Source organism: Microtus pennsylvanicus, chromosome 8 (genome assembly GCF_037038515.1).
Source record: "Microtus pennsylvanicus isolate mMicPen1 chromosome 8, mMicPen1.hap1, whole genome shotgun sequence".
Taxonomy (NCBI): Eukaryota; Metazoa; Chordata; class Mammalia; order Rodentia; family Cricetidae; genus Microtus; species Microtus pennsylvanicus.
The window spans coordinates 30,586,241-30,656,881 of record NC_134586.1 but is presented as its reverse complement, the minus strand read 5'-3'; the positions used below and the strand labels follow the sequence as shown (position 1 = coordinate 30,656,881).

The window sequence follows — 70,641 nt, the reverse complement described above, 5'->3', positions numbered from 1 at the left end:
TTTGTGTGGTTTTGGTATCAGGGTAACTGTAGCTTCATAAAAGGAGTTTGGCAATGACTCTTCTGTTTCTATTATGTGAAACACATTAAGGAGTATGGGTAATAGCTCTTCTTGGAAGTTATGGTAGAATTTTGCATTGAAACCATCTGGTCCTGGGCTTTTCTTCGTAGGGAGGTTTTTGATGACAGCTTCTAATTCCTCACAACTTATAGGTCTATATAAATTGTTCACTTGGTCTTGATTTAATTTTGGTATATGGTACTTATCTAAAAAAAGTCAGTTTCTTTCACATTTTCCAACTTTGTGGCATACAAGCTTTTGTAGTAAGATCTGATCATTCTCTGAATTTCCTCTGTGTCTGTGGTTATGTCCCCCTTTTCATTTCTGATCTTGTTCATTTGCGTGTTCTCTCTCTGCTGTTTGATTAGTTTGGATAGGGGTTTGTCAATCTTGTTGATTTTCTCCAAGAGCCAGCTTTTTGTTTCACTGGTTCTTTGGATTTTTTTCTGTGTTTTTATTTTGTTGATTTCAGCCCTCAGTTTGATTATTTCCAGTCTTCTACTCCTCCTGGGTGAGTCTGCTTCTTTTTTTCTAGAGCTTTCAGGTGTGCTGTTCAGTTTCTAATGTGTGCTTTCTCCATTTTCTTTATGTGGGCACTTAGTGCTATGAACTTTCCTCTTAGCACTGCTTTCATAGTGTCCCACAGGTTTGGGTATGTTGTATCTTTATTTTCATTGAATTCAAGGAAGACTTTAATTTCTTTCTTTATTTCTTCCTTGACCCAGGGGTGGTTCAGTAGTTGACTGTTCAGTTTCCATGAGTTTGTAGGCTTTCTGGGGGTAGCACTGTTGTTGAATTCTAACTTTATTCCATGGTGATCTGATAGTACACAGGTGGTTACTACAATTTTTTGTATCTGTGGATTTTTGCTTTGTTACTGGTTATGTGATCAATTTTTGAGAAGGTTCCATGAGATGCTGAGAATAAGGTATATTCTTTTCTATTTGTATGGAATGTTCTATAGATATCTGTTAAGTCCATTTGGTTCATTACATCTGTTATTTCTTTGTTAAGTTTCTGTGTGGTTGACCTGTCCATTGGTGAGAGAGGAGTGTTGAAATCTCCTACTATTAGAGTGTGGGGTTTGATGTATGCTTTGAGTTCTAGTAATGTTTCTTTTACATATGTGGGTGCTTTTATATTAGGGGTATAGATATTCAGGATTGAGACTTCCTCCAGATGAATTGTTTCTGTTAAGTGTATAAAGTGTCCTTCTCCATCTCTTCTGACTGATTTTTAGTTTGAAATCAATTTTGTTAGATATTAGTATAGCCACACCCGCTTGTTTCTTAGGTCCATTTGATTAGAAAACCTTTTCCCAACTTTACTCTGAGGTAGTGTAGAGACACTGGAAATTTTACCTGGTAAAATTAGCCAATAAGAAGCTAGAGCTAATGAGCCAAGCAGTGTTTTAATTAATACAGTTTCTGTGTGATTATTTTGGAGCTGAGCAACCAGGTGGCCAGGAACCAACAAGCCTCTCTCCCCCAACAATAATGAAAACACCAGGCAGAGGTGGAACATGCCTTTAATTCCTGCACTTAGGAGGCAGAGGTGGGCAGATATCTATGAGTTTGAGGCCACCCTGGTCTACAGAGCAAGTTTCAGGAAAACCAGGGCAACAAAGAGAAACCCTGTCTCAAAAATCCCAAACAACAACAACAAAGAATAATGATATCATAAAATATGTAGGAAAATTTTTTACTGAATGAAGTAACACAGGCTTAGAATAGCAAATTCCGCATGTCCCTTCTTATTTGTTATTCCTAGCTCCAAATCTTCCAGCAAGCATCTGTCATCTAGAGCAACTGCAGAACCAGGAAAGTAAAAGGGTACAAGGGTGGGGGTGCTAGAGAGGGAAATAGCAGGAAAAATGAGGAAAAGGAGGGCTTTGATAGAGAGCCAAAAAGCCTTGTGCCCACAGATTAGCCCTGGAGAAGAAAAGTTAACACAAAGATTAACTTTTCAACAAAATGAGGTGCAAAGCTGCTCTTCCTGGAATGCTAGGAATGATGTTCTTTTACAGCCTGATGGTCTTTTGCTGTCTGATGAGACAGGCTCTGCCCACATCTCCCAGAATTTATGTTTTTACTTATCCAAGATCTTTCCCCCTAATCTTGAGCATTGCTTTAGACCATAAAACCACTCTTATGCTCTTCTGAATGAGGTAACCTATGCTTTACAACAGCCTACATGACTTCTGTGTTATCTTAGGGCCATGTCAGTGCCAACACCCACAGGCTATGCTTACCTCAATCAGACTCCCTAGACCCCAAATGCTGGGCACTATCTCTAAGTCAACAGTATGGTTGACTTAGAATGGTCTTGTGAGAGAAGCCAGATGTACTTTTTAAGGAATCACAATGTAAACATGTCTTAAACTGTTGTGCACTTGGGACTAAGTTAATTGTGATCTAAATACTTTTTTTCAAAAATTATACTGTGTTTAAATATGGCTAAAGTAAAATGATTTGTATCAGACTCTAGAAGTCCTGAACCAGCACCAGTTACGATAAAATCAAGCTGTATCAGATGTTATTCTTGTCTCTTCATGGATCATCTTTTCCCTACCTTCTGTAAAACCTGTAGGGGAACACCAAAGGCTTTAACTAGATGAGGGGATGGAAGAAAGCAAGAAAGGGGAAGAGATAATTAGCACTAAGGATATTTGAAATATACATAAAGAATCTTATTATTTTTCATTTACTTAAAATTATACATAATACATGTTAATGCATGTGTACATCTACACATATGTATTTTGAATGAAGTTATTCAACTTGAGCTAAAAAAAATTGCTCCCTGCATGAGCCATAGACTTCCCAGAAAAATATTCTAGTAGGCATGAGAAACCCCCTTTGAAGCTGTCAGTCATGGGACTCTAAGAGACTCCCTGAGCACTATAGGCTGTTGATTTTGCCCATGATTGCCTCTCAAAAGTTGAAGGTGAGTCCCTATTGCTGGATCTTACCTGAAAGCCTCCTCCCCGAGGACTAGCTTTCATAGTACTGGAAGGTGCCATGCAACCCACTGAAGGAGGAAAGCAATCAATAGCTATACACAGTTGTGACTTCTAGAAACCATAAGTATGACCAGCATGACAAGATACCCCAAATGATGCAATAATGCCACATATTCAGTAGTAACCTACAGTTGTCTATTTGAACTTGAGTCCCATTCAACAGGGAGGAAATCATGCCAGATACTGGAAATCTTATTAACTATCCATAGACAGTGAGGTCATGGATCTTAGAGAAGAATGCAGTACTGACATTTTCCTAAACCAGTATAAATTTCTAACTGCCTCTGGAAAACTTAGTCCCATACCCACAGATAAGTGTTTCTCTCCCCGCTCATCAAAAAAGCTTCTATTTACAGCAAACAGAGACCATTCTAGAAGACCACAACAGCTCATAATTGCAGAGAGCAATAGATCACATAGAGTCCAGCTGCAAATGGGTTTATCTACAACACAACTCTTGAGTGTGTGGCTCAGGGAACCTTGTGGAAGAGAGGGGATGGAAAGATTGTAAAGAACCAGAAGACCAAGAAGGCTACTGTAAGATTGTGTTTTCTAAATATGACAACTACACCCATGAAATCTCAACATTATGGCTGCTTAAACAAGAGCTGACCAATGACAACAGTGTTTGATGTGGATGGGGGAACGCACCTGGGGCCCTACTCTTAGATAAAGAACTACAGGCTATTAAAAACCGCTGAGACTTGGAGAGTTAGTTTTCTCCAGAGAGATGATTCCCTAAGTGGGCAATCTTAATATATATATATAAAATCAACACAAAATGGACTCAGTAGGTTGCTTTTATATATTTATTCACACACACATGCACACATGCACGTACACACATGCACACACATGTAACAATAATAATTATAAAATTAAAGAAAAAGAGGCCATGAGTTGGAAAGGGAAAAGGAAGACATGGGTGTTGCAGGAGGCATGAGAAAGAGGCAGGGAAATGATACAATTATATTTTAATTAAATTAAAAGGGAAAACCTGGGCAGGTGTGCCACAGCAATTCCCCATCAATGTAGTACCAGCTTCTGTCTTAGTTTCCTCTCTACTGCGGTGGTAAAAACACTGGCCGAGGTGAACTTGGAGAGGAACAGGCATATTTGGCTTACGCATCTTGATCACAGTCTATCATTGAGAGAAATCAGAGCATGAACTCAAACAGAAGGCAGGAGCTAAGGCATGAAGTCATAAAAGAATGTTGGCTTGTTCTCCATGGCTCTCTCAGTTTGCTTTCTTATACAACTAAGAACCGCCTCCACGAAGTTGCAGTACCCATAGTGGCCTGGGATCTCCTATATCAATATTTAATCCATAAAACACCCCACAGACGTATCAACAGGCCAGTCTTATGGATGCGTTTTCTCAACCGAGGTTCTCCTTTTCCATATGATCCTAGCTTACCTCAAGTTGACTACCAGCACATGTGTGTTTAAAATAGAGTACTTATGTACATTTTTTTGAAAGCATACTAAGAAGTATGGAAGGGCAGATTTCAAGGGAAGGGGAGTAAAACACACATGGTAAAAATGGAGAAAGAGAAAAAATGGAATAGGAAAAATTACGTGTGGTGAGGAATGGGAGTGAAGTGTAGAAGAAGGATTATGATATTAAAGATCTTCCAAAAAAGCCAATAAAAACCTACTGCTGTAGAATTTTCCTGAAATAGATGCATGCAAATATACAAATTGAGTTTAAATGGAGTTACTCTATTATAGAAGGACCCTCTATGGTGTCTTCTAAACACTATACGCTCTCAAATGAAAAGTTCCGTGTGAGGTACAAGTTACCTTTTTCTTTTTAATTTGTTGGTTAGTTGGGTCCCGTGAACCACTCAAATGTTACAGAACATTGCCTTTGCTTAATTACCCAGCAGAACATGATGGAAAGACCCATGTCTTAGTCACTGTTCTCTTGCTGTGAAGAGACATCATGGCCAAAGCAACTCTCAAAAGAAAGTGTTTAATTGAGGTCTTGCTTACAGTTTCAGAGGTTTAGTGCATTATCATCACGTCAGGAAGCATGGGAACATTCATGACACTGGAGTAGTAGCCAAGAGCTACATCCTGATTCAAAGGCAAAGGGGGTGTGGTGGGGCTGAGCTTGGCTGCCATGGGCTTCTAAAATCTTGAAGCCAACTCCCAATGACATACTTACTCCAACAAGGCCACACCTCCTAACCTTTGTAATCCTCTCAAACAGTTCCATTCTCTGGTGATGAAACATTCAAATATATTAGCCTATGGGGCAATTTTTAATCAAACCACCACACTCTACTCCCTGGTCACCATACGCTTGCAGTCATATTATAATGAAAAATGTATTCAGTTCAACTTCAAAAGTCCCCACAGTTTTTCAGCCTCAATACTGTTTAAAAGTCCATAGTTTATAGGCTCTTCTGAGATTCATAGCAATGTCTTAACCATAACCTCCTGTGAACTAAAAACCCAAAATCAGATTGCATACTTCCAACAATGGTTATACCTTGTCATTCCAAAGGGAGAAAAGTAAGAACTGTGAGGAAATACTGGACTAAAATCTAGCAGGGCAAGCGCCAAATTCTGCATCTCCATCTTCATCACCATCTGATGTCAAATGACTCTGGAATCCAACTCTTTCCTGCTTTATTGACTGCAACATCTTCTCTCTCTTGGGCTGGTTCCATACCTGAAATGAAGCTTTCCTTGGTAGATACTCCAGGACTCCGGCATCTCCAACATCTGGAGGTCTCCAAGGAAATTCAGACTTGACCTTCACTGCCTCAAGTAATGAACTCTCTAAACCTCTATGCAGAGACAACCCTGACACATGTCTGGCTTCAGCAGGTTTCCTTAGACACAAAGGGAGATTCTACAACTGCTTCTTGTATCCTTGACTCTAAAGTCAGAGCCATGTGGCTGAAGCTGCCAAATTCTACTGCTTGAGGGGCTGAAACTCGGGCTCATTGTTCAGTTACATTTGTATTAGATTTCTGTTGTTGATGGTTTCCTGCACTGCTTAAACTTCTCTTTAATTCTTTTACACAATTTGGAAGCTTAGCTGCATGTCATCACAGCTTCCTTTACTACATTTATCATCAGGCTTCTCTTTAATGTTTTTATATCCTTGAGCGCAGGACTGAGCTCTGTTGTATTACCAAAGAATTCCACAACAGCCTGGAATGGAGCATAACAAAGTTTTATTTATTTGGGGATAAACTCACAACAAGGGTAGTGACCCATAGTCCTCTGCATGGAACCAAAACCAGTAGCAAAGAGGGCCACACATGCAGGTTTTTTTGCCTGAATTTATAGTACATGAGACCACACCCAAAGTGGGCCAGTATCTCAAAGGCTATTTGCTGAAGGAGTTCCCACAACACCTCTCCCTTTTGTCTAAATAAGAGAGTTCTAAGTGTAGTAAAAGGAGCGGCATGCTGCTTCCCACCACCCAGCTAGCTTTACCCGAAATAATTACACAGAAACTGTATTCTTTTAAACACTGCTTGGCCCATTAGTTCTAGCCTCTTATTGGCTAACTCTTACATATTGATCTAACCCATTTCTAATATTCTGTGAAGCACCATGAGCTGGCTTACCAGGAAAGGTCTTAACCTGCATCTGTCTGGAGTGGGAGAATCATGGTGACTGCCTGACTTGGCCTCTTTCTCCCAGCATTCTGTTCTGTTTACTCTGCCTACATAATTTTCTGTCCTATCAAAGGCCAAGCAGTTTCTTTATTAATTAACCAATGAAAGCAACAGATAGATACAAGACCCACCTCCATCATCTAAACCTAATACGAAACTATATACAATAAGAACAAATATCAAGTATTATCTAGGGAAAAGAAAAGGCAAAAACATACATAAAAATTAGAATTATAACCAACATGAACTACATTAAACAAGAAACATATGCTAAATGTTTAAATAGTTATCCTATCCTAAGGAGTCTAAGTCTTACATTTAAAATGGCTTGGCTAAGTCATGAGAGGAAAGTAACTATGTCTATCTAGTATTCAACCCCATCAAAGACCTGAGAAGGAAATAATATTGCCTGAGTAAACAGGAAGTACAATCTGGCAACTTCCAAAAGGTGTAAGAAATGACAGAGATAACCAGCTAACTGGACAATTATCCAGAGTCTCATTTGTAACTTTGGGGCAACCAACTTTAGCTAAGGCCCACAATATCTGACAGACCATTTTAAGAGAAAGGAAAATTTGAAAAACTATGTTACACTATCTTGACAAGGTTTGTCATTCTTTTTGCTTGAATCCTGCTTGTACAGTTTGAACACCATGAATTTTGTCAGTAGTTGAGGCAGGGGCAGTTCTTTGCCAAAACACCAGTTTTGTCAAAAAGAAAACAAGCTCTAAGTGCCCAACATTCTCTCAGGGATAGAGCAGTGCTGCCAGGAGCGATCATGTCTCATGTCAACAGAATCCTAATTTAATGTAATTTAATGCCATAAATTACAGTTCTTTGAGGTGGTTGAAGATTACCTGTCTATGTGGAATACAATCTTTATGCATCTATAGAACATGATTAGTCTAACTATAAGTATGACAAACATGGGTGACTTTTAACATGTAATTATTAATAACTATATAACTTAAATACTAAGGCTTCAAATTAAAAGATTATTAAAAATTATTAAAAAGATATATATGTATCTTGATTAGATGTAGAAACATATAGTGCAATATAATAAGTAAATCTTATTATACAAAATATCTTAAGCAAAGGTAGAAACAGGCACACGTACAATCTGACAAAATAAATTCACATAGGTGTACAAATATTGTAAACAGAAATAGGAGCTTGTACAATATAACAAATATAATTTGAATTTGTATGAATATACAAGAATTTAGACCACTGTAAATTGTCAATAATAATAGCTCACAAGTAATAATCTATCTATTATCCCATCCCATTCATTCCCCCCTTTTTTAATAAAGAGATCCCGAGTCTACTTCATTTCCATCCCCAACCCTATACCACTTATAACCAACCCGTAAAAGATGTCTCTAACCCTGAGGACAAATTTTTGGGAGAGGGGATGTTATTTTCTAGAATTACTTCCAGTTGTCATGGGGGAGATGTTATTTCTATGGGATCCTGTAAATATTAAAATAATGGTTAAGTTCCAAGATTACTGTCTGGTACAATTGCAGATAGTCTCTGAGTAGTTGCTATGTATGTCAATAAACTCGAACCCTGCAGAAGATATTAATATCATAAGTCAGATTTCTCTTTGCTTGGTGATTCTTTCTGGATAGCTATATTTTCTTCTTTAAACATCTAGACTCCCAAGGTCTCTTGACTTTTGAAAGATAGGTATTTTCCTGTACAGACAAGAACAGAACCCTGCCCCAACTCTTATGAGGTTTCCTTACAACCTGTGGGATTGTCATCTCTGTGGATGAGCTGTTATTTCTCTTTATCAAGAGGTTTCCCCTTTTCAAACCAAATATTTATTAATTTTGATGGTATCCATAGCTTTTATTCTCCTGTGGAAATGAGAACAAAAACCCCTTCCCCTACATAGCACATCTTCTGGTTTCTATTCTGAGTTCAACACATCCTTGAAATACACCAGCTGATTTAATTCAGAAGTTTTTTCTATTATTCAATGTCTCTCTGTGGCTGTTGTTCCTTTCTCATTAGCATTAAGAAAATGCAAGATTAATAAAGCATTATGTTATGCAATCTATTTCTGGATGTATTTTTCATCCCTTTCTGTTTGTTTAACATATCCTTTATAGTTTGATTTGATCTTTCTATAACTGTCTGACCTATAGGATTGTGTGGTATTCCCGCAATATGCTTTATATTATAATAAATCAAAAAATTGTTTCATTTTCTTAGAGACATATGCTGGACCATTGTCTTTATTTGTACAGGTATACCCATGATGGCCGTAACTTCTAATAAATGTGTGAAAACCCAATCAGCCTTTTCCGAACTCAAAGCAGTTGCCATTGGAAACCTGAATAGATATCAGTGGTGTGGTGTACATATTTTAATTTTCCAATCTCTAGAAAGTGGGGCACATCCATCTGCCAGGTTTTATTTCTTTGAGTACCCTTTGGGTTACTTACTGCAGGTAGCGGTGTTTGGTTATATAAAGAACAACTAGGACCTCTCTTTATAATCTCCTTAGCTTGTTGCTATGTAATAAAAAGTCCTTTTTTTAAAAAAACTTTGCTATTGATATAATGTTTTTAATGAAATTCTAAGGTCTTCAGAACATATCCAATCAATAATGTATCAATTTCTGCATTACCTTGTCTAGAGGACCTGGCAGAACCATATGGGATCAGATGTATGTTATGTATATGGGACAAACATATTTTACCTTGAATCTGAATAAATAATGATGTCAATTCTGTATCACCTGTTATAAATTCAGTGTTAGTCACCATTCTATTGCTGGAAGAGACACCATGACCAAAGCACTCTTTTTTTTTATTATTGATAAAAGGAGAATAAAGAAAAGAAAAAAAAACAGATTTCCACCTCCTCCCAGCCTCCCATTTCCCTCCCCCTCCTCCCACTCTTCTCCCCCTCCTCCCACTCTTCTCCCCCTCCTCCCACCCCTCTCCCCTTCCCCCCACTCCTCTCCCCCTCCCTCTCCAGTCCAAAGAGCAGTCAGGGTTCCCTGCCCTGTGGTAAGTCCTAGGTCCTCCCCCCTCCGTCCATATCTAGGAAGGTGAACATCCAAACTGGCTAGGCTCCCACAAAGCCAGCACATTGCGTAGGATCAAACCGCGTGCCATTGTCCTTGGCGTCTCATCAGCCCTCATTGTTCGCCATGTTCAGAGAGTCCAGTTTTATCCCATGCTTTTTTGATAACAGTCCAGCTGGCCTTGGTGAGCTCCCAATACATCAGCTCCGCTGTCTCAGTGGGTGGGTGCACCCCTCGTGGTCCCGACTTCTTTGCTCATGTTCTCCCTCCTTCTGCTCCTCATTGGGACCTTGGGAGCTCAGTCCAGTGCTCCAGTGTGGGTCTCTGTCTCTATCTCCATCCATTGCCAGATGGAAGTTCTAGGATGATATGCAAGATATTCGTCAGTATTGCTCTAGGGTAGGGTCATTTCAGGTTCCCTATCCTCAGCTGCCCAAGGAACTAACTGGGGACCTCAGCTTGGGCACCTGGGAGCCCCTCTAGGGTCAAGTCTCCTGCCCACCCTAAAGTGGATCCCTTAACTAAGAATTGTGGTTCCGTGCTCCCCTATCCAACCTTCCTTTATCCCGAAGGGGAGATGGGGAGAGAAAAGGTAGAAGGGAAGGAGGGGGGACTTGGGGAAACAGGACCAAAGCACTCTTATAAAAGAAAACATCTAACTGGGGACTTGCTTACAATTTCAGAAGTTTAATCTATTATTGTCATGGTCATCATGGTAGGGAGCATTGTGGCACGCATAGAGCTGGAGTAGTAGCTGAGGGCTACATTCTGATCTACAAGTCAAGAGAGGGAGAGGGGCTAGGCCTGGCATGGGCTTTTGAAAACTTCAAAGCCCACATCCAGTGACACACTTCCTCCAACCTGTCCATATCTGTTCCAACAAAGCAATCCTTTCAAATAGTTTCACTCCCTGGTAATTAAGAATTCAAATATATGAGTCTAGGGGAGCCATTCATATTCAAATCACCACATACCATATATCTGAGTCAAAGACCACAAAAAAAAATTCAGCTGGTAACTACTTGGAAACTTCATCCCTGATGAATAGCTTTCATAGTGCTAGAAGGTTCTTTGCATGCTACTGGGAGAGAAAAATCATTGCTGGTCTTACCCAATTATGGATTCTGTGAACTACAATAACAACCTTCCTGATAAGAACTAATGAGAAAGTGGGACTATAATCAGGACCAAATAACATGTGATTTTGCAAAAAAGATGCATTTGTGAAGTGCTTTTTAGCACTACTTATAGAGAAAAATGGAGTTTCACTAGGAAGATGTTATTGGGGTAGCAGTCGAGGATGCTTTCTGAGGTAACAACTACGAGATTCATGCTGCTAGAAGCAGAAGGCAGAGAGGGAAATGGAGGCTTTGATCACTGTCGCCCATCACACACAGGGCATATATTCTTCTTATCTTACCTACTTTGTCCTGCAGCTTAGTGCAGTGATAGGTTGTCTTCCAAGCATAAAGAAAATAATAATTTAATAGACACTAACAACACATACTTCTTGCTCATTACACTACTTTTAGCCAATTACTAACTTCCCACTTATAATGCCTCTAAATTTGGGGCATCAATATCACCTGGAGGCTTGTGAAATCACAGGTTTCTTGATTAAAACCCAAGAGTTTATTTGCCTATTGATGGCCCCCAAGAAAGTCCATTTAAAACCAATTCCTATGTGAGAAGTAGTTACCGGCCATAGAAAGCCTGGGCTCCATTTCATATTCCTTTGGCACCCATTTCAGTTCTCTTAAGTATAAATTAACCCTTCAAGAAGATTAGCCATGAGGGAAGCGAAGTTGAAGAATTAATAAAAGTCTTATGTTCTGGGACAGGGCAGTGAATAAACAAATCAGTGCTACAAGTAAAGCGTGTAACCGTGTGATTATTCACGTGGGGATGCTTGCAGAAAGTGTGGGCTTGAAAGCATGAGAGAGAGGAGAGGAAGGAGCCAACTTATTTTTGTCTGTTTCATGCCAATTGCTTCTGAAAATCATAAACAGTTTTCAGTAATTGCGACAGACCATTTTAGAGAGGCAGTGCCATTCTCTGGGGCTCCCCAAAATCCCAACACACAATGTTTCACCAACTAGTCACTGCAGTGTGGTAACTCAGTGGATAATTAATCCCATGGGAGCTAATTTTTCATTACTTAGTTTGGCTTGAAAATGTTTTCTGTGAAACTCACACCTTTGGGAAATCGTAACATTTTGCCCTCATCGTCTTGCCTATACCCTAAGGAATTAGGGAGATGTGGTTACTAGATATTCCCTAAACTGTCTTAGTGAATCTGCCCTTTGGCCTCAGGGTAGGACTATCTGAGACAGATAAAACATAAGTATTTGACAGTACACTATTAGTAATATCCAGTATAATATATACATGATATTATTGTTTTACATATGATGGACCCTACATGATATGGTGTACATTGAGTATTAGACCTTCACTGAGGAAGGAGAGAAAGGGAACACCAGAGGTGTAAAAAATGTAAGTTCCAATATCAGGTGCAACAAAGGGTATAAATAAAGAATAAGTGAGTAATTGGAGAAGTTGTTGTCAGGAAATATAGAAAAATTCATTCTACCCCATTTCTGGATACAGTTATGAAATGGAATGTATGGTGGATACTAATGATTTTGAAAATCAACAGTAGTCTAGGGTTTGGGAAAAATACCAGAATCAGAAACATTATCAACTCAGCTGTAAGTTGACTATGGTTCCATCCTGCCCAAGGACTGGAAGTGAGCACAGAGCAGGAAGAGAAAACTGAGACCTGTTGCTATGCTATGGTAAGGAGGAACACCAGGAAGTTTATATACTGAGAACCAGTGATGAGACAATACCTCAGGGAAGAGACCACATTAAAAACTGTAAATAGTTCAACCATGCATGGTTGAATAGAGAGGCCAAAGCCAGTGAGAACTATGGGATTAAGATATAACCAGTATTGTTACTCTTTCCTCTAGGTCAACTAGGTCTCAGTATACCAAGAATGTACTTCAGGATTGCCTGGCTTAAGAGGCACTTCTGAATATCAGAAGTTGTTTAAAACTGGCCCTAAAGAGTTTAGTGGTACTAATTTCTAGATGTCTGTCATTTACTCTTTTCCCACACCCTTCGAATATGGAATCAAATTAGATCGACTGAGATGGATCCCATCCTGGCACTGTGGGACAATGGACAACAAATCATAGAATATGGCTAATCATTGCTATCTTCAGAGAATATTCTTCAGAGACAAGGGGAGAAACCATCAGAATTGAAACAAGGCCATGCTGGGCATGGAAGCTCTTCCCTGTACTTGGGAAGCTAAAGCACAGAGTTATAAGTTTGAGGACTGCAGAGGGACTAGGTTTCATGATGAGACCCTGTCTCAAACCAGCAAGAGGTTAAAAAAAAGGTTCTTATATGTGGTTACCTGACACCAACTAAATTCTCAAACCTTGGTCCTTCCTTGCATTTGGCCCCTCCTTGCCTTCTATTATGTATGTTTCAGATACAGACATGTTTCATCTCAAGACCAAGGTGTTAAGACATAGTAGAGACCTGTAACTGGCCTGACAGAATTGAAGCTAGTCTGAAGACACACATGTGCTCCCAGTCTGCTTATTAAAACAATGGAGCCCAAGAAATAGGAATTGCCCAAGGAATCTCCTGCTGGGAGAAGGGAAAGGTATCCATTGGAGGGTAAATATGCCTCTCAGAAAAGATTTCGCATAGTTCTAATAAGTTTTCAGACCACATAGAAGAATTTGACTGAAGTCTACAAGATGATGGAGAGTGGAGGGTGGGACCGTAATTTGACCAGGGCTGCTTAGATGCATATATCCCTGCCCTCCATTTAAAGCACTTTAATTGGTGTTTCAGAATTTCATATATGCACATAATGTGCTTTGATCAAATGCACATCTAATCTCTCCCCTCCACTTTCTCGCTATACCACCACCACCATTCCCTAATTTTATGTCTTCTTCTCCTCCTCCTTCTTCTTAAAGTGCAGAGTCCACTTAGATATGCTAGTATGTGTGCAGGATCATCTATTGAAGCATAAGCATCCTTGCAGGGGGCTAACTCCTTTAGAAAAGTTGACTCTCTCTCCCCCAAAATATCAACTGACAAAGCCCTCAGCCGAGCGTGGGACTTCTGACCATCTCCCTCCTTCATACTGGGATTATTTTTTGACTTGATCTTGCTCATGTTTTGTGCATGCTTTCACAACTACTGAGAGTTCCTACAAGCAAGTGCACTGTTGTGTATGTTAAATACCACTACATGTATGTGTCTGTGTGGGGGTGCATGTGCACATAGAAGGAAGCCATGTAAGGAAACAGTGGGAGGAGCCTCTTGCAAAGCAGGAAGGCAGGATTCACTAGAAGCCAATACTGCAGAAACTTTGGACATTAGTTTCTCTCCTCCAGAATCACAAGAAATTCAAGTTCTATTATTTAATAGAAACTGTGATTTTTTTAGTACTACAAGACATATGTCATTTTTACATATCTAATATAGACAACTGGTCCATAATGTTCTAAATATTAAATTCATTATTCAACATCTTTTGGCCTCTGGGCACTTGGACACAAGCACACACACATATAAAACAAACAAACAAATACATAATAAGTAAATATTTTAAAGTACCAGAAAATGGTTAAAAAAAAGAATTTCTAATATTTTAATCCTGCTATGCATTTGTCAAAGACTTACTTATATCCTGTCTGTCTGTCTGTCTGTCTATCTATCTATCTATCTATCTATCTATCTATCTATCTATCTATCTATCTCTGCCAGTTGTGTTTGGCTCTATCCCTCCTGTACACATCCCCACCCAGCCCCAGTTCACCTGCAAAATCTATTTCCCCTTCCCAGGGAGATCCACGTGCCTCCTGAGAGCCCTCTTTTTACCTACTCTCTCTGGGGCAGTGGGTTGTAGCATGATTATCATTTACTTAACAGCTAATATCCACTTATGAGAGAGTACATACCATGTTTGTCTTTCTGGGTCTACATTATCTCACTCAGGATGATTGTTTTCTAGTTCTATCCATTTGCCTGCTCGTTTCATGATGTATTTTTTTAAACTACTGAAACTCCATTGTATGAATGAACCACATTTTCTTTATCCATTCTTCTGCTGAGGGACCCACTGTTACTTAAAAAAAATGTCTTACTCTTATTTGTGTATGGAGGCCATGTGTAAAGAAGACAATTGTGGGAGTCAGTTTCCTCCTTTTATTATGTGGGCTCTAAGGACAAAACTCAGGGGGTCAGGTGTTGGGGTACGCATATTTACCTTGCCAGTCCCCCAACATTTTTTGTAAAATGTTTCAACATGCAAATTTATTTATGGTATTTAAAACAAACAAACAGAAACAACAAAACAGGCTGATCACAAACTTGCTAAGTAGCCAAAAATGACCTTGACCTTCCTGCTGGGATTACAGTGCTGGGGTTACAGACACGTGGCACTTTTTACCATTTGTGTGATGCAGGGGAATGAGTACTGCACCAACTGATCTCACTCTCAACCCTCTAAAGACTTCCTAAGGTCCAGATTCCATGTACAGTATAACTAGCTACTCACTCTGTATCTCAAGCAAGTAGCCTTTAAAACATTAAAACATTATTCTGCTCTTAGAAACATTTATACAAGTGAATTATCTTAGAAAAGGCTTTATTACTTATTAAAGTAATTGCTGTTTTGTGCTAATTTGCCAGAGTTTTGACGACTTAGTAAATTTATCTTAAAAGTCTAAATTCTGCCAGGTGGTGGTGGTGCACACCTTTAATCCCAGCACTCAGGAGGCAGAGGCAGGTGGATCTCTGTGAGTTCAAAAGGCTAGCCTGGTCTACAGAGTGCATTCCAGGACAGTCAAAGCTACACGGAGAAACCCTGTCTCAAAAAAAGAAAACAACAAAAAAATCAAGTTCACTAAAGTTACTTGCTTAAGTCTTCTAGATGGCTACTTTACAGCCATTTTAGGTGATATTAGTACATTTAATGCCATCTAATACTATATATATCTGTGGTAGAAATGTGTAGAGATACATATTTGAGCTTGATATTATATGGGAGTTTGAGGAGTTGCTGTAGGAATTCCTACAGCCAGTAGCCTTTAAGTTACCCACCCACTTGGGCGTGGCCTTTTATACTATTTATGCCCATGTAAAGTGCATGTCCAGCCTCTTTTCTGGCTGCGGGATTCGGTTGCTGTTCCCCGTTCTGGCAAAGGATTGTGATCTGTGAGTCTATCCCTAATTAAAAAAAAAAAACCTTTTATTATACTCAATTCTGAGCTAGGGTGGGATCTCTTTTTTAGCATCCTTCCTCACTAAAGATATGTAGTGAATGCAGTGGCCCATGCTCCATTTTATAACAGGCCTGTCTGGATTTTCAACACATAAAACAGGGAATGGAATTTTTTTTTTCTTTTTGGAGACAGGATCTCACATATCCTAACTAGGCTGGCATCAAAAGTGTTATGTATCAGAGAGTGACCTTGAGCTTCTATTCTCTTGCTTCCATGAGATTACAGATGTAAGACCAGTACATGTTTAAAGATTACAGACGTAGGACCAGTACATGCTTAAAGCACTGCTCTGTTTAATTAGTTCCATTTGGGAGGAGAGGAAGGGAGAAAGAAAGAGGGAGAAGTGAGAACCTGCCATTTGGATAGTCCTGCTATTTGAAAACCTGCCCCACATGTATTTGTCTTATTTTGGTCTTGTATGAAGCCACCTGTACATATGCTAATGTGTCACTAGCACTGTTCCCTAATGTGTAAAAGTCCTAAGGTTTTGATTTTCATCAGTGCTATAGATATATTATCCTACTAAGTCAAGGACTAAATTTTGCTTCAAAAGTGGGAAGTAAATACATAAGGGCTCTGTGTAGTTCCCTGCAGTGATGCTGTAGCTCCCTTACATGCTCGTGCATTCTACAAGCCTTCTTGGTACAAAGTTTAGGTCTCTTCCAAGCTGGTGTCCTCTGAACTGATCCTGTTAGTAATACCACCTGTCTCTGTCCATGGGTTAATTCAAACTAGGGTTGGTTCTCAAATACTTTTCTTGTTGTGTTTTATAAGCTACCTACAAAACTTTGAAACTGTTGTCTGCTGATATTCTGCACATGTACAACTTCTACCAAAAGAACTCAACGGTATTACTATTAGAGTCGCCAGATATCACAAACAGGACAGAATTAACCATGCGCTCCGGATAGACTTGGTCCAGCAGTTCCTGTCTGCACGCCTAACGTTTGTGTATCTCTAACTGCTTGAATTTGGCATTAATTCCTTAGCATCTGTGACCAGATAGACAAACCAAGGTGGATCTCACCCTCATGACAAGGGAACATGAAGCTCAAATGATGATATGATTAATCATTGATGTCTTCAGAGTAAAGGGTTTGGGAATGGTGGTGTAGAATCAAAATGGAAGCCATGCTGAGTCTGGCAGCACGTCTGTGTATTTCTGGCACCTGGAGGACACCAGCAAGGAAACGAATTCAAGGCCAACCTGGGCTTCACACCAAGACCGTGTCACAGCACCGAGAGAAAAGGAGTTGGCAGTGCCGTTATGAATACAGCCCCAATGTACCCTTACCTCAGGGTGCCTATTTCTATTCAGCTTGCCACTTGTTTCAGGCCAAGCTACTCTTAACTCCTCATCTTACTCATTGGGCAGAAAACATTTTGGGCATACTTAAACACCACAGAAAACAAACAAAACCTCTGGAGCTTTTTTTGTTTTCTCAATAAAACATGAGGCTAATGAGTCTGGAGGAGCTTGGGATGTGGCTCAGTGATGAAGCACATCCCGAACACGCCCCAGAACACTGTGGGTTAGATGAGGAAGACATCTGCAGTTTAACAAGAGTTGTGTTGGTCAACATCTGACACTGGAAAAATTTCTATTAGCATATTTCCTTATTAACTTTACACAGCTGTGATCTTTCCATTTTTAGTTTCTAAAAAGAAACACAAGATACACTGGTTACCAGAGAAGACTCATATAAATCACATCTTTGATGCCCACTAGCTTTAGAGTTTTCAGAATACAAACTATACTAAAACCTTGGGAGTTTGTTTGCATAGGAACATAAGTAGAACTATTAGATAAGAGTGTAAGCTATTAAAACTAATTGAAAGGCCTTATTGTGGCAGAAACCCCATGGCTGGCACCCGAATAAGAAATTCACATAACCTAAGAAAATGGGGTTAACTTCCCCCACAGAAGCTATCTCAGATACAAACCTAATGCTGACAGATGCTCAATAGGATCCCATGCGTGCCCCTGGTATAGTGATTTGGCCATAACAGAATGTCAAGGATGACTGCAACAGCCTTACACTTACAGGGCATTTTGGATATCATGTTGAAGGTAACTACTGTCAACAGGCCACATGCAATGGCTCTCCATGTACATGAACAGGGGCAGGAGGGAGGTGACATCAGATCTGAGGAAATCAAAAAGAGCAGAAAAAGAAGAGTCTCCTAAAAGCTGTGATTTGTTTCAAACTCACTGGAAACAATTTCGCCCAAGGAAAATAGAAAATAGCAGTATGCAAAAATATCTCATTCTTTATTTTTAAGGATAACTATCATTAATACAGGAAGAACTGATATTATAAAAATCAGAAAAAAAATTAGCATTCAATAAACAAAACTTCAAACTCCAAGGCTGATCGGGAATGCAGTTTGGTATTGTTCTGATGGAAGACGGACGTATGTAAGTCTTAAACAGTGCTATGAAGTAAAACAGGTAAATTCTAACAGGGCTTCAGTGTGCTGGACAAACTCGTGGACAAACATCTGTTTCAGACAGTCAGAGATATTCAAAGCACAGGCTATGACATTGCAGTTCTTCAGGCAGGAGCAAGCTGAGGCCTTCTTGGTAAAATACAGTTTATTCATGCAGGCGCTGTGTGTAAGAGAACAAGAGCATGCCAAGAAGCCACTGGCATGATTCAATGTAAACCCAATCCAAGTTCAAGAAAGCAAGTGCCACGGCAATGACACGATCGCAAACGGTGTCAGGGACAGGAAGTCTGTGCTCTCTCATTTGGGTTCCTTAGAATCTCTAAGAAAATGGTAAGCAAAATAAAGAAGACAAAAATTTTAAAAAAAGCCACATGGGGACCTTTTAACCTCTTTAATCACACAGTAGAAGGAAACAAACTAAATGGGCTGACATTAAAGCCTTCGAATGCTACAATAAACTATGATTTATCCAAAAACAACAAAATCATGTGTAAAGAAAACTGGGAAGAACTGGAGATCATTACGTTAAGCAAAGTAAGCCAGACTCAAGAAAATAACCAAATACATCTTCTCTCATTACAGAACCTAGGGTAAACATTTAAGTGGAGGGAGCTCTGGGAGGTGGAGGTGACGGTAAGAAGGCTGGAGGATACGAGCAAAGTACATCACATAGCTACATCATACACAATGGAGAAAATGAAACTCATTATTTCATATAATACACACTAACAGAAAAGAAAAACATCTACAAATTAACACATTTTATGTCAAATGCCGAGTCAACACTTGAACTAATGTTAATAAACTACAGAACATTAAAAAAAAAAATAAAATAGTGTCCCAGAACGTGAGAATTCATTCCTTCTTTAATGATTGCATCTACAGAAATTCCTAAAATCAGAGTAATCATTGGCACACCTGTGAATCATGAAAACCTGATGCTTTTTATCAAAGCAGAGGGGAGAAATTTCAACTGAAGCCAAGGATATTATATCCTCACCAAACATTTTTTTCAGTTCTTTGTGCTCCATGTCACATGAATGCATTATTTTTCTAAAGAAGTGAGGGCAGCTGGACTGAGTTTTAGCCCAATGTCACGAGACTCCTGGCGTCTCCACGCTAGGGAAGGATCCGAAATCTAAGTGCTCTACTATAAAGCAGCCTTGCTCTTAAGAGAGCATATTTGCCTGTCTTTCACTTTTTCTTTTTAAAAAGGCCCGAAGCAGTACCCTTCACCTGGCGGAGCCCGGCCACTGCCTTCCTCCCTTTACCAGCTTTCCAGGACACCGGGTGAGCTTTGGCCTTGGCGTTCTTGCCCCTCTTGCGTGGCTTCTTGTCTTTGTGCACCTTCATGTGCTGCCGCAGGTGAGAGCTCTGGCTGAAGCACTTGTCACACTCCTCACACTGGTAGGGCTTCTCCCCAGTGTGGGTTCTCTGGTGCTGAATGAGGTGCGAGCTCTGGCTGAAGCAGCGGCCACACTCGTCACAGCAGTAGGGCTTCTCTCCAGTGTGAACCCTCTGGTGCTGAATGAGATTGGAGCTCTGCTTAAACCTCTCTCCACACTCATCACACTTATAGGGCTTTTCCCCAGTGTGGATCCGCCGGTGCTGAATGAGGTTCGAGCTCTGGAAGAAACTCTTCCCACAATCAGCACATTTATGGGACTTCTTCCCTGTATGGATCTTCTGGTGCTGAAAAAGAGTGGAGCTCTGACCGAAACTCTTCGAACATCTACTACATTTGTAGGGCTTCTCATCCACGTTCCTTCTCCGCCGAGTTAAGCCGGAGTCGAATCGAATGGTCATCCCCCATTTCTGCCGCTGGCGGCCTGTCTTACGCTTGGTCTCGTAGGTTTTGCCTTGGTTTGAGCTTCGAGAAATAGCCCCTTTAGGCTTTGCTAACCTCATGGTGAATAAGCAAATGTATCGTCGAGAGATTCTACTGTCTTCTGAACTAAGGTCTTATAGCCTAGAGGAACGCAACTCAAAATTTTCTGCATATAGAAGAAAAAGAAAAAACACAGATCAAGTGTTACGCAACCTTAACACACCTCTTCAGTCTACCAAAATTGCATCCAAATTTAAATCTAAGCACACCTAAAACAAAACAAATGCCACTTTAAGGGGCAAATACATGCCAGTTAACTCTTAACTCCACAAGTTAAACTCAGTATTATCACCATCAATTTGCAATTTTACTATGCTTGGGCAGGCAAAAGAAAGGGTGAAGAGAAACATGAACGTGTTAGGGAGAAGCAACAGAGAGTATTTTGAAGGACCGAAAAGTAAAAACAAGATACAGCTTCAGTGGGAGTAGAAAAATAACTGCAAAAGACCAAACTTTCTGCCATAGAGTATTTCACTTCAGTCTGGACTGCTAAATTTCTCATTTAATAGCAGCTACCTAAGACGCTCAATTTTGAAAGAAATGAAAGATTACACTACTCCACCATAGATTCCTATCTATTCTTACTTGCTTGGCTATTTCTGTTGATCATAACCTAGCAAATTGTGTTGAAGATGGAAGCTACTCTGTAAAAAGAATTAGAAGTACATGTGAGAAAAATCTGAAGGAATGCTTTAGTCTTCCTTCCCAAGACTGCGCTGAGCCAAGAAAGAAGGCACAATTCTAAGCTTTAAATTAATTTTATTTGTTTATATTTAAGGTTGTCTGGAAGTTGTTTAAAATGTCAAAAAAAAAAACCCTCTCTCCACACACACACACACACACCTTCACATAGGTAACAATATGGGAGAAAGAGAGCAGCACAGAAAAACCTTTATGGGTGTCTTGGGTTAGAAAGCCTACTTGCAAGTCAGGAATTGTCCTGAGTTTCCTTGCATATAAGCATATAAACTAAGTAAATAAAAACACAAATGACAATTTTTTCCCTCCTCTTCATTTTGTCGTATAATACCTCTGCAAGCGTTAGCAGTGCTCAGGACTTTTTCTGGGTGTTTAATAATTTTATCTGCTGTACTTACAGGAAGCAAGAGCAACCACTGCCTGTTAACTGTCTCAGTTATGACAGACCACCTAATACACAGCAGACACTGTGTGGGGTACATGGTACTCAATAAATAGTTATAATGGTAATCATACATTTTTAAGCACATCGTTTTAAATACCGAGGAAGCCACAACTGATTGGATACTGATGGATTATGAAATCTACCTATGGATGAAGTAATCATACTTGCAGGCTGCCTATGTGCGCTATCTTATTTTTAAGGGTTTTATTCAGTTTTATGCCATCATCTCCGTTTGTGGGTTTGTAAACAAAGACACAATGCTAGTTAGCAGGCCCATCCCAACCCAGGAGCCAGCCGCCTCCGGGGCCCGATTTCTCACTGGCCAGAACTGGGGGCCCATCGCCCCCTCCTCCAACACCAAGTCCGGTGTTCTGAGTTCCTCAGAAGAAGAGAGGCTCGGTAAAGCTGGGGGGGTGGAGCCCCGGTGCCGGGAACCCGTCTTGTCGGCGTGCACCTCCTTTCTCACCCATTTACGAGAGCAACAAAGAGTCCACCGGCTCCCTGTAAGTCGCTCACAATGGCCCGGTGCAGCCTAAGCATTCCTACAAAGGAGTCTTTCTCCGCGACAAGCGGAGGCGCCCAGGCCGAGGACGCTCGCCCTGGCCGCTCGGGTTCGGCTCCGTGGCCAGCGCAGTCCCACCCAACACCCGCCCAGGTCGACCCGCAGCCCGGGGCGCACTCACCGCGCAGGCCGCCACGGTACTCGCCTCGCGCCTCGCTCGCCGGAAGTGCGGGCTGTTTGCGGAGCTGCCGGCCGCTCTAGGAAGAGGAGGAAAGACCCTCTATGGTCCTCGGCCCGCACCACCGAGTTGTGCCTATTCTTCCGGTGGTCCTTTTTTTTTTTGTTTGTTTGTTTTTGTATTCCTCTCCTTCACTCAGAAGGCCGACTCCAGGACCAACCGCCAGGCCTGTCATCTGCTCTCTTTGTAGTCCAGTCGACCCACACAGAACCTGGCATTTGCTAATTTTTTTTCCCAGCCCAGCCTGTCCAACTTGTAAATTCCATTCTCAGTACCGAGTATCTACTGTAAAGAAATAACGTCAGCCTAAGGTGTTAAAGTCGAGAATTTCTGGAAGACACTGTCTGCAGAGGCTGATTGACAGATTAACGCTGCAGTGATGAAGGCAGATTGGGATGTTGCAGGTCCAGAGCATAATTCCTGTTTATCTTGGGCTGCCTTTAGCCCCTTACACGTCCGTACCTACCCCACCTCTGTGGACGAATGGGTAACATCCTGACAGATAAAACACCTTTGGAATGTATTACATAAAATCCCTTTCTCCAATCAGAAGGATAAGAATGCTATCCGATAAGATCTACAACTGAGATGTCTATCTTGGGCTGTAACCTATTTCTCTGGGGTTTTCCGCAGATGTCTTTAAAAGTGTCTTGATGCATCACTTCAATATATGAAGTAGGCCAGGAAGACAGTTCTAATGTCTAGTTTTGTGTATCAACTTGACACGAGCTAGAGTCATCTGAGAGGAAAGAGTGTCAGTTAAGGAAATGCCTCCATAAGATTTATCAATAGGGAAGGCATTTTCTCAATTAGTAATCAATGTGGGAGGGGCCAGCTCTTGGCTAGTGGTGCCATACCTGGGCTGGTGGTCCTGGGTTTTTTAAGAAAGCAGACTGAGCAAGCCATGGGAAACAATCCAATAATCAGAACCCCTCCAGCCCCTCCTCCCCCGCATCAGCTCTTAACTCCAGGAGACTGCCCTATTTGAGTTCCTGTCCCTGACTTCCTTCAGTGATGAACAACAATGTGGAAGTGTCAGCCTAATAAACCCTTTCTTTCACACACACACACACACACACACACACACACACACACACACACACACACACACAGTGTCTTGATGTATGAAATTTTTTGTTTTGGTATTGCAAAACCTTCAGGAAACTAGTTGCAGGTTGGAATGTGGAATTTGGGTATTCTAAATTGGTGTTCCTTGAGCCCCTCCTATCAGAAGGAAACCAACACATACAACTTACTAGGCAGGAACCTCAGCCTGGAAAGGAAGTTTGTTCAAGTTCACGCTGTGAGTGACAGCCTAGTTTGGAAAGGCGCTTGTTTACCTCCTCCCCTGAGGAGTCCTTCCCGTGTGAAAAGGTCAGACTCATCCACATGCTGCAGACTCCCTCACTGGCAACCTCACTCGGATCCTGTAAAGGTCCTATGGGCTCAGGACCCCCAAGACCAAGTCAGCACAAAAGAGATTGATTTGCCCCAGAGGGACAAAGAGCAGGCAATAAGAGACAAAGACAAGGGAGAAGGGGAAGGGAACAGAGGGAGAGGGGAAAGGGGTATTTGTTCTGGAGGGGAAGGAAGGACTGCCTCTGGATAGAGGGGAGACAGATGTGCCCATAGGAAAATGGCAGTTTATAAAGGTAAAGGGGAAAACCCCAAGTTAGGATGAGGTATTTAATTTTGATTGGGCATGTTAATCAGATGTGCCAAAGCTGGCCTTTGATTGCTGTACTTCAATACTTTAATAGCTGGACTTTGGTAGTCAGCCTCAGGAGGTGGAAGCGGCCAAATAAGGGTATATGAAGAGACACTAGCCCACTGGAACTTGTGGTTCTGGGCGGCCTTGCTTCCTCCCCAATTTCCTCTGCTTTGCTAAAACCATTACACTACATTCCTAAAGCTAGCCACCAAGGTCTCTTTCCTTATTTGGCCACTTCTTCCTCCTGAGGCTGACTACAAAAGTCCAGCAATCAGAAGCCCCTTTTGGTCCACCTAATTAACATGCCTAATTAAAGTTAAACACTCATCTTAACATAGGATTTACCCTTTACGTTTATAAATCTCCATTTGCCTATGTGCCATGTCTGTCTCCTCTCTTTGCAGAGACAGACCTTTGTCCCTCTCCCCCTTTCCCTCGTCCCCTTCCCCTTCTCCCTGTCCCTTATCTCCTTTACCACCACATCCTAGCCCATTCTAGCACAGACCTACCCTTCCTTGCCTCTTAAAAGTTACACCTGCGACCAGATAGTGGTGGCACACGCCTTTTATCCCAGCACTCAGGAGGCAGAGGCAGGTGGATTTCTGTGAGTTTGAGGCCAGCCTGGTCTACAAGAGCTAGCTCCAGGAGAGGCTCCAAAACTTCACAGAGAAATCCTGCCTCAACAAACCGAGGGGTAAAAAAGGAAGAAAGAAAAATTACACCTGCAGAGTGGGGTGTTCCCCTTCTGAATAAACCTTGGGGTCTAGCTTTAGGAATATAATCCCACAGGTTTTTTTTAACAAGGCAGAGGGGATGGGGGAGAAGGGTAGGCCTGTCAGAGCGATGTTTGCCGTGCTTGAGCTGGCTAGAGTCCCTTCAGATCCTGTGTCTGTAAATGCAAGTTCCCACAAAGAAGTTACACCTTCCATTGCACCTGCTGTAGGGCTGGTCAGATATGTGGGTTTCAATAGTTGTGGAGAGCTTGCAATATTGCAGGTTCAGAGCCCAGTTATAACATTTTGGGGAATATCTTCAGCCCCCTAAATAACTACTCCTCTGTTGTAAGGAGCCATTTGTTTGTTCCCAAGTGCTCGATAGCTCAGACTGGAAATAAACGCACAGAAACCATATTATTTAAAACACTGCTTGGCCCCTTAGCTCTAGCTCCATATCAGCTAACACTTATATCTTAATTTAACCCATCTCCATCAATCTGTGTATTGCCATGTGGCTGTGGAATACTGGCTAAAGTTCTGGCATCTGTCTTTGGTGGGGCTACATGGCTTCTCTCTGACTCTGCCTCCTTTCTCTCAGCATTCAGTTCTGTCTTCCCCACCTACCTAAGTTCTGCCCTATCAACAGGCCAAGGCAGTTTGTTTATTCACCAATGGTAGTCATAGCACACAGAGGGGAATCCCACATGACTCCTCTGCCCACCTCTGTCAGAGTAACATCTTGTGACTAATAGGTAAAATGTTTTTGGGATATGTTAATTTAACAAAACCATATTTTCAACAACCAAAAATCCAAGAGTCTTCAATGGCTCTAAGGCCTGCAGGTGAGGTTTCTCCACATTCCTGTAACTCTCACCCCCTGTTTCCACCAGTTTGTTTCAAAGTGCCTTGAGTTACAACTTTCTTTGTTCTGTTACTACAAAAACTTCATGGAACTGCTCCCATGTTGGGACATGATATTTGAGTAACCTTAAATCTGTGTTTCCAGGTCATGGTCATTTATATTTATCTCCAGAATAAACTCTCTTGTCCCCTTTGAGGTGAGAGCTTTTTTTTTTGCATTAGCAGATGCAACAACCCAGAACTCCAGGCTTATCCATCCAGTTGGTTAACGGCTTGGGGCCCCATTTGAATGTTTGATGGGTATGCCAGATCTAACACACCCATCCTCAATAGTCTTCAGCCACGCCATCATTTCAACTGCTTAAGCTAAAATCCTCAGTGTCATTGGTGTCACTTTCCCCCCACTCTGAGCTTGCATACAACCCTTCTATTACCATCTAGGGGTCTTAGTTGGATTCATTTTTCTTGACAATTAAAGAATTAAAAGGCAGCAAAAAATATCAGATATACAAGAACAACCAAAAATGTTAAAAAGATATTGTGTATGTGAGTGTGTGTGTGTGTGAGAGAGAGAGAGAGAGAGAGAGAGAGAGAGAGAGAGAGGAGATGTATATATAAAGACTCTTCACAAGGTAGAAGGGGTATTCAGAAATCAAAATCCATGGGATTTTTAAGTGTGTTGAAGTGTTTTGGGTTTCTTGCCCAAGCTAGAGTCATTTGCAAAGAGGGATTCTCAACTGAGAAACACCCTCCACCTTAAGATCTACCGGTAGGCAGGTCTGTGGGGCATTGTCTTGATTAATGGTTGATGTGGGTGAGTCCAGATCACTGCAGGTAATGGCACCCTGGGAAGATGGCCCTGAGGTATATAAGAGTACAGGCTGAGAGAGCTGTGGGGAGGAAGCCAGCACTGCTCCATCGCTTTCTGCCCTGCTTGAGTTCCTATCATGACTTCCCTCGTAATGGGTGTTATCTGGAAGTATAAGATGAAATAAACCCTTTCCTTCCCAAGTTGCTTTTAATTATGGTGTTTATCACAGAAATAGCTGACAGACCCATAACTTTAGGTAAACACACTCAGGATTGGTTTTGAACCTATCTGAACAGCCTGAACTGGTCAATCAGAAGGAGGTTCCTGCTGGTAGAAGAAAATTCCACCAGGCCTGCCTCTGTCTCTGGTCAGAATGCTACAAAAGAGGCCAGGAGTCTACCAGCTTTATTATTTATCTGTGACCCTATCTTACTTTGGGTTTCCATTGCTATGAAGAGTCACTATAACCATGGCAAATCTTATAAAGGAAAAACATTTAATTGAGGCTGACTTATAGTTTCAGAGGTTTAGTCTATTGTCATGGCAGAAAGCATGGTGATATGCAGGCAGACGTGGTTCTGGAGAAGGAGCTGAGAGTTCTACATCTAGATCTATAGGCAGCAGGAAGTGAACTGGCTTGAGCTTCTGAGACCTCAAAGCCCACCCCTTAGTGACATGCTTTCTCCAACAAAGCCACATCCACTCCTGTTGTGGGGAGCTGCGGGGTGCGTTCCTGCCACCCCAGTTCCCATCTGCCTGTCTAGCTTATGCCCCAAAATAACAACACACAAATTGTATTCTTTTAAACACTGCCTGGCCCATTATATCTAGCTTCTTCTAGGCTAATTCTCACATATTAATTTAGCCCATTTCTAATAATCTGTGTTGCACCACTAGGTGTGCTTACCGGGAAAGATTCAGCATGTCTGACCTGGCAGCTGGCTGCATCAAGTCTGGCCCAGAGAGGGGAAGCATAGCGTCTTACCTCACTTCCTCTTCCTCCCAGCATTCTGTTCTGTTTACTCCACCCACCTATGTTCTGCCTATCAGGGCCAAGCAATTGATTTAACCAATGAAATCAACAGATTGATATATGACACTCCCACATCACACTCCAACAAGGCCACGCCTCCTAATGGACTAAGAATTCAAACACATGCGTCTATGGGGACCATTCCTATTAAAACCATCACAGACCCTGGGCTAGTTTGAATGTAATTGGCCCCCATAAGCTCATTGGGAATGACACTGTTAGTGGGTTTGGATTTGTTGGAGTAGATCTGGCCTTGTTGGAGGAAGTGGGGGTGGGCTTTGAGGTCTTTCTTATATGCTCAAGCTATGTCCAGTATCTCAGACCACTTCTTGTAGTCGGCGTAATAACCAGGCTAGCTTAATATGAAACAACAAATTTTAATGAAGGAATAACTTACAACACCAGAGATCCAGCGAAGAGCAGGAGATACCAAAAAAAGGAGACCGGTGGGGCTCATGCTTGCCAGATTTATATGTAAACAAACACGTCCCCTAATGGGCTGGGCTTATTACTACAACTTCTTGTTGTCCATGGGTCCGGATGCAGGACTCTCGACTCTTTTCTAGCACTTTGCCTTCATGCCATTATGTCTGTCATACTCTGATGATAATGAACCTATGAAAATAAACCTATGAAAATGTAAGCCACCCCAATTAAATGTTTTCCTCTATCAGAGTTGTCATGGTCATGATGTCTCCTCACAGAAACAGCAACCCTATCTAAGACAGACCCCTTTCCCTATCTGCCTGCCAGGGGTCTCTCTAGTTCCTCACTCCTCACTCCAGATCAAATTCTGTTGGGCCCATCTTCACAGTATGTTCAGAATCAAGCCCCTTTCGGTGCTCTACTCCTACAGCCTCCACAGAGCCGCGTTCCCCATGTCTACATTACTGAATTTGCTTCCAGGCAAGTTTCCTTTCACAGCTCAGTGTGAATCTCTAAAATCCAAAGTAGATCCTGCCCTTCCTTGGCCAAAGCCTTCCAAAGTCTTCCCGTCTCAAAACAAAAGCTGCCAACTTGATTGTAGCACACACAGTTTGACTTGGTGCATAGCAATCTTTGTTGTAGCCCCAGCTCCAAGACCTGTGCTCAGCAAGCATCAGATTCTCTGTACACATTCGTCCCATGAACGAGCCAGGAAGATGCTTCTTCGCTTACAAAATGCCTTTACTTTCTTGTTTTTGTCTTTCATCATCTAGCCACAAAGCTGGGATCACCATGTCAGTGCAGATAGGGAAAGGGAGGCCAGACACTCGCTTCAGTTCTTATCTCTGGTTAAAGAGTTCTGCTCAGCAGGGAGCACTGCCTCTGCAGATGATAGACACCTGAGCTTAATGATGTTTGCATCATGGACATCAACTCAATAAGACAGACACCATCTGGACTTTCTTAAAGATGATATGAAATAATGTATGGTTTTGTCTCCATTAGCTTTAATTGTCAAATTGACTCAGCTTAGAGTCATCTGAGAGGAAAGATTTGACTGAGGACATTACCACACCAGACTGGCCCATGAGCACTGAAGGACTGTCTTGATTATTCACTGCTGTAGAAGACCCAGACTATGGGGAGTAGCATCATTCGCTCGGCAATGATCCTGATTTATACAAGAAAGCTAGCGAAGAATAGGCCAGTGAGAGAGTCAGCAGGCAGAATTCCTCTATGATTTCTTCTTTAAGTTCCTGCCCTGACTCCCTTCAGTGACGGACTGTGTCCTGCTGGCACAGAAATAAATTCATTTCTCCCCTAAGTTGCTTGCAGTTAGTGTTTTATCACAGCAATAGACATGAAACTGGGCCAGGAACTTTGCATAACACATGAGAAACATGATCTGTTGATCATTTTATTGCTAAGTTGCTGTTACAGGTCGTTGTGCTGATGGTGAGAGGGGCAATAGCTGTGGGCGATGCTGGGGTGGGAAAACATCCAAGAGCAAAACTACACTACCAGTCACAAATTATAACTCTTTTGATGCCCCACTTAAAGGTACGTTATTCCCTTTTTCCTGTATAGAAAAACAACTGGGCCAGCTGTAGAAGGCCCAAAGATATTCAGACTGGGGAGTCAGCCAAAGGATGATGGATTTTTTGAAAGGAGAAAAATGTCGGGTTAGAAAAGAGCAAAGTCACTGCAAGCGGGTAGAATGGGAGGTAAGTAAGGAGAGAGGCCTAGGGCAGACATGGGAAAAGGGAAAAGAGAAAGGGCTTGAACCCCCAAGGTTCCATCCCCTCAATTCACATGTTAGTGTAACATAGTTTATTGTGTGCTACCACATGAGGAACTTCATGAGAGGGTCACAGCATCCGGAACGTTGAGAACATAGTGAGGGGTGTGTGCATCTACAGATAAGGACTTATACTGGCCGAGAGCAAGAGTGGATGCAAGGTGCATGGTGGCCCACAAGTAGCCTTGAGATACATACCCCCGCTCTTTCCCTCTTCTTCAATAATGACATGCCCCAAGGAGCCTGGGACACAGGATGAGAACATGGTGTGGAACTGCCTCACACGCACACACTATGTAGTCTCACAACTTTTGAGAGAAGGTCTCTTGTGTTGCTGAGATTTCTGCTGTTGTTTGTACTGCAGTAAGCTATGACTCTCATCACCCTTGAGGTAGGAACTATGATTACCCACATTTTACTGATGAGGAAAGTAAGGCAGATAACGTTTCCAGTTTCCAGTATAGGATTCAGTCCACATGATCATAGGCAGGCTCACCAGAACCACCATGTGGCTTACCAGCTGACCTTGGCATACATCGCTAGCCCTGTAAGACAAACAAAGCTGTTAATACGCTCGGGCATTCTGTGCTTGTTGTGGGATAATCTTCCTGTACACTGTGAAGATGTGTCCTTGCCAAGGTGTCTTCTGATTGGTTTAATAAAGAGCTGAATGGCCAATAGCTAGGCAGGAAGAGGTTAGACAGGACTTCTGGGCAAAGAAAGAGAAGAGGAGAGACAAGAAGACACAGAGAGGAAACAGGAGATGGAAGCGAGGTAAAAAGCCATGAGACAAAATATAGATGAATATAAATGGGTTAATTTAAGTTATAAGAGCTGGTGGGACAAGCCAAGCTATAGGCCAAACTCTCATAAGTAATAATAAATCGTGTCATTTTTTTGTGTGTGTGAGTTGGTGGCACAAAGGAAAATCCATCTTTATGTGCTGGTGCCTAACACCCAATGTTTTTCTTAGCTAATACTGGCCATGTCAACAGCTTTGGAGAAAGACCTGGTCTACACTGGCTGGCTGCAGCCCAAGCTTGTTAGAGCAGTGTTTAAACTTCTTACTCCTACTTGAGATAGACTTTTTCCACCTTGCTGCCGGTAGGCCATGCAAGCCTGTAAGTCTGTGACAAGTTCCACTGTGCACTCCTGGCTTTATCTGTGCCTTTCTTTAGTTTCACGGCACTTCCTGCTGTGGCCGGCCAGTTCTCATACACAAGGAACAGATTTGGTGAAAAACCCAAATGTATGCATTTACCAAAGCAGACTTTAGAGCTATGTCATGTTTAACTAAATTAAATTATGAAGACCAGTCACGTGTATAAAAATAAGGGGACAAATGATAAGGAGAGGCCACAGCCCCAGAACCCTGCAGATCTTCTTTCTAGGGAGACTTAGGTGTGAGAAACAGGACTCCTTCAGTGGCTGTAGGTTCTCTGGAGAGCTACACGGCAGAGGCTACTGGTCCAGAGTGGACTGGCTATTCGAAGAGTTTATTCTAGAACAAAAAATCTAGAGTAGCAACAACAACAACACAAGCTGAGAAACAGCCTCGCAAGGCAACTTCCCTTTTCTGAGGTTTTGTTCCTTGGACCACACACAAATAAACACTGTATCAAAATGGGGGTGCTGCTGTCATTGGTGGGACAGATCCACAGTCCGGGTGCAGCGGAGCTGCTCACTTGGAAGGCCTGAGTCTAGGAACAAGTGTCCATTTATCCCAAAGCAGGTCTTTATGCATAGAACTCTAAACAATGACTGTCAGATAAGGCGGAGGCGTTGTTTTGTTTCCTTTGGGTTGGATGGAAAAGGAAACTCTGGGAATTCCCCACTCCCAGACCTGCAGAAAACTTCTGTTACAGCCCTGCTGGAGGGCACAGAGCCCCACCTCAGACTCTGTGAGGCTCCTAGCACGTCAGCAGCTGGCTAATACCCAAGAGCAGTTCTCGGGGTCTAAACATAGTACATGTACCTGGTTGTTTTTATGCTTGCTACTGTCCACGCTTCCTGCTTGCCACTAATGAGGGGCAGATGGACTGAGGACCTGGTAATCACACTACCCCTTACAGGGATAGCCTATGGCCTGCTCTAGCTGCAGCTGTGCCCACAGAGCACAGTTGGCATAGTTCCTGGGGACCAAGGAGCCAGATGTGTCCTGGGACAAACGCTTTGTTTTGTCACTGAGAAAGTCTAAAGGTTATCCCTTCAGAAAAACAAGTTGTCCCCTCTATCCCCACCCCCTTGTTTTTATCGGTTGGGTCATTTGTTCTGGACAAACAAATCCTGTTTATCCTGAGCTCGGGACTTTTGCAATCATGTAATCTTGCTAATTTCATCTCCTGCTGTTTTTATTCTGAGTCCTGAGGACAACCCTGATTTGGAAGACGTACTTTCTGACGGAATCATCACTTTCTCTCTAGATACCGCTACTGTCTGAGCTACAGAGGGATGCAGGAGAAAGGCTGCGAAGTCCATAGCAGATGACGCCCCTAATACACCGTGAAACCACAGCCTCCAAAGTCTCAAGTTCTCCTGTCGCCGTGTCCTGCAGAGACAAGTTTTCCAGCTGCCTCCGAAGAGCACGTGTGGCCCTGTCCGTCTAACATCTGTGACTGTTTCATAGGATGCAGTGCAGGGCATTTCTCCTTTTCTTTACAACTTGCTAGAATTTTCCCTATGCTATTCAGAAATTGGTGTTGATAATATATCAAAAGTGACACATATAAGGAAATCTTAAATAATATTTTGACAGCTGTGAAATGCCACCGGGCTGGCTGCTGCTCCCAGGGTTTCCTGTCTCCAGCGGCTCCCCCAGCACCTACCGAGTCCCTCTCTTGCCTCAGGCGTGGAAGGTGTCTCTAGGCTTCAGCAGCAGCACTCAGTCTTAGCTATCTGCTCACTATCTGGCCTCCTTCTCAGGTAAACTGTTTCCCCAGAGCCTGCTTCTCCGGAAGAGGAATCACCAGGGCTCTATCTTTGTTCCTCCAGGATCCAGCCTGGCATAACACAGTCAAGTTGGTTAATTACTTATGGATGAAGGTCAAGCACCTGTCCTAGGCCCCCGAGGCTATACATCAAGGCAGCAAAACCACCTGGGACTCTTGCTACACTCCTTCTCTTGACTCCTGAGCCCCTGCTTGAAAGATGCCTGGTCCAAGTCTGACGCGACGATTCTGCAATTCAGGGTCACTCTGTTGCTCAGGCTACCCACAGACCCACAGTGAGACCTTGCCTGTGTTCTCAGGTAGGGCAGCCTTGCCTCAGTCCATGCACGCGGTGAAGGAGCCCTGGCAATGCCGAGGGTGGACGGTTTTCCTGCCAACTACAGCTCTTCACAGTAGTCTAAGAGCTTCGGAGAGTAGGAGCCTGGGTCAGGGCAATAAACACAAAAGGAAAAAAGCACAGGAAAGCGTGGCCCTTGCAGTTTCTGTTAAACACAGCAGATCTTTATTAAGCACCAGAGAAAGCGTGGTGCCGAAAGGGAGAGAGGAGGCGGGAGAACTTAGCCAAGCCTCCCTTGGTAGCTCCATGAAGACAGAGCTGGGTCTGGAATATCCAGGCGTGCCCTCTTCCCTGCCCAGTGGCTGCACAGCCGTTCTCAAGCGCTACCCTTCAGGGTTCCCTGAGCACCTTCCTTCCATGTGCACTGCATTGGAGATGGAACTCCATCTCTGCAGGCCTTCATCACACTTCTCTTTAAATTCACTGGCCGCGGACGTTGGGGGAAGAGGCCTTTAGTTTGCTCTGGTTAGACAAACACTTCCGTGACTTGATGTGAACCCTTGCATAGTTTTACAAATGAAGTTTTCTCATTCATTCCAGAAATTCCCATCAGTCAGCACAAGATTGCTCTGTATCTGGCCTGGGGAATTAGAAGCCTTCTGTTCCCAGATATTTTCCCTTATTGCCAGGCTTTGATGTAAAGTATTGAGAGCTGTCTCTACCCACTAGAGGGAAGCTCAGTTCCAAAGAAGGCAAGAATCATCCACAAGATGGCAGTGACAGCGACAGCATTGCCTTCTGGAGCCACCGCCAGCCAGCATTGTTTCCACGCTACATGAGTCAACCCCCCAACTTTGACATAGTTCTTGAAGGCAGCTCCTTTCAAGGATTTCTTTGGATCACATTCAGAAGTTAAGGCTGATTTCTGCCAAGAGCTGACGGGATCAGTTAGTTTTAGTCCTGATCTAACCTATAGGCCAGGAATGTTGGCTATGAAACGAGGCTTGGAGGCCAGGACCCCATAGTACAATGGTGGTTAGAATCAGGACGTGTCTCGCGGCTGTTGGAAGCTCCTCCTCCAGCAGAGTTCCTGCATGGCAAATGAGAAGCAAGGGAAGATGGGGGTTTCAAGGTTCAAATGGATGATAAGGGCAGGGACTTGTGGCCATGCAGAAGCTCTAGGACAGGCCCTGGGCAAGCAGGTGAAGCTCATTCTCCAGAGGCTGGGTGTGATACTTCTCTCTCAAGCCGGAAACATGCATCATCAAGGCTGGCCATGCTATGCAACCATGCAATATGGCTGGTACCACAGTCCCAAGACTCTCTACTACCTAGACTGGCTTTGCACATAAATCCTAGCTAGCAAGTTCCTGGGTGTCCCCGTGCATGCTCACTACGGTGCCAAGACTAGAGATGCAGGGTGCTATGTAGTCTATGGACAGGTTAGAAGAAGCATGGGTACTGGACTCCTTGGGCAGCAGCCAATGGTCAGCAATCAGTTAGGGCTGGGTCCCTGGCACTCCATGCACGCTTGCTCCCACAGGCATCCATCCCTAAAGGAAAGCAGCGGCTAGTTACTTGGCCTCCACCAGCTGCTCCAGGCGCTGTAGCATCGTCAGACGCAAGGCTTGGAACCTGGAGAGAGACAAAAGTTAAGGGGTCTCATGAAGGATGGAGGGCCAGGGGGGGGGGGCAGAGAGAGCTGAAAACACTGCTTCTAGCTGGCTGGTCAGAAGCTGACATCTCTGTCCTTCATCACGGATGCCTAACAGGGCTCCAGACTGTCCAGGGCCTTAAAGACAAATGCTGGCAACTCAATCTCAGACTCTCTGCTAGGGACAGGGGTGTGCTGGGATGCCATCAGGGATATAGATTAGGTTTCAAGAAGACAGTGTCCCAGGCAGGGCCATGCAGATAACCTGAGCTGCATCCTTAGCCTGAGCCTTCCCACACAAACTACTGGCCAGGTGATTCCTAGGTCCTGTTTGTATTTAAAACTCTCTAGTGACATCACCAATGGTCGTTCACTCTAGAGTCTTTACTGACTCTGAGTGAGTCCGACTGCACGGAAGGAAGCCCGTGGGTAGATGACTTTCCAGGGATCATTAGTACGAAGCCAGAATTCAAACTGCTCCCTGCTCCCAGGCACGTCCCAGAGTAGAACACCATGTCCTTCCCTGCCCAACCCTCATGAATGTTCTCTACACACCCTGCCCTGTGTCACACATCTCTGAGGCACAAACAGATCGCTGGGACCCAAAGCATCATTAGTGTCCCAGCCTGTCCTGATTGATGCTAGCTTCACTGTTGACCCTTGCTCTTACAAACAGCAACCGGAGCTTCACTGTCAATAATCACTGCTTCCCACAGGGTTGAGACTTCCTGCCGGTACAAAAACCACGGACTAGGCTGAGGTCCTACCCAGCAGGCTCAATGTGGCTGTATTTCCAGAACTTGGTCATTAGTAGAACTAGAAAGTCAACCCTGGCTTCACCATGCTCCTGCCTCTGCCTTTCCTTCACAGCTTCTTATGACCCAAGCCCCTCGTTGGAGAAGAAATCCAGGCTGCATGGGTGTATCCTCTAATTCAGAAGGCTACCACCCCAGAATGCTATTAGTACTGAGTAGGTGGGTAGGGAGGAAGTACTAGGGACCATCAGCAGGCCTCCCCACTGTACTTGGTGTTCGCAGAAGGGAGAATCCTGCCTGCTTGGACAGAGGTATGCCCTGCAGCCATCCTCTAACGGCCAGGACCATGTCTGGCTGATAAAGAGATGCTTACTTCATGGTCAGTTTGATTATTTCTCTTTCCTCCTCTTCTTTTAATTTTTCAACAAAACTGTCCAGCTCCGGCATTTCAAACTTAATGTACTGGGCCACCTAGAAAATCCAAGAATATTAAAAACTTGCTTTAGATGAGAAGTCTAAGATGTGTTTTTCGTAGCAGTCGAGGCCAAAGTCCGGTATCTACAGGAGCTGTCTCCCTTCCCACCCTGCTGCGGCCACTGCCCTGCTCTGCCTGGTGGGAGAATGGGAACTGCTCTTTTCACAAAGGCAACGATCATCCATCGGAGGAAACGCCGAGCTGAATATTAGGAAAAGCATTCAGTCCCTTGGCATTGTCACACTGAGTGTTCTTGGCCTGGGTGGGGAGTGGGAACGTCATTGTGTTTAACAATGGAATGAAGCTGTACCAGCCCTGGGAAGATGAGGGAGACAGCCACAAATTCTTCTTGGGGACCCATACTCCATAGGCCCTTTTGTTTAGGGTCTGGACCTATGCTTATAGTTTGACCTCTGGGAATTTAACATCTGTTGCCCTTGAGTTGGCCCTGGTTAAGGAGCCCTTTTGTGGATCTTTGACATGATAACAACGAAAACATGCTACAATGAAGAATAGGGTTTTCCTTTTGAGGAAAAGGGCAGGGCTGGGATCTCCTAGGACCACAGTTCTTCTGTCCCCTAAGCTGACAGGTCAGCTGTGGGAACCTAAAATACATTGCCTGGGAGGACTCTGGCCCAGAAGCTCCTTCAGGGCCCTGAGGGGTGCCCCCTTTACCTCCAGTGACTCCCCATAGAGCAGGCTTTCAGCTCTGGTCCCACTCACATCATGGGGCACTTCCTCGCTCAAGTCGGCTTCCATCAGGAAGATCTTGACGATTTTCTCACAAGGCCCATGCAGGATTCTGGATATCAGCGGGTACTCACAATCTTTTAATTTCGTCTGCTCTGAAACAGAGGGCGTTTTACAGAATTTATGAGTTGTTAGGATTACCCACCCTCTCGTTTATTTACTTTACCAGGACAAGGGCATGATAAAAAGCAGCTGTTCAGGGACTGTTTCTCAGACCTCCGGGGGTCTGCATCTTGGGAGACATGAGATCTCGCTGAAGGGCAGAAGAACCAGCCACTCTAGGTCAGCTACCTGGACTCAGGACTGTGTCCAGCTGAGGCAAGTGACAAGAACCAGATGCCTCCCCTCACTTGTCTGACAGCAAGACATAAATCTGCTGAGGCTTCTCATCTACTTCCTACCAAGGACAGAAGTTAATACCAGACACAACTCTAGACCCCGTTAGTCCTGAGGCAGCAACAGAGAAATCCATGCAGTGAATGCTGCTAAAAAAAAAAAAAAAAAAAAAAGTAGTTCCAGATACTTGGCCTTCCTCTTGTTTCCCATCCTGGCTCAAAGACCAGCCTGCCCCTCTTCATTGTCTCGTTTCTCTAAAAGCTGATGTCCTTGCTATGGCAAAAGAGTTCCAGGCACTTCTTTGAGTAACTCATCTTTTCCATGGTTATGTTTTCCTCTTGTAAACCTGCATTTGGTTCGTGTACTTCATAGGCCCATCCAATGGGTATAAGTAGAGAGAAAAAATTTCTGTCCTATAGTATCACTTAATGAAGGTTCAGCTCATTGCAAAGAGGGGCAGAGTAGACGGGGTGACCATAGACTTGGGGATACAAGAGCTGCCCAGTGACAAGAAGCTGCCCATGGACTGCAGAGGGACCCTGAGGTTCTACAAGAGCAGATCCAGTTTGCATCCACTGGCACACAAGCCCTGACTTCCTAACCGGGCTACATAATGGTCCACTAATGGGAAGAGCCCTGAGGAGGCTCATCTACGCTGCTTTAGAGAGAGTCTCAGAATGGAACCAAGTTCGATGGTGGAGAGGCCAGTGTGGAAAGAAGATGACAAGCTTGCCAAATGAACACCGGAAGGCGTCACTCACCCCCAGACTCGTGGACAATGTAGAGTGCAAACTCACTGGGGCCATCTTCTACCTACACGGGCAGGCAAAAGAATCAGACCACAGCATTTGAATGAAAGGGAACAGACCACCCATACCCTTCCTTGCCTAAAACTCCAGGAACGCTGGCTCATCAGAGGAAATCTTGCTAGACTTTTCCTCAAGAATCAAGGCAGCCATTTGCATCAATCCCAATTCCCCCACCTCTCATCAAAAGCACTTCCTGCTTCCCCGCAAGGCTGTTTTCCTGTGGTCACACTTACCCGGAACTTGTTTAGCAGCAGGGTGAGCACCTGCTGGGTGGTCATGGTGCTGTTAACCCGGACATTGGTCACGGACCCATAGGCAGGAGTGAACACGGAGGTCTGTGTAGAGCAGACAGATAGCTCAGGGCCGGCCCAGAAGAGACACAGGTTGGTGTTAAAGCTCTGAAGAGACCCAAGCAATGGGGTGGGAGGGCTACCTCTCAGAACCCCTGTTTCTACCCATGACCATGAGGGTTGTTCCTAGACCTGGGGATACTCAGGGAGCGATTACAGTGTTTGTCCTTAGAGCACTCTGAAGAAGATGCTTAACACTCTACACATCCGTCTATAGCAGTGCTCTGGATCTTGGAAACCAGGACCCTGGAAGTAGATCACTGGGGTGGACCATGGGGCTCTCCTTTACTCTTCCTGCTAACTGCATCAGCATCACAGAGTCTACCCACTCATCTCCAAGGGCTGTTCCAGCAGAGGCCTCCAGGTTTGCCAGCAGGCCCCTTCCTCTCACCTTCTAGCATCTTCTCCACACTGCTGCTCATGGGGCCGTCTTTTAAACCTCAAATAACGAAGTGTGGTCTGGCCCAGCTTCCTGCAGCCCCACCTTGATCTTCGTACCTCTCTCACGCCAGAATCCCCCTTTATAAAATGTGTGAAGGCTTCCCAGGGCTTGTATAATGCCTTGAGCATCAGCTCTCACTCTTAGGCACAGATAATACCAAGACCCCCCAAACACTCCACGCCCCAACTACACGGATCTCTTCATAGTTATTTATTTAAGTATCTGTTCATACTTTTTGAGACAGGTTCTGACCAGACAGGCCAGACTGTCTTGGAACTGAAGACTTTCTTGCTTTAGTCTCCTGAGGGACAGGATTCCAAGTGATCACCATGCTAAGAAGGTAACTTTTATTCTTTCGTGGTCCTGGAAATTGAACCCAGGGCCTTGCACATACTAATCATCTACAAGAACTCTGCCAACGTAAAGCACACCACCAGAATTTATTTACTTATTTATTTATAGTTTATTCTTAGGTAAGGTCTCACTATGTGGCCTTGAACCAGTGACACAGCTCAAACTGGCCTCGAAACAGGAGTACAGTATTTTATCACCATGCCTGGTTATTTACAATATTTTTTTTGGCATGGGAGGCACATTAGACTTTTGCCAAGTACCTTGCCTTTTCCTGTAACACATCGCACGGATGGCCCCTAGTTTATGATGGTATGACTCACAGTTTTTGACTTTAGGACAGTGCAAAAATAAAAAAAATACACACATTCATAAAACCATATCTTGAAATTTAAGTGTGGCTCCTTCCACCCCTCCACCGGCATTCGGGAATACAGTGCCTACTCTCGATGCCAGGCAGCAACAGTGTCTGCAGCTCCCGGTTAGCCACATAAACATGTGAAAAGGAACCCAAGCTCTGCAGGGGACTGTGCTGCTTCTGAACTGTGAGATACTCTGACTCGGGAGCTAGACATATTTTCACCTTCTGCTTTCAGCTTACGATGAACTGATCAGAGCACAGCCTGACAGTCCTCAGAAATACAACCTTGAACAAGCACCCCGGAAAATCAATGCTGGGAATTATTTCTCATTGTTGTCTGTAGCTTAAGGGATCTGTACCCCAGTTCCTAAGCACAATAATTGTGAATAGAGGCCAAAGGAGGTGAAAACTGTTGTTTTGGTTAAAGACTGCTGTCTGCAGTCTGCGCTTCCTTCCAATGAATCACCCTTTGAGAAGCACAACCGTTTCAGCTGGACACTTCCCTCTTCCTCCCTGGCATGGCAGGAATCGGCCTGTAAAGGTACGCTCTAGGCCTCACCCAGATGGCCACTCTTTCCAATTTTAGTAACAGTCAACTTTTCCTTTTATAGCTCGTGTGTTAGCAGAGTGATGTAATTAGGGGAAGGTCAGTACAATGCCTACTTGTACAAAAGGAGAAGTGCTGGGAACTCGGAGATCTCCAGGTTCTCTGGGAAAAGACATGCATGCCCCGGACACAGCTTAGCAAGTCAGTTTGATTACCCAGGGAGAGGACTGCTCGGTACCTGATGTTCCCGTGGAATGACCGAGTGACCCCGAGTGGCAGCCTCACAAGAACGGGCTCATTAAAGATAAACTTGGCATTATAGTCTGTTTATGGCTTCCTTGACCCCAAAACCATACAACTTAGAGAATTTAGATCGTGGCTATGTGGGGAAGCCCTGCATGCAGATGGGAGTGTTATGCTGTTGTGGCTTTGGGTCACCCTCTTGAGCTGTCAGCACGGGCCAACAGCAGTTACCTTAAAGGCTGTTGGAGGATTGGGACAAATGCCTAATTTTGTGGGGCCTGCTCTTCTGTGCTGGGGAATAATTCCTGTTCTCTCAGGTTTAGAGCCCAGGAAAGAGCAGATGGAGATATTACCTTGTGGTTATAAAAGTGCCCATTAATGGAGAACCGGTGACGTCGTATCTTCTGGGCTTCGCCGGGTGCCCGGGACTTGGGCCTCCTCTGGATTATACAGCTGGCATCGCTCTTGGTCCGCATCAGCTGTGGGACCTCCTCCTCCTCCAGGGGTGCTGCAGAAAGAAGTAGACGGGAAGGTGGGAGGGTGGAGGGCCGTGACAGCAAGTGTGGCTCCAGCTGTGACACTGTCTGTTGGATTTGTGGCTCCCTGGAACCTTGTGATCACAGCATACTGCAATGCATTGTCCTGGTAATAGTGATCCTTGGTTGGCCACTGGGGCAAGGGTTTTGTCAGTGCCACAGTGGGTCTCATGGTAACCGCTGAGGTACGTGGTCACTCTGGCCCTGTCCTCTGAGCACTCAATCAGGGACAAGTCCTTCACTAGGTGCTAAGGGGACAGAGGGCACAGATGAATGATCACTGATCTTGGGCATGAGAATGAGGGCTTAGAGACCTGGGACGAAAGAAAACAACACCCACTATTGAGCCCCTTGCTTTTTATATCACAACCCGTTGCAGGAGACTCTGTCCAACAACATAGGTGACACTTCTGCATGCCCTTGCTTCCTTTTCCATACAAGGAACGAAGAAGAGTGCGTGGCTCCTATATCCTGCTGACAGACGCTTAGCAAGGGTTTCTTATGAGATGACATGGCAATTTTTCCACATGGCTGTTCTTCTGAGACTGTGCACACCCACCAAGACAGGCTTTGCTTACCTGAGCTATTCCTGGAAACCTCAGCCTTGTTTGTATGCTGAGCACCAGGCTCCTTTGCAGTGACCTTGCTGTCCTGGGGTGAAGCCTCCTTTCTGCAAAGAGAGAAGCACAGTTCCCAAGTGGCTGTGGGTAGAGGAGAGCCTGCCTCGCTGCTTTTACAGGCAGAGCCCAGGTGGGGAGCAGCAGAGGCTGGGGGTGGGGATTGTATCAGGATATGTAGAAAAGAAAGCTCCCCTCAGCAACTATTGGAAGAAGCTGGAGTCCGGGCCTTAGGAAGAGTAACTGTTCTGGGCTGCGCCACAGACCAGGCGCAAAGCCCGTGCCGATGTGTTCCTGGGATGCAGGCTCACCAGGTTAGGGCCTGCACAGATGTATGCTGAAAGAGCTTGCTGGGTTTATTGAGGGTGTTGTGGTTAAGCAAGGTTAACTCTGGAGGTCAAATCTCCCGGCCTCTTGCCAGGACTGATTCCAACCCCAAGCCAAAAAAGGTAGCGTCATGTAAGAGAAGGAACCGGTGTAATGAGAGGCAGGTAGCATTCAGTACAGAGGGAGCGCAAAGAATGAGAAAGGAGGACCCTGGACAGCCTGCGCTGTGGTGCGACAGCTGACAGGACCGCTTTACCTTACGTGGGGGGCAGGGGCATGGGTCACCTGGTGATAAGAGCTGATGTGTCACTGCCCCATACTCCTAGAGGGCTCATTTCCTCTTCGTGTATCTCGTAAGGTCTATTTATTTATTTAACCTGCATGTGTATTTGGCTATGTGCTTGTGTGCACCACATGTTGCCGGAGCCCATGGAGGCCATAAAAAAGAGCACTGGATCCCCTGGGGTAATAGGCAGCTCGGAACCACCACATGCACGCTGGAAACTGAACCCGGGTCCTCTGCAAGAGCAGTAAGGGCTCATAACACCTGAGCCATCTTTCCGGCTCCTTCATGTGTTATTTTTTTAAAGTAGTGCCTCAGTATGTAGCCTTGGCTGGGTTCAGACTCACAATCTCTCTGCCTCAGTTTGCTGAGGGCTATCTCAGGCACACATGTGTCACCAGGCCTATGTGACCTGCATATTTGAAAGAAACAAAATTTTGAATGTTTGCCTCTAAAAAGTCATTACATGAAAAAGCAAAACTCAAACTAACTGTCTTTCTCCTGGTGGTAAAATAAATCTCAGCTTGAATTCAGTATGTTTATCCAAACAGAACATGTCGTTGATGTAAAACAGTAGCAGCGGGAAGATGAATTTGTGTGGATACCTCCTATTCCCTTCTGTGCAGATCCCAGTGGGCTGAGGATTTAGCTCATGGGTAGAGCACTTAGCCCTGGGTTCAGTCCCCTGTACGGAAAACAGGAGGGAGCATGACTATTACAGAGGGAGAACAGTCATAGAACCGTCACCAGGGAGGGCACCTGAAGGATTGCCTGTTGGGGTGGGCAAGCTTAGAAAGGACCCAGGTAGCCAGCCACTGGATATGAGAGGGAGATTGATCTGTGCTCCCACGCCTAAGCCCCATACAGCAGCGGGGCATCTAGCCCAAGGCTGAGGATGCTCCACATATAAGCTCCATGGTGCTCATGATAATGGATATCTGGAGGCCCCCGGCTCTGCCCCACCTGCCAGACACTCACTGGAGGTAGCTGGGCCGGTCAGGCATCCATGAGGCAGAGGGTAGGTGCACTCGCTCCCGATCATCCTGCATCTGGAGCTGGATGGGTCGTCTGAGTCCCCAGGCGATGTTGAGGAGTCCTTCGATGATGAGAGCCCCTTCTTCCTGTGGGGTCCGCATGGGTCAGTCACTTCACAAACCAGCAGCTGCCCAGAAGTTGCTGCTCTTCCTCTCTGTGGCCCCTCAGAACAGGAGCCCTCCCCCCCAAATACACTCCTACCCAGAGAAGAGCGAGCAGTGCTCACAGGCTTGAGTGCATGAGGGCAGGGGCCTGCAGGAGGAAGCAGGGGTGTTCTTTCCGCTGTTAAGCCCAGGCCTGGCCACATGCAGAGCTGGAGGCAGCACGGAGCTGCTGAGTCAGGAGTCCCCCTGGACAAGGCAAGTGTCTGGCAGGCACGTCCACACAACCTGGAGGAAGCACAGCCTAGCCACTCATACTGGGTGAGGCTCTCTGGCTCAAACTGTACCGGGACAGAAGTTCCCACAGTTACCGGGTCCTCCTGGACATCATGGCCCCTGTGTGCCCTGCGTTGTCCTTCTGGCCACACATCCAGACAGTGGTGACACCAACTGACCTCATTCCCAGTTACATTACCCCCACTTTTTCCCCTGCTGGTGGGCGTTGCTTGGTTCAACACTTCTGGGACATTTCCATAGCCTATCACCAATCTATTAACGGTTTTCATACTGAGACCAAGACCTGCTTTGACTCCTTAGGTCCTCAAATGAAAGGACTGCCACACAACTCCAATCCACAGTGCTCCACGCCGCAGGCACCCCACCTAACAACTGCCAGACAACCCTAATCCACAGTACTTTACAGCACAGACACCCCGCCTACCAACTGCCAGACAACCCCAACCCACAGTACTCCACGCCACAGGCACCCGCCTGACTCTGCTCAAACCCCTGTCATCACTGGCTGCTTGTCTCTGACATATCCCTCGCCTCTGTCTCCATGGATAGGACTGGCTCTCTGACCCTCACGATCACCCCCTGAGAAACTGTGCTGGCAGAGACCCACCAGAAACCTCCGGCACCTCTGCAGAGCGCCAACCTCACTCCGCCAGCCATCTTACCCAGTACTCTATTTCTTTACTTACATGTTCTGTTCTAAGAACATTTAACATAAGAGTCCCCCCTCACACCCCTATTCTCCCCCTTCCTCTTTTCTCTTATTCTCTCTTGTCTTTGCGTATTTATTCAGCGGTATTCTGTATCTTGTGACCACTTAAGCTATGATTAACCTCTTTCCATATCTATTTGCAACATGGTTCCCATTTTGGATTTCGAAGTCGCCAGGGATTGGCAAACTACGATTCACGATGACTGACATGCACTGTGAAGTGCTTGTGAACACAGAGGATGATGGTGATGATGTAGGTCCTGATGAGGGGTTCAGAGTGCTGTCGGGCTTCCAAATCCAGGAGTCCTAAGCAAAGTCTAGTGTTAGCTTTCTCCTCTGCTACAAAAGGTCCATCGAGTGATTCTAAGGCATGGTGGTGAAGGGCATGGTTGGCCTGTGCGAGGGCTGAGGACTCGCATACTTCATGACTGCTTAAGTGCACAGGGCAGAACTGATTGCAATGGGCACTCATTGTCCTGTGGATCTCTCTAAGATTCGTTCAGCTTGAAGAACCGCAAGCTTTCACCCGTTTATCAACAATCCCCCCCGTCCCTATCTTCACCATTCTAGATAGCCACCATTCTTTCTGCTTCTGTGAGCTTGATTTATTTTGGATTCCACACAACACTTAAGTGAAATCTTGCGGCTCCCTTCCCCCAACAAATTCTGCTTCTCCCCTTCATTGTCATGGAAAGACTGGGGAGAACAACAAATGCATCAGCCATACTTAATGGTGTGGATCTCATGGTCCGTTAACATTTCTGGTTTCATCCAGTTTCAAACGCTCCACTGCCCACAGAGAGAGCAATCTAAAGCTAGCAAACATACACACAGCTTTCCAATATGCAGTGTTTGCCTTAACAGATGGGCAAAGGGCTGGAGAGATGGCGCAGCAGTTAAGAATACTTCTTACATGGTGATAGATATAATCTGCAAATAACGAAAGCTTAACTTCTTCCTTTCCAATATGAATCCCCTTGATCCCCTTATGTTGTCTTATAAGCCTGGGATAAAACCAGACTCGCTGAACATAGCGGACAATGAGGACTACTGAGAACTCAAGATCAATGGCAATGGGGTTTTGATCCTACTGCACGTACTGGCTTTGTGGGAGCCTAGGCACTTTGGATGCTCACCTTACTAGACCTGGATGGAGGTGGGTGGTCCTTGGACTTCCCACAGGGCAGGGAACCCTGATTGCTCTTTGGGCTGATGAGGGAGGGGGACTTGATTGGGAGAGGGAGAGGGAAATGGGAGGCGGTGGCGGGGAAGAGACAGAAATCTTTAATAAATAAATAAATTTAAAAAAATGAATACTTCTTACACTAGAAGAGAACCCAGGCTTCATTCCCAGCACCTGGGTGTTGGCTGGGCTCTCCCAGCAGCCCCTGATCTGGCTTTGGTCTTTACCTACACTGAAACTGTCTAGGTCAAGGCGAGGTGGCTGCCCCATTGCTCTCCCAGCAGCCCCTGATCTGGCTTTGGTCTCTACCTACACTGAAACTGTCTAGGTCAGGGCGAGGTGGCTGCCCCATTGCTCTCCCAGCAGCCCCTGATCTGGCTTTGGTCTCTACCTACACTGAAACTGTCTAGGTCAGGGCGAGGTGGCTGCCCCATTGCTCACCCAGCAGTGTAAACATTTCCCAGTCTCCCACAGGCACACACACAAAGGCCAGGCTGGCAGCTGGGCCAAGCCCCACCCTCCTAGCTGTTTTCCTCTGAGAACCTTCCTAAGTGTTGCTATTTTGAGCTTTCCTGACAGTGATTGATGGCTGGAGGAAACATTTAAAAGCAGCAGCGGTTGTCTGGGTTTGCCAGACAGCGCAGGGGAAGAATCAACAGCTGACTGTCCTCGAGACCGGGCTGTGACTGTCCACCTCTGGGTGTTTCCTTTGGATCAGACAATCTTTACTCATCCAGACTCCTGCCACCCTGCCTGCTGATCCACAGGTAAGAGGAACAATTGTCTTCTGGCTTGCCGCCTTAAAACAGAGGGTCTTGGTTATATCTGAGGGCCCTTCTGACTCTGGGCTTTATAGCCTGGCTACTGGTTAGAGACCAGGGTGGTGGGTGCCAGTAATGGCTATGATAATACGGTGTTCCCCAAGGCTTTCAAGTTTACAAAGAACTCAAGAGCTGTGATATAAAAGTGAGGATTTCATGCATTTCCCAGACTATTCCTGCCAATGGGCTGTTTATAATCCTGTCTGCAGATGGGTAAAGCAGAGGTTTGGAGAGGTGACATTGCCAAAGGACTCCAGGTCATGAAGAGACAGAGATTGATTTAAAACGTGGGTGTCCTCGGACTCCGAACGAACACTCTCAGTCCTCTTATTTGTTCATTCTTTATTTTAATTTTTTAATTCATTTATTTTACTTTATATGTACGAGTGTTTTGCCTACACAAATGTATATGTACCACATACATGCCCATTGGAGCCCCTGGGACTGGATTTAGAGATGGTTTGAGCCACCACGTGTGATAAGAATTGAACTCAGGTCTTTGGTAAGAATAAGTACTCGTAACTGCTGAGCCATCTCTCCATCCCATTATCTGGATATCCTTAAACTACATTAGCAATGAAGTCTTAGCTGTGGGTTTTGATGTTAGCAGGAAGGAGGAGGCGGGAGATAAGCCTTGGTCTCCCATCCACATGCTTCGTATTGCTTTCTGGGTACCCGAGTCCTGTATAGCTTCTACAGTGACAGGGAAGAAGTGGAGGGGGTCAGGGGAGCACAGCAGGTGACTTATTTTCTCTTGGCCAACAGCTTGTTTTTGCCTTGTTATCAGCAATGAGGTCCCGGCTTCTGCTGCCTGTGCTCCATTTGCCAACAATTCGGGAAACTTCAGAAGAGTTATCACATGGGGCCCCTGGGCAGGAACCCCCAACTTCTCCCAGCCTGGATGATTACGTTAGGTCTATCTGTCAGCTGGCACAGCCCACCTCAGTGCTGGACAAGGTCGTAGTCCGGAACCAACCCCAGAGACCCTCCCGGCCAGCCTGGACTAGAGAGAAGAGATGCCAAGTCGAGTCTCAAGGGGACAGCTCTCCTTGCTTCAGCAGCCCCCAGCCCCCACGGTCCTCTCCTGGCAATGACAACCCTCTGGACTGGCTCTTCGGGAAGTCCCAGGAACAACAGACTGAGAGGAGAGACCCGCCCAATGGGACCAGCTCTTCAGATCACTGGGGTGGGCACAAACAGATGGACAAGGACATGGGGAGGCTCTGGGAGGCCAGGGTACCCGAGTGCTCTCTGGGAAGGAAATCGGGGCATAGGCAGACCTCCAACCTGAAAAGCTGGACTTGTAGGAAGTCTCACCAGGCCTTCGCCTCTGTCTCCGGCTCCCGCCCCAGGGGCATCCTCAGCACACTGCACTTGCGCCTCCCAGTGATCCACGAACTCTAACCCTCCTGGCAGGTCTGCGGGGACTGGACAATTCCTAGTGAGACCCATCATCTAAAGAATGTGACAGTCTGGTTCCCACAACGCAACCTGACTGGTACCATCTGCCTGTGAGTGGCTGGCTGGTGACCTTGAAAGAGTGACTTTGTGTCTCTGTTGCTTAGTTTTTATCATGGTTTAAATGACTGTGCAGAGGGAGAGAGAGCATGAGCGAGGAACTCTGGGCCATGAGGGGTGCACCCACAAACTGAGACAACGGGGATGTTCTTTCGGGAACTCACCAAGGCCAGCTGGATTGGGTCTGAAAAAGCATGGGATAAAACCGGACTCGCTGAACATAGCGGACAATGAGGACTGCTGAGAAGTCAAGAACAATGGCACTGGGTTTTGATCCTACTGCACGTACTGGCTTTGTGGGAGCCTAGGCAGTTTGGATGTTCACCTTACTAGACCTGGAAAGAGGTGGGAGGTCCTTGGACTCCCCACAGGGCAGAGAACCCTGATTGCTCTTTGGGCTGATGAGAGAGGGGGACTTGATTGGGGGAAGGGGAGGGAAATGGGAGACAGTGGCGGGGAAGAGACAGAAATCTTTAATAAATAATAAATTAAAAATAAATAAATAAATGACTGCGAGCAGTGACCAACTCCCAGATTGCTCTAATGTGGAAATGTGTGCTGTACTCTGCGTGGCTGCCACGGTCTCACATGAAACCAAGGATCAAGGGTTAAAGGAGGGGGTCTCAGCTCCCTGTGGTTTCAACCTTTCTAATGCTGTGACCCTTTAATGTAGTTCCTAATGTTGTGGTGACCCCAACCATAAAATTAATTTTGTTGCTATTGTAATTTTGCTACTGTTAAGAATCTGTGTTTTCTGATGGTCTTAGGTGACCCCGTGAATGTGTTATTTGACCCCCAGAGGGGTTGCAGCCCACAGACTGAGAACCACCTAAAGTCTTCTAAGTAAGGGCCTGAGCTCCACCCTCCACCCTGGGGCACATATCTCCCGAGGTCTTAGCAGATGTACCACCGTGTTTCCAAGGGACTGTCACGTAGGCACCTAGGGAGCCTGCTGTCTCAATTCCTGTGCACAGATCTCACTGTGGTATCAGAGACACACTCAGGGCCCAAACAGAATTCTCAGCACACAGTCTGAAGGCTGCCACATACCTGGATCTGGTGGCCTGGTAGCTACTTGTCCTATAGTGTATCCACCATCTTCACCTGAGTCCCTGTTACAGGAAGGGGCTCCCAGCAGGAAGTTGTCCAACCCCCTTGTTCTAGCTAAACCTGGATGTCCTAAGGCTTTGGAAATCCAGCATTGAGAATGCCAGCTCCTGGGGGCATCTACCAAGCAAGAGGGTGAAGATGGGGAGCCAGCAAAGGGAGGATTCCTTTCTCAGAGAGGCAGGTGTGTTCTCAGAGAGCAGATAAGGGTCAGGACTCACGGCCCAGCACCCCTTCCCTTTACTGGGCTGGAGCCATCTGGCCACGCTCAGGATAAAAGGGTCCAGGCGAGAAGGACAAAGCTGGGGCTGCTTCTGGATTTGCTCGATGCACTGCCAAACGTGTGTGTGTGTACAAGTGCATGCATGTCTGTGTGTGTGTACATGTGTGCATGTGTGTGCATGTGTGTGTGCATGTGTGTGTGCGTGTGTGTGGACATGTGTGCATGTGTGTATGATTTTAACCATTTTGCTGTCCTCTTTTGTATCTATTTTCTCAGAAACAGAATGTAAACCACATACAAAAACAATGTTCCAGACAAGCAATTTCTTCAGTTTTCTTATTCATAAAATGCAGGACACCCTGAACAGGACTGGGAATGCTGGATAGGTGGACACACATAGGAAGGCGGTTTACATCGTCAGCCTGCTCTGTCTTCTCAGTAACGTCAAACTGGCCTCTGATAAGGCAGCCTTTGGGCAAATGTCCCACGTGTGATAGGAAGACTGGCCAAATGCAGACTGGGTGCCTGTCTGGAGACGAGGTTGGCAAGGCTTGCTTTACCCCGTCCCTTTATATTCCATTCTGCAAATCAGCATAAAACTGGGCGGGAGGCAGACACTTGGCGATTGGCATGGCACTGGTGGGTGTCCCACGAGCTCAGAAGTCAAGCTGCTGCACCAACGCTCACAGAACTTACTCAAATGTTCTGTGGTGTGAAGGAGGCTCAGTGTTGACTTTAGAAGGCGCACTACCCCACCCTACTGCACACCACACTCTCAAGTCCACCTACCATCCTGGGAAGGCAGTGCCCTCCAAGCTACGAGACCAGGGCGGTCTCATAGACACTTTTCAGTTCCCAGGAGACAGATATGCAGAGAGTCAGCTCACTCCAGGGTTCCAAGAGAGGGGTCAGTCCAACCCTTCCAGGGAAGTTGTGAAATATTCTTTTAAGTAAAGAGGTTTCTCACACGGTAGATCTCACATATACAGCAGAACTGGAAGCAGTGTGAAACATGGCCACAAGGGGGCGACTGTAAACTACTAAGTACCAAGGCTGGTTGGAAAAACCCGTTCAGTACACCCCTGCTCACACAGACATGTTTACACATCTGCATTTCCAGAAACCCGCCAACTTCAAAAGGTACTGATTGTTCTTAGAAGTTACGCTTTTCACTGTGACTAAAGTAAAATTACAGTTTTACAATAAACTGAGTGGCCGTCTTGCAGAGAGGAATTGCTCCACCTCGTTCTTAGTAAATGGGAGAAAGGTCATTGGGAAATGGTTGTCCTAGGGTGTGGTCCTGGCCCGAAATGTACCTCATCTCTCTACAGGCATCTTACGTGCAGTGAGGGAGTTTGGCCCCAAGCTGTGCTCTTAGTCTGTGGTTGCTTCCAGAAAGGCTTATGACAACTAGGAGGGTCCCTTCCAGAGCACACCAAATGGTGAATGCTTCAGCAACTTAAAGGTACCTTATAGCCCGGGAGCAACAAACTTCTGGGTGTCCGAGACTTAGTCAGTGACACCCAATCCATGCCTTCAACAAATTCTAAACCTTAGTGCCAGCCACGGCATTGCTCTCCCTAACAGTGGCACTCGGTTGGGCTCTGGAGCTATGCCAACCTGCCTCATTTACTCCCAAGTCCTGTGAACTGAACTATCCCCTCCGGGAAGGAGAAGGGGAGGTGGCACAAAGATTCTGGAAGTAAACAAACTGCGTGACTGGGAAAGGTGAAACTGAAGATTCCCCAGGGCCTTTCCCCAGAGTTCTAGCTGCAGGAAACAGCTGCTGCGGAGGAGACCCAGCTGCCGAGGGTGCGCTTTCCCTACTGTACGATGTGCGGAGCTTCTAAGGGTACAGCTTTCGGAAATTGTCACCCATGCTGGGGTGGGCTTTCGCTGCTTTTGAGTCCTCCCTGCTCCTGTAGGTAACCCCTCCCCCATACTCCTGTGAGTATCCCCCACGTTCACCAAACTGGACACGGGTCCATTGTTACTTTGGTCTATAGTGAGGTTCCTTTTCTGGAGTGAGTGGGCGTGAGCATGTGCTGTATCTCCCCAGGAAAAGTTGCGGAAACAATACAACTAGGGACTTAACTTTTGAGAGCCTCAATTTTGGAGTGGGGGCGGGGCAGGAAAGAGTCCATGGTAATACTTAGAAGAAAGGCCAAGTGGTCAGTGTACCAGATTCCTCCTGGGATTTGCAACTTCCTCCATCTGCCTGTCCTGGTAATGTCCAAGGACAGGCCATTCTGGGATCGTCCTTTAGTGAGTGCTTGGGGCATGGGATTCTAGATGGCCAGCTGCAGATTTGAGATCCTTGTACTGGGTGGTAGCTGAGTAACAGGGACTCAGTGAAAAAGAGGACAGTGGGCGTGGCACCTCAGGAACCAATCATGCCTGTCTGCCAGAACTCTGAGAGTCTGTGGTTATTGTTACCTTGAACACATGCACACTTTCTCAGCCTGCCCACTCCCCGAGTCTGTTAATATTGCAGAAGACTCCCGAAAGGTATTTCCTGGTTCTATGGAAGCCAGGTCAGTTTGCCCTCTGGGTTTAGAGTTAGAAAGACAAATCCCCTGCCATGGTTAGCTCTCTGCCAGGAGAGGCAGTCAGGGATGGGTTTTGCCAGCTGAAAAGCTTGCCGAGTTTCAGAGTGGGCTGTCCCTCACGAAAACCCAGGCATGTTCATCCCCCACAGCCACCGCACAGAAAGGATCACCTTGGGGAATCCCAAATGACAAGATCAAGGTCTTATCATGTAGTTCAGGCTGACTTGAAATTTACTAAGTGACAAAGGCTGGCTATGAACTCATGACAAACCTCCTGCATCAGCTTCTGAATGCCAGAATTAGAGGTGTGTGTTAATTGTTCTCAACCTTCTATCAGAATGACCCAAAAATGTTGCCAAAACACTGGTGGGAGAAGGAAAAGTTTTTGTCGTGTGTGTGTGTGTGTGTGTGTGTGTGTGTGTGTGTGTGTGTGTGTGTTGGGCATGAATAGGCAGGCCCACATGGAAGATTTCTGTTTCCAGTCAGTTCCCTAGTGATGCTGAGGATGCTGCCACAGGGCCACAGCAGAGAGCCACCCCAGCCTGAGTAGTATCAGTCTCAGAAAACCCAAAGCCAAGGAAGGGAAAACCCAGCCAAGACCCACCCACCACACCCTGTTCCTGTGCCAGGGATCTGGGGTGGGCACAAATTCCTCATTTAGTGGCACAGGTCAAAGATCCAAATCTCTCTAACCCCATTTGTCTGCCTCCCTTCCTTGGTGCCTATCACACCAGAGCTTGCGACTCAGGACACTTTCTTCCAGAACGGCTCAAGCCTACACGTGCCCAGCTATGTACAGAGCTTGAGCTGGCATATGCAGAACCAAGTGGGGCCCGGTCCCAGCTCCCAGCAGTTTATCACCCAGGCGAGAAAAGAGCCAGCGGGGCCTAAGATGGCAGGACGATAGGACCACAGTCAGGCCAGAGCATTTGAGCCAATGTGGAGCCCGGGGGCTGGGAGTGGGCAGAGTGGGAGAGCGCTGGAGACAGCTGCTCGAAGGGAAGAGGATGAGAAGGAACCACAAGGTACCGAAAGGAGGAGACAGAGGGGAATGAGAGATCACACTGGTGCCAAAGCCGCAAGCTGAGGAGTCAGGAGGGTGTACGAAGAAAAGGCAGAGCTCAGGGTTTCTGTTAGAGACGGCACAGGTGGCCCCAGCTCTGCCTGGACTAGGAGCCTACAGCCTCTCCCACTCTGCAGGAGTGGAAGGACCAAACACCACTGTCCTGGCCCATGGTGCCTGCTTGACAGGACTTGGTGGGCTCTAGTCTAGTACCACGGGAGGTTATGAGCGGATGAACAAGCAAGATGAGGGAGGTTCAGGGAGCCAGCAGCTGCCACCCACAAGGGGCCTCTGTGCATTTTCTCTGGCCCTTTTCAGACACTGAGAAATGGAGTACACCCAGCAAGCCAGCCAGATGTCAACCATGGGAATTCTCCAAATCAAACCTTACACTGTGAACCTCCTCATCAGACTAAAATGTACAGGGCTAGACACAACTTGGGGTACAAAGCTACAACTGAGGTGCCCTTGAGAGGTTACGGATGGTGGAAGTCCAGGCGTGGCTTGATTTGCTCTCAAGTAGATCCCAGCCTGGAGCCTGCTAGTCACTCCCCAGGGTGTTTCTAGGCTTCATAAATTCCTCATGAAATTCCAGATATCCAATCTTTTTTTAAAAAAAAAATCAGTCCCCACTTGGGCCACATTTACACATTGTGGCCTTGGGTACCAATGGGTGGCTGTCACATTTAATTAGGAACCACTCCCCGTATGCCCCTTGTCCTATGAGCTTGTACCTCAAGATTAGTGAAGACACAGCTTCTCAGGAGAGAGTGCCACAGAGAACGCACACAGGTGAGAGGGCCCAGGACTCCTGGCTGGGTTGGACAGGCAAAACTAGAGTGTGGGGTACTCATTGAACTGAGTGCCAGCATGGACTCAGTGGGAACTGGTCCATTGCTGTTGGGGAAGTGCGAGAAGAGCACAGAGGGACCAAACTCCCCCCATCTTCTCACTGAGCAGTGTGAAGGGCAGACGGAGAAGGGGCTGGAGAGGAGCCAAGACGTCACATGCACGAGACCAGCACTGCGTGTGGGTGGAGGTGGCTTTCTTGTTAGAAACCCTCACAGGGACACCCCCAACCCTGCCTTCTGGTAACCTGGTTCCTCACCAGGAAGTTTGGCAAGAGCCAGACTGGCTCACTTGGAGAGAGGGTCTAGGCTGCACGGCTACCCTGAAAACAACAGGCGCACACCTCAGCAGTCCACATAAGCCGATCCAGATGATAAGGATGCTACAAACACAAAGGGTTAGTGGTCTTACCTCACGGTGTCGCAGCTGGAAGCTCCTGCCCTCGTGGTAGCAGTTGTAGGTTTTGAGCAGGCTTAAGAGTTCTGACCTAAAAAGGCAGACACATGTGTACACTTGGGGTGGGCGTGGGGACTTGGGCAAGGCATTGCCACCACAGATCTTATTTCTTCATCCGTAAAATAAATATAGAAGCATGTCAGGAGCCAATTTCCTCCTAAAATCATTGCAGGAACCATCACCCTGGGGAGTCTGCAGAGAACCCCACACCCTTAATTATGTTAGGAATCGTTCTATTGACAGAGCCTACCCCACACCCAAATTGGCTGTTATGGAGAGCTATCTGTTAGCAGAACCCACCCCACATTCCAAACTATCTAGGGAGCTAGGTGTGTCAACTCGTGACTTCTTGGCCTACAGTGACCTGACCGAGGGTAACCTCCTGGCTACGTGACCAACTCGGACCATGTGACCAACGTGAACCACGTGGCAAGAGCCCAGGCCCCTGTGCCCATCCCCCAACTCTTTACCATATATAAACTGTACCCCATCTGTAATAAACGGAGGCTCTGACAAACTTAGCATGACCTTCTTCCTCTCTCTCAGCCCATATCTTACAGATAATTCCTCTCCGGGACCCTGGAATAACTGACTGCTAGGTGGGTTACAACCCCTAGACTAATTAACCCGCCAAAGGCAATCGACAGAAGCATGCATTAGATGCCAGCCACATCTAACCAACCAAGAGACCTGACTGCCTCATCATGACCCTTGCCCTTTCATCCTCCAGCAGCCTCTGCATCTGGGCCTTTGTATGAGTTGGAGGAGGAGAGCAGTCAAGGTGGGGCACTGGGAAGTAAGCAAAATTCCCAGGGAGGTTCCCATCCTCCCTGGGAAACACCTTCACCATTGCATATGAGCAGACCTGACGGCCTGCTTTGCTCTCCTCTGACCCGTGGCCTCAGTGGCTTAGATTAGCAGCTGCTGTGGGGTCACGGGAGAGGTGGGGGATGCCTGGGTCCTGTCTTAACTGTCCAGAGGTACAATCCGGGGATGAGGGTGACAGGGCTCAAGGAGGCCGCTCTGCCCAAACACTGTCTACTAGAACATCGAGACACCATAGTGCCCTAGGGATGGTCAGGAAAAGAAAATTCAGTGTAGCGTTGGTACAGGCCAGGGGATGATGGGATATGAGACATGCAGGTGATTTTCAACCTCCCAGTAGGTTGAAAGGGAAGAAAAATCAGGTTAAGACTAACTTGGCATACTTACTGAACTCAGTGCCCAGAGGGCTCGCCTTTCAACATGCATCAGTGAGGGCTGGTACATCACTGTGTGTGAAGGGGTTGTTAGCTAGAGTATGTTCTGTCTTCCTGGCCACGGTCCCCTGCTGGACCCCAGGGCTCTATCACCTTTCCAAATAGTCCCCCACCACACACACACACACACACACACACAGTGCATCAAGAGAGCAGTGACATTCTGGGGTTCAGGTGGATGTGTGGCCTGTGTATGACGTAGAGCAGGGGCAACAAAGTACAAACCAGTGACGGCGCCAAGCCACTGTCCTGTGCCCACAAATATCTAAAGGTCGGACACAAAATTATTGGGAAACACTCAGGAATGTGAAATTCATCATGCCCACTTGTAGACACTCAGGACTCAAAATGCTAGATAAATGGGGGGACTTTAAAAATAAAATGTATGCTTCTTGGGCTGATAAGCTGGCTCAGCAGGTAAAGGTACTTATTGCCAAGTCTGGTGAACTGAGTTTGATCCCCGAGACCCACATGGTGGAAGAATAGAATCATTCCCTAAAGTTGCCTTTTGGCCTTCATATAGTTCCTGTGGCAATCACCCCCCACCTCAGAGGCAGGCAAGCAGACACACACACACACACACACACACACATACACAGACCACACAAATAAGTAAATAAATAAGTATTATAAAAAGATGCTTTTCTTTACTTCAGAGAAAATATTCCAAGTAGTTTTTATGAATCAGAGTAAATAAAAAATAAACAAAATTAAAACGTATCAATAAAGTACACCTTTTCACTAAAACCCACAACCATGTTTTTAAAGTGTTTCATACAGTAAGAGTTTTCACACAATTCTGGTCTTTACACAAATTAAATACTATCAGTGTAGGGTCCTATGGGCACCCCCTCCTTGCTCAAGCCCATATTCTGAAGAATACCTTCATCTCCAAAGAGGGATAGAACCCCAACAAAAACACCCACCACTGTCCACAGGGCATAGTGCCACATCTACAGAGTTCTAACTCCTGCATCCTGGCCTCCACGCAGGGGAAGGCCACAGGGGGTGGCAGAGCGCCCCCACACCCCGGCCCTTACACTTAGACTTACTTCAGAATGGACTTGCTGTCGCTGATGGGCACATGGGAGCTGGATGAGCAATCTTCCTTCATCTTCAACTCTTGTCTTCAGCCCCAGAAGTCACCTGTCAGAAGATAACAAAGGGTGTTGTCTTAGGGTCATTGCTGTGATGAAACACCATGACCAAAGGGACTTGGGGAGGAAAAGGTTCATTTGGCTTACACCTCCGTATCATTGTTTGTCATTGAAAGAAATGAGGACAGGACCCCAAGCAGGGCAGGAAACTGGAAGCAGGAGCTGATGCAGAACCCACAGAGGAATGCTATTTACTGGCTTGGTCCTCTCGGCTTGCTCAGCCTGCTTTCTATCAGAGCCCAGGACCACCAGCCCAGGAATGGCACCATGGACAATGGGCTGGGATCTCCCCATCAATCACTAATTGACAAAATGATCCTGGGGGAGCCAGAAGGAGCCCCAGCCAGGGTTTTCCAGTACCCATAGCCTTGGTATTTCATTTATCCACTGGAAGGTCATACTTGTCCAAGTTCAGGGTGGTTAACGTTGGAAGTGCCAGGTCAAGGAGCTCGCTCGCTCACCTGTCCCTCTGGAAAGTTCTACAGGGTCTCCAAGATCAGTTCCTAAGCATTTTAAGCCACGTACTCTTTTTCTCTTGGATGAACATCATCCAGATGATGGCTTCTTCTTGACTTTTATAGAGTTTTCCTCTGCACCGGTCCTCCCTCTTCCTTTCCCACTGAGCTGGGGCAGAGACCCATTAATGACTTTGGGGTCTACTCCCCTGGGCCAGCTCTCCTAGTGGGGATTTATCTGTATCACACTTATTCCTGGACTACAGAGCAGTTCTAGGAATTGTCTAGTTCTTACAACACCACCACGAGGTACTAATCAACATTCCCACTTTTATGGTGAGGAAAAGGTCAGAGGTGAAGCCTTAAGCCAACCAAGGAACAGGAGTAGGACACTCTTCAGACACAAGAGTCTGGGTTTTGCCCCTGGCCTTTTGATCCTCTACTCTGTATGCTCTTGGTGAGTTCTCAACCCTATAAGCCATGTGGAGCCCCGTCCAGAATTCAGTTTCTGCGGCGGACTCGCATTTGAAGCTCTCTGTCTCTCTCCACACTCTAAACCAGGAAGCCTGAGGGCCTTCAGGCCTGCCCATATTGCTTTCACGGAAGATAATGTACAAGAACCTTTCTCTATTCTTCTGGCATCTTCTAAATTATAGTTATCCCCTAGCATATGCAGAGGTATGTGGGTTCCTGAGACTGCTAAGGAGCCACACCCTGTGACTGAAGGCCCACCCAGCTTAGCTGTGCGCCCGTCTGGGTTGAGGCTACAACTTGTAGGATTTTAGGTGAAAACAAACCTCGCAGGAATTCTTTTTCTCTCAGAAAACTCATGGGCAGAAGACTTGTTTTCACTAGATCCTAGCAGTACGACACACCGCTCTTCCTTACTGAGTGGAGAATTTGCTCCTGTTCACTTCTCTTTGGTGTGTCTGACTAGGCCGCATGACTGTCTGCGGAGCATTTAATAACCACATCAGTAAAGCAAACAAGCAAAAACAAGGGTTCCTTAGCTCAAGCCCTGATTCTTTGATCGTCAGCCTGAGGACAATGATGGCTACAGACCAGATCATGCATCGAGTGTGCAGATGAGGGACAGAGGGATGCTTTGTGTCCAGACCGGGAGAATTCACTGTGCTCCTCAGAATGGCATTCAATTTAAAACTTACCAGCTATTTATTTCCAGAATTTTCCACTTCATAATTTCAGACCAAAGTTGCCCCCATTTACAGAAAGCAGAGATAGGCTAGAGCGACTGCTTCCTGACTGAGGCCCCTCCCTGAGGGTCCTTCCTATCTTCTGGGCAGCAAGACAAAGCCTAGTACACCCTCAGTACTGATGCAAGCTCTACTTTTCAGCCCTCTGACCAGTCCAATGTACGTCTCTGTTCTCCTTGCCTGATACCCACAAGACAGATGTTCCCACTAAACAGGCATTCGATTATAGAAGCAGGAAAATTACTGTTGGCCAGGAGAAGTGGGAGGATGTGGGGAAGATGGGCTTAACGACAACCTTAGAAGTATCCCATCAACCCAGCGCTGCCCACTCTAAGGCAAGACCAGTCACAGCCTGCAGAGACGCTGGGCCCCTTGAAGGGCAGACTTTGACCTAAGTAGTGACTCAGCACTGCCGCTCGGGATCAGAGCTGGGGACTCCCCGTGTATTCTCGTTGGCCCAGCAACAGGGTTTTCAAAAATAGGGCTAGGTTCCTCCATGGTTGGCTAGTGAAAAGAATGCCTACACTCTGTGTCTTGGTAGTTCCTCAAACTTGCCAGAGCAGAAGTGTTCCGCCCAGGGGAATGCCCTGCGATGGGGTTTCTGGGATGACACTGATTCCACAGGCATATGGCAGAACAATGTAAAATTTTGAGGAAGCTTGTTACAGGAAGTGCTGCAGTAACTCTGGAATGATGGGAAGCGGGGATTTCCCTTGCTTTCCTCTGCATCTTCAGCTTTTGCCCATTTCCTGCATGAAGCCCCAGCCTTGGCCATGTTTGACACTCTTTCCTCTCATATGGCTTTTGCTGTGTTCCAGACGAGCCTTCCTCCCAGCCTGTCCTTAGCTAACTCAGCACACCAGGAGCAGGGCGGGCCTTGGTCAGGGTGGGGTGGAGACTATCACCTGGGCCTCTACAATGTCTATACTCCCACATGATTAAGTGATGTCCTCAGGGGCACCAGGGCACAGTGAGGTGGCCGCCAATGCTTCACGCTGTCTCTGGGACCAAGAACAGCTCAGAACTCCCTGGGGGTGATGTGAGTACAGGATTCATAGGGCTCCCCCACACGTCACTTCTTTCAGAGTTGGATACGCAGCAGTGTGAAAACCAGGCCCATTCCTGTAATCACAAACTGAGACAGGAAGACTGCTGCAAATTGAGGTGCGGGTTGGGCTCCAGAGTAAGAGTATATCTTACAAAAAAAAAAAAGTAACCATGTTCAGGGACTAAGGAACAAGAATCGGGGGCACATTCCTCTTTTCAAAAGGCAGATCTTCTGGTTTATTCATAGGAAATCAGAAATCTGGGTTTTTATGGGTCTGTGCACCACTACTTAAAGCTGGGTGCTTCGGGCAGAAACACTGGCTGCCCCCAAAACGATTAGCAGTCTTTCCACCCCCTGAATGTGGGGCCACGCTACCAGCTCCGCCTTTTCTACTACAAAAGGATGTGTGTGGATCACTTTCCCGATGGCATCAGCAGCAAGTTTCCTGGTATCGACCCACAGTCACTCCAGTGTGAGCCCACACACGTAAAAGGTAGAATGAAGCTCTGCACACAAGAGCAATCGTGTGGCATTTGTCTCTCCGAACCTGGACTTCCTCCTCGAATGTAACGTGTTTCCAGTTCTACCCCTTGTCATGAGAATCCCTACATATTTTGGCTTTTAGAGACTCTCATGAGAGGCAGGAACTCTTTCCTCTCTGGTTTCTCCCTTTGCAAGTCTGTTATGGTTAGATGAAAAACCACTGGCTTTTTATGCCGAGGTCTTAGCCCATTACTTTGCTGAGAGTGTTTATCAGTTTTGAGAGTTTTCTGAAGAGTCTTCAGTCTCTTTCAAGGACAGAGTCGCATTGTCAGCAACTGGAACCTAATTGACTTCTTCCTTTCCAATTCGTATTCCTCTTTTTCTTTTCTCTTGTCTGAATGTTAGTTGGTACCCTTGTCTTGCTCCAGATTTTACTGGAAATGCTCTCAATTTCTTCCTATTTAGTACAATGTTGGGCATAGGTTGGCCATCAAGTATTGGGCAACCTATGATTCACATTTAGTTCACAATAATAATGCTGTGAAAATGATTATAGTATCAAATATGATGTACAGATTCAACACAATCTTCACTCAAATTTCAGTGACATTCTTCACAAAATTAGAAAAAAAATTAACATTGATATAGACCAAAATAGCCAAAGCAATCCTCAGCAGAACGAGCAAAGCTGGCAATGTAACTGCCCCTGCTGACAGTACATCACACAGCCACTGCCCCTGATCACAGTATATCACAGGACCACTGCCCCTGATCACAGTATATCACAGGACCACTGGCTCTAATCACAGTATATCACAGGACCACTGGCTCTGATCACAGTATATCACACACCACTGCCCCTGATCACAGTATATCACACACCACTGCCCCCTGATCACAGTATATCACAGTCATCGAGAAAAAAATAGCAGAGCAGACATTACATCAGTGAGTGGAATAAATAACCCAGAAATAAATGACACACAGCTATGGTCACCTGAATTTTGACAAAGGTGTCTGTCAAAACCACAATGCAGAAAAGACCGCCTGACTCACAAATGTGCTGGTAAAACTGAATTCTCACGTGTGGAAGAATGAAACTAGATTTAAAAGAGAGCCTGAAACTGAACTGCTAGAGGAAAATGAGAAAACACCCAAGTCCAGGCAGAAGCCAGGGCTTCCTGAAAAGTCTTTCCAATCGCTTATGAAACAATCCAAAGACTTGAGAGATGCTATGTGTAAAAGGTTCAAATGATAGCGTGAAGGTACCACCTACAGAGTGTGTGAAAACCTTTCCAGCTACACATCATAGACTGATACATAGGATACACAAAGCACTTAAAAACAACTAGATAGCTACTTAAAATAAGAAATATGAATGGCCAATAAATACTTGAAAAGTATTCAACATCCTGGACCATTGGAAAAAATGAAAACTAAAACTGTTTTAGGGTTCGTTTCACCCCAGTTAGAATGTCTGAGTCTGTCTCATCCCAGTTAGAGTGTCTGAGTCCACCTCACCCCAGTTAGAGTGTCTGAGTCTGTCTCACCCCAGTTAGAGTGTCTGAGTCCGTCTCACCCCAGTTAGAGTGTCTGAGTCCGTCTCACCCCAGTTAGAGTGTCTGAGTCCGTCTCACCCCAGTTAGAGTGTCTGAGTCCGTCTCACCCCAGTTAGAGTGTCTGAGTCTGTCTCACCCCAGTTAGAATGTCTGTCACCAAGAATACAATGCTGGCAAGGACGTGGAGAAGCACACCACTGGCGGGAATGTAAATTTGTGCAATCACAATGAAAATCGATGTGAAGATTCCTAAAAAATCAAGTCAAAATAAAAAAGAACTAGCAGATGGTGCAGCTATGCCTCTCCTGTGTATATGCCTGAAGGGTTCTAAGTCACACACCCATGAACACTGCTGTTATTGTTTTTAGAAAAAAGGAACCAGTTCCTGTCTATTACCATGGACCATGGATGCAGCAGCCCGTGCAATGGAATTTTATTCAGCTGTAAGAAAAAGATGAATCATGACATGTGCAAGACAATGTATGGAGCTGGAGACCATTGTATAGAGCAAATGAAGCCAGACTGAAAGAATAGGGAGCCCAGATTTAAATTTTCTCACACACGCACACACAAGAGGAGGCTGGAAGCATCAAATCTTATCAAGCTGGAGTTACAAACAGTTGTGAGCTGTCCAACATGGGTTCTGGGGACTGAACTCCAATCCTCTGCAAGAGCAGTATACACTCTTATCACCGTGGCCTCTACCCAGCCTCCCCAAGATGCTAAAAATATCTTCAACAAGTTTTTTTTTTACTTACTTACTTAATTTGATATGTATGAGTGTTTTGTCTGCATGCATGTATGTGCACCACATGCCTAGTATCCATGGAGGCCAAGGGAGGGTGTCATATCCTCTGCATGAAAGTGGAGGTAACAGCTGGTTGTGAGCCACCATGTGGATGCTGGGAATCAAACCTGGGTTCCCTGGAAGAGGAGCCAGTTCTCTAAGCTACTGAGCCTCCTCTCCAGCCCCCCAGAATTTTTTTTAAAGAAAAAGCACCAATGCCTCTGTTGCCACAGGTAACCAGAAAGCTGTGTGTTGCAGTGATGCTGATTGCTTCTGTGGCTCTGAGTCCTGGACCCGTACACAGTGGATCTGCACTTGGAAAAAGAAGCAGGCTCTCCTGGGCTAAGACACTGGGTTTCAGGCATCTCTTACTGCAGCAGTCGTGGCTACGTAGTGAATTTAAAAACATAAATAAATAAAGATAAGAAGAAGAGAGGAAGCAGAGCACACACTAGCAAGACAGCCACACTTAGGTATGAGACTTGTTTGTGGCTTCGGACTCAGTTCACAGTATCTTTATTTTCCCTCAGAATGAGAATACTCCCTTTCCTTTACTATGTAGTAGGTGCGCCAAGAAGTGGAATTTCCTTTAAGTCAAGGAGTGGTGGCTTACTAACAGAAAGGCCTTTCTGAGGAGCTCTGGGCTGGGAGCCACTAAGACCTGGGTGACTGCATATGCAAGCCTTGTCTTTTGAGCCTTGATGTTCCTATCTGCGCAATAAAAATGTTGCCCTCCAATGGCTTTGACATTTCCTCAGCTGCAGAACTCTTTATTCAAGTGGGAAATTTACGCAAGCAAAATTGAAAAGGACTGCTTTGGTAGGCAGTAAGGCAGCTGGCAGCGAGCCAGTCCACTAGGAGAGTCAAGTGATGTTTTAGTGAGACACTGCCTTCCCTTGTTTCCCCTCAGCCCGTCCCTGAGGACATGCCGCAGTAGCTGGTAGTGTCTCTTACAGTGAGGTAGCATTAGGTAATCAGAGGAGAAATGGTGGAAGGGGGAGGGAGTATACCCTTAGCATCCATGGGAGGGCAGGGGAGCAGTAATCATAGGGGCATTGGTGGTTGGAGGGAGAGGGGGCCATTTCGGCCAAAGAAGCTCTTCCATTTTCCATAGGCCATAGGTCTCATGAGAGAGGAGCCTTGGTTCGTGTTTAACCAGTTTTGCAGAAATGAAGCTATTCTACAGATACTTTGTGACTTTCTATCTGACTGTAGGACTATTAAAACAATGGACCCCAAATAAATGGGAATTTTCCCAGAAATCTCATGGTGGGAGAAGGAAAAGACAAGCAGAAGGGAACTTGTCTTCAGGAAAGAGATTTCACACGGTCCTAATAACATGTCACACAACCTCACAAGATCAGACTGAAGCCCAGACTTGGTTGGGTCAAAGGTGGGCGGGCTCACACTTTAACCAGTCCTGACTAGATATGCACAGCCCTGACCCTCTATTTAAGCTTCTGCTGCACTTCAGGGCCCTGGAGGTGTTGAGGAATATTGTTTTAGCTAGGCAAAGACGTGTTACATTTGCTGATGCCGTGGAATAATACTTTAACTATGTAAACGTGTGTTCCATTTGTTTCTGCTGCCTTTGTTGACGATGTAAAGATGTGCCAGGCTTGTTTCTGCTGCATTTGTTCAAGTTTGTAAAGATGTGTTGCATTTCTTGCACCTTGCCTGCCTAAGATACCTGACAGGTCTAATAAAAAGTTGAACAGCCCATAGCTAGGTGGGAGAGGGGTAGGCAGGGCTGGTGGGCAGAGAGAATAATTAGGAGGCAGACTCCATGTCCAGAGAGGGAATGAGGGAGCAGAGGGACACCCCTGGGCCAGAAGCCAGGGAGCTGCCAGTCAGCTAGACATGAGGAACAGTGAAAATAAGATATACAGAAGGAAAGCAAGGTAAAAGTCTCGGGGAAAAATGTAGATGAAGAGAAACGGGTTAAGTTATAAGGGCTACAAAGAAATAAGAGCGAAGCTAAGGCTGAGCATTTACAGCTAAAAAGTCTCCATGCCGTGATTTGGGAGCTGGATGGTGGCCTAAAAGAAAGCCTGTTCCGCTGGAGGTAAGATGGACTTGTGTGGCTCGCTGGCTTTCTTTGTCCCTCTTTCCCGTGTGACCACATTGAAGACATCTCCTTTGTCTGTTTTCCACTTTCTTTTGCAGGGGGTGGGTTTCGAGACAGGGTTTCTCTGTGAAACAGTCCTGGCTGTCTGGAACATCCTTTGTATACCTGACTGGCCTTGCATTGACAGAGATCTGAGTCGCTGTTTCCCTAGTGCTGGGATTAAAGGTGTGCATCACCACGCCTGGCTTCTGTTTTCCACTTTCGATTTGGCTCTTTTAATTAGCTTGCTGAAGGCGGTGGCCAGACCTGAGTTGCGACACAGGCTGTGACTACCACATTGATTTGCCCAGTTCTCCTTTACTGGGTTGATCTGAGCCGGCTGTCACAGTGTCTCAGTTGTGCAGGGTACATGAGGGGTGTTCTAGCGACTGCTGACAGGGAGAGCTTGAAGAGAGAGCATATTCACCTTGTCAGGAAGCAAAGAGTGTTTCTCTATGTGGGTCGTTTTCCTCTGACTGGTTCCCTAGTGTGAATCTCCCTGTGCCCTGGGCAGGGTATCCAAAGGCAAGCATCTTCAATGGCCTACTTTCAATTTTTTACAATTAAAAAAAAAACTATGATCATACTCTTAGCTGGCACTGAGTCTGAGGCAGAGACTCACTGTGCAGGTAGATGCCCCTTGGGAGAAATAAATGGGGAGAGGATACAGCTGTGAAACTGGCCTGGCCTACCACCCGGGCAAGTCCACAAAGCAACCCCAGATGTAACTGGACAGCCAGTGTCAGCAGGCTGCTCCCCGCTTCCCAGCAGCCTTTGTCCTGGTCCTGTGCTCCCCACCACCCAGCGCACAAAACTCAGGCCTCCAAACTCACTCCTCTGGCTGATCGATGCTTTTTCTGCTCCTCAGAGGATCTTCAGGAGATAGCACACCTGACTACCTTCCCTGGGTGAACAGACAATGAGTGAGAAGCCCCCACTTTGCACTTCAGCGACTTCTCTGTTCTGCCAGGCGTGTGGAGGCAGCGACAGCTGGCACACAGCCTGCCGCGGAATGACAAAGGCCACAGGAGGTTTTACAACCCCGGGGTCTAGGCTTTTGTCTTTTTCTGTTTGCAGAAGGCCAATTCTGGTTCTTTAGGTCACTGTAGGACCTGGTTACCATGGGTTGGTTGCAGAAGGAGCAAGGGGAGACGCCACTGTGGTGGAGTATTCAGGAAGTGAACGTGAGCACATCCAACAGCCTTTTACTGTGAGCTTATGAGTGGCCTGCTGTTCGGTCTCAGAGGGCCCTTCCATACTGGTGATTGAAGATGGCACTGTCCTTACTTGGCAATATGGGCAATGGGTCAACATCTAAAGTAAAATGGAAGTTGATCAGTGAGACCAAAGAGCTTGGCTGCCACTGTTTTAACCTTTCCCGGCGTGATTCACATTTAAAATAAGAAATGGAGTGACTTGACCCGCAAGACAAAGGAGGACACAGTCAGGCACAGCCCGCAGGGCTGCCAGGCTAGAAGGGAGGCAGATGCAGGCTACGTTGCCCTGCACAACTGGCTCTTAATGCGGGGACAGGAGCCCAGGCTCCGAAAACAATGAGCCTCTAAAAGGCCCTTCCAGCACCTGTCAGCCCTCACAGGGCAGAGCTTCCCCAGAGAGAAGCCAGCTGTCTGCTGAGGGGATCTGACTGGACACAGGCCGGCTGGTCAGCCCTCAGCAGTACAGCCACCTAGATAGCCAGCTGCTTTGGCATAAACAGCAGGCAGTCACTTAGCAGCTGCTGCCCTCTCCTGCTGTCCAGTTCTAATGTCCCCTTGCTCCTCCCCTGCCATTACCCACCTGTGGCTCAGCCATATCCCTCCTACCCCAGTCTTAGGCTGCTCAGTCCCACCAGCTAGGAAGCCCTGAGAGCGTGTGTGCACTGCCAGTTGGAGGTGATGGGGGCCCAAGGGAGACAGACAGCTGATACACAGTCATCACCACCTTCATTCCTACCTGACCGTGGCTGACCACCCTCGCCAGGCCACCTATGTCCCCTATGATCCTGGTGATGCCATAGGAACCTGTTCTGCCATATAGGCCTCCTTGAACATGCTCCCCTTCCTCGGAATAAACTGATCCTTGTTCTTGGTTCCTGTGTGGACTGTAGGCCAGCCATCTACCCTCCCTTGTGACTTCCTGATATAAACTGTAGCCCAGAGGCAGTGTCTCACCCACACACCTGTAGGACAGATGCTGGTTTCTGCCCTTGCCCTCCAGCGTTCTTTCCTGTAAGCTGAGGCAACAAAGTCCAACCTTCCCACTCTTCCTCATGCAATATCCTCACTCCTCCTGGCTGTGTCCCCACCACTCCAGTTCAGGTTCGCTCCCTACCAATGGAAGGGAGGATTCATGAAATCTATTATCTCCACAGCTCTGGTTTGGGGGCCAAACAAGAACTCAGGTGGCCTGGGTCCAGTGGTGCAGCACAGCTGAGTGGCCCCCCTAACTACTTGGTGCTAGCTGCTGCCAGGTTGTCCTCGGTAGTCTAGTATCTGCTCTACCCATGCTACCTTTGCCCTGGCCTGCGTGCGATGTGCAGTTGCTCGGAGAGGTTTCTCTGGAGACACGATGCTATGTCTTACAATCCTTTGGGATGTGAGTTCTTCTGAGAACATAACACCTTCATCTCAGACCAAGAAAAATGTGTGAGTGTGATTGTGCTCACGCGTGCATGCAAGTACACATGTGGATTGTCATACGGCCAGTTGGGATGCCCGCTGGGATCCCAGATCTTGCCCCCAGATCCCAGGCTGAGAGTATCTGCTGTATCCCAGAAAACATTCTGGCTGAGCTTTTCTTTGACTGTTGGGTTGGTATGTGACCTCAACTGCTCTGCCATCACTAGGTCTTGGGTTTGTTAGCCAGTTGTAATGGCAACTGGTCTGGAGTGTTTCTCGGGCTCTTCTCAGAACTGAAGCTAGGGGATTATTATACCACAGCCCAAATCTGTGACACTAAAGGTCAGGCAAGGGGATGGGCAGGACTCCAATTTTATCTCAGGGTATGTCCCAGAGGAAGTCCCTTTAGGCAGGAAGGAGATTCGGAGAACTACTAGTTTGGGGAAACTGCTAAAGGTTTGGGCAAACAGACACTAGTTGTTAAGTGCTTACTTTTAAGGGGTTTCAAGGGGCAGCAAGGTGGCTCTGTGTGTAAAGGCACTTGTCACCCGAGCCCGAGGACCCAAGTTCAATTCTCAGAACTCATGGAAAGCGGACGGAGATAAATGACTCCACAAAGTTGTCCTCTGACCTCCACACATGCAGCATGGCATTGGATGTGACCGACAGCATGCACGTGAACTAATTCACACACAACAACAATAACAACAACTTCAAAATATTTTCTTCAGTGTACTTTTAAGAGGTTAAACAACTCAGCCCTTCCAGGGTCTGAGCCCAAACCTTACCCTGCCCTGATTGTATGATCTTGTCAAATTCTATCTACTTTTGAACTAGAGTTCCTCATCAGTTAAACAATTGTGATCCTAACGTTCATCCTTAATAAACATAGTTGACATTGGGCTGCAAGCCCCAGGGAGATAGCAAGGTCCTAAGAAGGGAATGTGGAACTCAAAGAGGAGAAAGGGCTCCTACGAATCAGGAGACGGGGAATTTAGCTCTGAAACCAGGACTCAGATCCCTAGCGGCACAGGCTTACCCCTAAAGCCTGTAGTCAGGCTGTCTCCTCTGAGGCTTGCATAGGGGCTGAACTTCTCCTTCCACGGTGTTCTTCTCTGTTTCAGAGGCCCATAGGCTCCGGCTCAGGGAGACCTGGCCTTAAATCCAGTTCTCAGTCTCACCCACCAGACTCTCCTGAGTTTCAGACAGACACTTCAAGCTGATAAAAGGTCGAACAAACACAACAACGTGCTAAACACACTCTCGTGTAATTTCCATCAAACAATATTTTGACCCAAGATGAGTTTCATCTTCTCTTTTCTCCCTTCCTCTCTCCCCCAGCCTCCCCCCATCCCCCTCCCTTCTGTCACTCTCCCAACCTCCCACCTCCTGGGGGAGCAGGAAGCTGCAGGCAGGTCTGTTTACCTGTTCCACTGTGCCTAGCAGTTCTGTTTGTTTTCCATAGCCTCTGGCATCTAATTCTGAGCGATACCCTAGGACCTTGCAGGCAAACTGCAGCAAGGGTAACAAGAATCTCTCCGGCCAGCTTAGTGTGTCACTTTGGTGAACAAGCTGCCTGGGTTCAGTTCCTGGATCCCAGCCCTTCCTGTTACTGACACTCTTTACTTCCCAATGAGGTGGGCTTTCTAAGCTCCCTTACAGGTTTTTTATTGTTTATCTTATTTTATGTTTTTAATTTTTCGAGACAGGGTTTCTCGGTAGCTTTGGAACCTATCCCGGAACACTGACTCTTGTAGATCCGCCTGCCTCTGCCTCCTAAGTGTTAGGATTAAAGGCACGCACCACCACTGCCTGGCTCCTTATAGGTTTTTTGTTTGTTTGTTTGTTTTAAAGGTTTTGACTGTCTTGGCACTGACAGTCTATGAGTTGGGAACACAGACAAATTACAGTCCAAGGACTGAACTGAAGTTAAGGAGACTTGCAGGTACAGTTCCCTACCCTTCTACCCAGGGCGCCTGTTCCGCCCCCCCCCCCCCCCGCCCGGGGGACGCCGCCGCTTGATTTATGCAAGGCTTGGGATGGAATACAGGCTTCATGAGTGCTCTACAGCCACTCTACCAGCTGAGCAGGAGCCCCAGCCTCTGTAACGCGTCTACCCTCGGTTTCACATTTGAAAGGGGGGGGGGGGCGGTAGGGGTAAAGAAAGCAATACTGTGGAGCACAGTGAGGAGTGAATGTCAGATTGTGTTAAAACCCTTTGCTCACGGTCAACCGTCTCAGACAGCAGCTAAGGAACAAGTGCCTTGGTGAGCTATCATCCTATCCTTGGCTTTCCATCTGTGAAATCAGATAGTACGGCTGGAAGCCCTCTTCCCGCCTCTAAGACTACGTCTCTAGGAGACTGGCTGAGAGGAGGGAAGACGTGAGCACAGCTGTAGCCGGCAGTTTGGTTCACGTGTCCTGCTAAGATTTAGCTCCTAAAGTGCCTTATCCTAGGAGATGTTAGGCACAGTGCCTCTCTCAGCCCTAGCTGGAAGCCCGCAGTGCGCCAGGCTGGCAGGGGGAGGAGACTTGCGCACCGCGGCCGAAGGGCACAAGTGCTCAGGCTCTAGCGCGCTCTGCCTGATCGCCGCTCGAGTCGAGGGTGAAGTGGACCGAGGACATCCATTACCTCTGCAGCCTGGGTATCACTCACCGTCCAGTCATCGCGCGGTCCAGAGGCCACCAGCAAGGATGTCCCTCCGCCTGAACCAGAGTTGTGCCTGCACCCGGCCCCAGAGCCCCGCCTCTGTTGTCGGGGGTCAGGTTCGCCCCGGTCCGCTCTAGACACACCTCTTCCCGCCCCTGGACACGCCCCTCTCCGCCCTGGGCACGCCCCTTCTCCCTAGTCAATAGTGCATCAGTCCAGCTCCTCCCTCCTGAGTGCTTGCTTCTGTTACCCCCGATTTCCATGGACACCAACAAGCGCTCCGCAAGTCACTTAAGTTCCCAATCCTCGGGGGGCACCTCAGGAGGCAAAGAGAGAGCAGCCGGATTGAGCCCTAGGGGCTAGCCAGTCTACAGGAGGAAGCCAGGGATCCTGGGTAACGCATACCCTTGGGTTTCAACAAAGGCCTCAGCGCAAGCGCTGCAATTACAACTGTGTGCATCGTGTGTGTGTGTGTGTGTGTGTGTGTGTGTGTGTGTGTGTATTTGAGTGCGTGTGTGAAGCCCACATTTAATGTCTAGATGGCACCTGTAGGCAAAGACATGGCTTCTCAGAAAGCTCCATTAAGAAATCTGAGCTGGTGAATCTAAAAAGTTACTTCTTCTCCCCTGCGCTGTCTTCTGAGCACGGATTTTGAGGGCAGGGTACTGGGGTGCAGGACTGTGGGGCCAGGGAGCTTTGTAGGCTCTGTTTTATGTCACTATTCCCAGTCCTGACCTCAGGACCTCTTGACTGCCCCTGCAGCGTAAATCAGCTAAGCTCAGCCCTTGGTTTCCAATCCTCTTAGGGTCACATGGCCATTTTAGGGTACGATGTGGATCATCTAAATGTATAAGGTGTTCGAAAATCTCGGGATTTGAGTCCTGGGACCCAGATTCAGCGGATTTTGCTCGTTATGGCTGGGACTGTGAGCATAGTGCCGGCACTTTGTCCTTTTTTTCCTGCTCGGTGGACTCTCCCTGTCCACGCCCCTACCTCAAGGGGCTAAAGGTGACCAGCCCAAGTCTCGCTCCAGCTCAGCCTTTGTTTGTATTCTATGAGAATGACCTGTTCTCTGCTAACTCAGGGTTCCTGTGGTTGCTGGCCTATTGGAATACACGTTTCTTTCCACAGTCTGAATGCTGGGCATCATTAGAACTGAGACCAATATTTGGGTGCTTCTAAAAGCTTTCGCAAACCAAATACAAAAAATTGCACCATAACTCCTAACTTCTCCAGTCCGTTCCCGCCCACATGAGGAAGTAAACAGCGAGCATTTACTCCCTGGGGCTCTCTAGCATGAGTCACGCGAATCACGTTCTCTGCACCAGTGCCTGCTGCTGTCTCACCTGGTTGGGGACATAGGCCTGAGGTGTCCACAGCACTCATTATATATTTGATGCGCGGTGTGGGTCTGGTCTCCTGTGGCTCCTCAGCCCTCAGCGACATTGACCACTGCCTCTATTTCCCAGAGTAGGAGGGGCTGCCCTGCTGCCCAGTGTTGGCTGCCTCTCACTTCTGATGAGCACTGTGATTCTTGACAGTTGCCTTACTAAATGCCCACTGTCTTGTTTGAAAAAGGGAGGGAAGAAGGGAAGGAGAAGGAGGCGGGGGAGAGACAGTAGAAGAAGCCTGATTATTAGGACCAGCTGGTCCCTAGTGTCTGA

The 70,641-nt window shown here is 46.3% G+C and overlaps 3 protein-coding genes across 8 annotated transcripts; 1 reads left to right on the top strand and 2 right to left on the bottom strand.

Annotated features, from left to right (window-relative positions):
• Positions 1–18,571: 18,571 nt before the first annotated feature.
• On the bottom strand, positions 18,572–22,893 carry Znf22 (zinc finger protein 22). Of its 3 annotated transcripts, none has more exons than XM_075983044.1 (2): positions 22,256–22,893; positions 18,572–20,534 (listed from the first exon to the last, which is right to left on the bottom strand). In XM_075983044.1, the coding sequence occupies exon 2, from the start codon at positions 20,446–20,448 to the stop codon at positions 19,735–19,737; it is 714 nt and encodes a 237-aa protein (XP_075839159.1). In that variant the 5' UTR covers positions 20,449–20,534; positions 22,256–22,893; the 3' UTR covers positions 18,572–19,734. The 3 variants fall into 3 exon arrangements, with proteins under 3 accessions (XP_075839159.1, XP_075839160.1, XP_075839161.1); XM_075983045.1 differs by lacking the exon at positions 22,256–22,893 and adding an exon at positions 21,892–22,237; XM_075983046.1 differs by lacking the exon at positions 22,256–22,893 and adding an exon at positions 22,039–22,200.
• A 10,196-nt stretch (positions 22,894–33,089) lies between these two features.
• Rassf4 (Ras association domain family member 4) lies at positions 33,090–69,101 on the bottom strand. 3 transcript variants are annotated; one of them, XM_075983040.1, is made up of 13 exons: positions 68,984–69,089; positions 67,367–67,546; positions 55,952–56,045; positions 53,596–53,671; positions 42,708–42,850; positions 41,081–41,172; positions 40,320–40,474; positions 37,906–38,007; positions 37,625–37,676; positions 36,501–36,622; positions 35,676–35,773; positions 34,472–34,528; positions 33,090–33,983 (listed from the first exon to the last, which is right to left on the bottom strand). In XM_075983040.1, exons 3-13 carry the CDS (start codon positions 56,011–56,013, stop codon positions 33,884–33,886), a joined length of 1,059 nt encoding a protein of 352 aa, XP_075839155.1. In that variant the 5' UTR covers positions 56,014–56,045; positions 67,367–67,546; positions 68,984–69,089; the 3' UTR covers positions 33,090–33,883. The 3 variants fall into 3 exon arrangements, with proteins under 3 accessions (XP_075839155.1, XP_075839154.1, XP_075839156.1); XM_075983039.1 differs by lacking the exon at positions 67,367–67,546 and having other exon boundaries at positions 68,984–69,101; XM_075983041.1 differs by lacking the exon at positions 67,367–67,546 and having other exon boundaries at positions 33,090–34,528; positions 68,984–69,101.
• On the top strand, positions 45,671–47,434 carry Depp1 (DEPP autophagy regulator 1). 2 transcript variants are annotated; one of them, XM_075983042.1, is made up of 2 exons: positions 45,671–45,821; positions 46,663–47,434. In XM_075983042.1, exon 2 carries the CDS (start codon positions 46,665–46,667, stop codon positions 47,277–47,279), a length of 615 nt encoding a protein of 204 aa, XP_075839157.1. In that variant the 5' UTR covers positions 45,671–45,821; positions 46,663–46,664; the 3' UTR covers positions 47,280–47,434. The 2 variants fall into 2 exon arrangements, with proteins under 2 accessions (XP_075839157.1, XP_075839158.1); XM_075983043.1 differs by having other exon boundaries at positions 45,673–45,821; positions 46,641–47,434.
• Positions 69,102–70,641: the final 1,540 nt, after the last annotated feature.

Excerpts from the sequence above, each read along its gene's own strand:
- Znf22 (XM_075983044.1), bottom strand. The coding sequence starts at position 20,448 with ATGAGGTTAGCAAAGCCTAAAGGGGCTATTTCTCGAAGCTCAAACCAA.
- Depp1 (XM_075983042.1), top strand. The coding sequence starts at position 46,665 with ATGAGGTCCCGGCTTCTGCTGCCTGTGCTCCATTTGCCAACAATTCGG.
- Rassf4 (XM_075983039.1), bottom strand. The coding sequence starts at position 56,013 with ATGAAGGAAGATTGCTCATCCAGCTCCCATGTGCCCATCAGCGACAGC. Across the intron at positions 37,677-37,905 it reads TGCTGCTAAACAAGTTCCGG|GTAGAAGATGGCCCCAGTGA; the intron begins GTAAGTGTGACC and ends CTGCCCGTGTAG. Across the intron at positions 36,623-37,624 it reads CATTGTCCACGAGTCTGGGG|AGCAGACGAAATTAAAAGAT; the intron begins GTGAGTGACGCC and ends CCTCTGTTTCAG.